Consider the following 72,089-nt stretch of genomic DNA (forward strand, 5'->3'; position numbering starts at 1 on the left):
CTTTCTCATGTTTTTAGCTTCCTTTCCCTCCACCCTCCCCCTCCCAGTCATTTTGTTTAAACGAAATATGTTTAAGTTTAAGAGAAACTGAAGAACCAAAAGTTGGTTGAAAAGAGCTGTCTGAGTATTTTTTTTCCTTCCGAGGATTTTATGTCTATGCCTTGGGTAAAAACAAAGGCATTATTTTTTCCTACAGTTGGCCCAGATGATTGGAAAGTAGGGGGTGGCCTGAATACAGCTTGACACAGGATTTAATACCTCATTGCTGCATCAAGTTGTAAAGGGAGACCGATCCAGGCATGCTGAAATCTTAGCTTTTCAGATTTTCTGGTTTCCAGGAAAATCATTAAAAGGATTTCCAAAATTCCACTGTCCCAAGTTGCATATGAGCTTTTTCGTGGACTTTCATGTTTTAATGACTATCCCAAAGCCAATGGCTCCCAATTCTCTTGTTTAGATCATTCTTCCAAGCCTTATTTTTCAAGAACTAAATATCTCCCATACTACTCTTCTTGGTGGTTTGTAAGTGCCATAAACTCATTTCTGCATTGCACTTCCCGCCTCTGAGGCTCCGCCCTCAGTAATGTGAGTCGGGCTCTGATGGACCTTTCTTCTGCTGTGCATGGTCCATAAGATCAGTCCATCCTGAAGGCTTCCCTTCCTAGTTCTCAAATTAATTTCCTTCTTCCCAGGTCTACTATCATTGTCTTACACTATTTCTTCTCTAAATAATTCCCAAATGTTAATTGTTCCTCTTAACTCCAGGCTCTTCCTCCCTGAATTAATTCTCCCTAATGTAGCCAAAGCTAGTTAAACAAATTTGTCCCCTTTCCCACATTAACTCTTTGAAAGCTCATCACTGTCCTTGGGCTACAGCTAAAACTTCCTCTTAGGAAACACATAGTCTCAGGAAACGAGTTATGCATCACTTTTTCTAGTCCAGGCTTCCCACTGTGTCATCCAAAGGCCTGATCTTTTTGTTGGAGACACTACCCAAAGATCATTATCTTTTAAAGGTCCTGATTCTTTTTATGAGTTTTTAAGCTCTACTTTTCCTCTCCAATGTTTGTCATTGATTGATTTTTCGACTGTGGGGCTTGAACTCTGGGCGTGGGTGCTGTCCCTGATCTCCTCAGCTCAAGGCTACCACCCTACCCCTAGAGCCACAGCCACTTCCGGTATTCCAGTGGTTAAATTGGAGATAAGAGTCTCACGGACTTTAGTCCCTGGCTTGGTTTTGACCCACGATCCTCAGATCTCCTCCTCCTGAGTAACTAGGATTATAGGCGTGAGTCACTGCGCCCAGCTTCATTTTATTTTTAATATGCAAATCCATCTATCAAATCTGTAAAATTACCTTCCCCTTGATTTTGAAATTCTTCACTTTGGACTTTCAAACATCATGGTACTAAAACAACCTAGCCATCGCACACTCACATTGGAGGCAGCCTATGTACTTTCCTTACTATCTCTGTAACTCATCACAGTGTAATCATTCTCTCTGTGTATGTCTTTAATATTTTAATTGATCATCACAGTTTCTTCAGGTGGATGGTGGAAATAATTTGTCTCTCTTACAATCGATTTCCCATCAAGAATCAATGTTGAGCATGAATGTAAAGGCAGTTATAGCTTTTCATAAGTGCCCAATGAATAGTGTCGTGATGTTGTCATTGTAGAAATAATCTGAGTTCTATATCTCTAGATCTCTCTCAACTTCCCCTCATACTTCCACCCCCCCTCATGTCTTACCCATCTAATTTTCTCCTTTATTTTCTGTCCTTCAACATTTATTCCAAGCATTTTACTTCAAAATTGCTCAGCAAATGAATGTTTATCCAAACTGAATATGTCCCCAAGCCTTAAAGCCTCAATTTTTCTGGGCTAGACATCAGAAGACTTCAGACTGTGTGTGTGTGTGTGTGTGTGTGTGTGTGTGTGTGTGTGTGTGTAGTCTGAACAATGCAGACGTTCATGATTATGATATATTCAAAGCTCCTTTTTATTGATTGTTTGTAGAAAAAAATCAGGAAAATTTTTCAGCCCAACCATATGTCTATTTTATGTTCACCAAGCCTGTTGAAAGTTCTTATTTTCTCAGCCTATGACAAGATCAAAATTCATCTTGTCTAAGGAAGTTCTTCTAAACACAGCTAATAAGTAAGAGATCTCACTCGATCATTCAATTTTAAACCATTTTGCAACTGCTAGCTTCTCTGGTTGGCCACCATTTCTGCACCAACAGTGGATTCGGATCATTTTACCTCCCATTTCTATAGTTTATCTTCTTCTTTCCACATTTTCCTAACACGGTTTTAGCTCAGACTCCAACCATTTCCCCACTGACTAACTTTGACAACTGATTGCTCTCCTTAAACCCAGACTTCTCCTTCCTGAATTAACCCTCTTTCATGTCACCTGCTCCTGCATGCCATCCATTATTATGGCTAGATATTTCCACTTTTCCAATGGATATCCAATAGACAGCCAAGGTTCTTACAGTTGATACATAGCTTCAGAAATTAATGTTTGAAAATATGCATATATTACTAATTCTTTTGTAACTAAATCAGTTCGATGATTGTAGTCCCCGTCCTGTGAGGATATTCTCCCTAAAAAACATAACGTGGAAATATTGCTAATCTGTATCTTACACAGGACAAGAAAAACCCTACCACTTAAATGTTTATTTTCACTTTGTGGACCAACCGCAATGATTGCCTGCATTATTTCCAACTATCAGAATATTAGTTTTATCCGTGAGTGTAATTTCAGAAACATGCTCTTTTCTCACCACTCCCTAGCATGAAACACAATTCTTCTCTGTATGTAAAAATCATACTCAGGACATCAAAAATAATAAAATCCTTTTTAATTACTCTTTGTGGCATTAAACTCAATCCTTCTAATATTGGCTACTGACTTAGTTTACGGAAGACAGGGAATTCTTCAAAATAGAAAGCACATACTCCACAAAATGAGCCCTATTTGCAAGCATCTGCTGCCTCATCTCTAGCCAAGTGGCTGTCATCATTCTTCCTTTTTTTCTAAGGATCTTTGAAACTCCTTATTTAATACTATGCAAAGATTAATGCTATCTGTACTCACTAGTTACACTCTTAGCATAGTCTCTGGACCATGCTTGAACTAATACATCAGAGAAAACCATGAGAAGAGGTTAAAAGTCTCCTCTGTGTCTTGTAGATCCAAAGATGTTCCAGAAAAAACTTTAGAATAAGATTCATAAAGCTGTCAAAGAGGTACTAAAAGTAATGCTTACAAGATGACAATTATGATACAATCTTTAGTAAGGAGCTTACAGCTCAACAACTGAGAATGTTTCAATATTTTATCCAAACTGACTCGTGAGGCAGAGAGGATACTTTCAATCTAAAGACCTACTTAAAATGCCCAATTATATTTATTCACTCTATTGCTCCATTTTTTTATGCCTATAACAAAAATACCACAGATTTTCTTTTAGAACAAAGAAATACATTTAGTCCACGGTTTCAGATTCTAGGATTTCATGTAGCACATTACTGTCTCTGGCAAAGAGATCATAACAAATGTCATCATGATGACAGTAGACACAAGATGAATTACATGGTAATACGAGAAAGCAGAGACTAGGTGAAAACAGCTTTGATTTTTTTTTCTTTTTTCTGGTCCCGAGTCTTGAACTCAGGGTCTAGAAATTGTCCATCGAGCTTCTTTATTTGCTCAAAGATAGCATTCTACCACTTGAGCTACAGCACCACTTCTAGCCTTTTTCTGAGTAGTTTTTTAGGGATAAGTTTCACAGATCTTCCTATCCAGGGTGGCTTTGAATCACGATCTTCAGATTTCAGCCTCCTGAATAGTAAATAATACAAGTGTGAGCCACTGGCATACCTTGTTCTTTGATTGCAATTCATTATTATGGCAGCTAACCAGGGACCAGGCAGACTCTATTTCATAGACTGTTCCCTCTATGACCCTAAATCATCTGGCATTCTGTTCTACTTTTAAATGGTTTTACTATTTTACAACACCAGCTTTGAACAGATCAGTCTTTAAAAAGAGAGACCACAATCATAAAGGAAGTTATGGGACACAGCAAAGACAGTTCTAAGGGGCAAATTCATGGCACCAGTAGCACATATTAAAAAAACAGAAGGAGTGCATGTAAATAAATAAAAAAGAAATGGAAGCACCTAGAAGACAAAGAAAAAGTTAACTATAAAACAACTAGAAGGACAGAAATAACAAAAAATAAAATCAGAAATATCAGAGATTGAAATAAAATCCACTATACACAAAATTATTAGTTCAAAAAGTTGGTTCTTTGAAAGAGTCAACAAAATTGACTGACCCTTGGCAAGATTAATAAAAAAAGGAGAGGTGAGACTCAAATAAACAAGATTAGAGACACCATGGGAACAATTACAACTGATATCCAAGAAATTCAGTCCATTATGAATAAGTACTACCAGGGCCTATATTTAAAGAAACGAGAAATCTAGTAGAAATCCACTAATGTTCAAAGCATTAAAAAAATAGGACTAAGAGTACATTCCTTAAAATAATTAAAGCCATATATGACAAACCTACAGCCAGTATTATAAAAAATGGTGAAAGACTGGAACCATTTACCTTAAAATCAGGAATTAGACAGGGAGGCCCACTCTCTCCACTTCTCTTCACTAAAGTACTAGAACTCTTAGCCAGAGCAATAAGGCAAGAGAAGGACATCAAAGAGATCCACATAGGGAAAGAAACTATCCCTATTTGCAGATGACATGATCCTCTACCTGAGTGACCCAATAAGCTCCATCCCAAACTCCTAGAATTAATAAACCACTTTAGCAAAGTGGCAGGATAAAAAATTAACCTTCAAAAGTCAGTAGCTTTCTTATACAACAGTAATGCGCAAATAGAAGGCCAAATCAAGAAAATGATCCCATTTGCAATAGCCCCCAAAAGAAAATACTTAGGAACTAACTTAACTGAAGATGTAAAGGAATTATTTAATGAAAACTATAAAAGCCTAAAAAAACAAATTAAAGAGGACACCAGGAAATGGAAAGACATCCCACACTCACGGGTAGGGAGAACCAACATAGTGAAAATGGCCATACTACTAAAATTGATATGCAAATTCAATGCAATCCCCATCAAAATCCCAAAGACATTCTTTACTAAAATAGAAGATACAATCCAAAGGCTCATATGGAACAAGAAAAGACCTAGAATAACCAAAACAATTCTAGGCAAAAAGAGCAATGCAGGTAGTATTATAATACCAGATTTCAAACTCTATTATAGAGCCACAATGACAAAAACAGCATGACACAAAAATAGACCAGAAGATCAGTGAAACAGAATAGAAGATCCAGAAATAGAACTACGTACCTATAGTCAACTTGTATTGACAAAGGAGCCAAAGATATACAGTGGAACAAACACAGTCTATTCAATTATTGGTGCTGGCAAAACTGGGCAGCCACATGCAGAAAACTAAAAATTGACCCAGCCTTTCAATATGCATAAGCATTAACTCAAAGTGGATCAAAGACCTCAATGTCAGACCGGAAAACGTGAAACTGCCACATGATACGAGAGACACTGGAACTCATAGGCACAGGCAAAAGATTCCTGAACAGAATCTCAGGAGCACAACAGATTGGAGAGAGACTTGATAAAGGGGACTACCTAAAAATAAAAAGTTTCTGCGCAGATAAAAGCATAGCCACAAAAGTAGAGAGACAACCAACCAACTGGGGAAAGATATTTACCAATAATACATCAGACCAATGCTTAATATCCAGTATCAATGGGGAAATCAAGAAACTAATCCCCCCAAATCCAACAAACTAATCACAAAATGGGCAAGAGAACTAAAGAGAATTATCAAAAGAAGAGATTAAAATGGCAGAAAAGAATATGGGAAAATGTTCATCATCCATGGTGATAAAGGATATGCAAATACAACCTTAAGATACCACCTTACCCCAACAACAATGGCCAAGGTTTTGAACCTGCTCAGCTATGTTCATCTCTGCACTATTCACATTAGCCAGGTGATCAAAACAATCCAGATGCCCTACTGCAGATGAATGGATACAGAAAATGTGATATATATATATATATATATATATGTACAATGGAATGCTACACAGCCAACAGAAAGATAAAATAATGGCATTTGCAGGGAAGTGGATGAATCTAGAGTGACTCATGCTGAGTGAGACAAGTCAAGACCAAAGGAACAAAAGGCACATGGTATCCTTAATATGCAACTATAAAATCCAAAGAGTACAAGAGCAAGGACTCAATACTTGCATACCCAATGCTATTGACATGGTATTGGAAATATAAACACAACTACATAGACATAAAAATTTATGACTCTATAGACATGTTTTATTACACAGACTAATATGTATCTATGACATACAAACCTTCAGCCTAATTTTCATTATTTTCTAAAATCTAAGTGCCAGTGATTGTATATTGAGATTCCCATCTTGAATATTTTTTTCATATATTTTTATTGTAATTAATAGAAGGGTTACATGATATTTGCCAGATAGGAGGTGCATTAATTCCCATACATTGATACCCTTTCACATGTCTTGGTCCCCATTTCCCTCCCCCCCGCCCCCACCTCTCATCTTGTTTTCCCTATCCAATTTCAAATAACCAAATACAAATATATCCGATATATCAGGTAACAAAGTGAGAAACTGTAACAATATGAGATAACCAAGGGACAGCAAAAGAGATGAGAGATAACATAGTACCTTAAGGACAACAATCATTCATTATATGGCTTATATTTCTATATCCTAGAGATCCTTTCATTTAGCATCCTACTATATGGCCTTTTGTATCAAGGTTTTGCTCTATTGCAAATCTCTGCTAGGAGAGCCCAAGATTTTTACTGATTATGACAAATGAGGGAAACCATTGAGCCTAAGTTCCTTTGAGTCTGGCTTACTTCACTTAATATGATCTTTTCTAAGTCTTTCCATTTCTTAACAAATGGGGTGATGTCTTTCTTTCTGACAGCAGCATAGAATTCCATTGTGTACAAATACCACATCTTGTTGATCCATTCATCAACTGAGGGACATCTAGGTTGGTTCCATATCTTTGCTATGGTAAATAGTGCTGCAATGAACATTGTTGTGCTAGTGGATTTAGTATGTCTTTGTTTCTGGATGATTGGGTAAATGTCAAGTAGTGGAATTGCTGGGTCATAGCAGAGCTCTATGTTTAGTCTTTTGAGGCACTGCCATACTGCTTTCCATAGTGGTTGAATGAGTTTGCACTCCCACCAACAGTGTAGTAGTGATCCCTTCTGGCCACATCCCCTCCAGCATCTGTTGTTATTAGTTTTCTTGATCCTGGCCATTCTAACTGGAGTGAGGTGGAATCTTAGAGTTGTTTTGATTTGCATTTCTTTTATGACCAGAGATGTTGAGCATTTCTTCATGTGTCTATAGGCCATTTTTTTTTTCTTCTTCAGAGAAGACTCTCTTTAAGTCTTTGGCCCATCTTTTAATGGGATGGATGTTACTTTGGAGATCAGTTTTGGATTGATTCAATTTTTTGAGCTGTTGATATATTTTAGATATGAGGCCTTTGTCTGTTGTTTGGTTGATGAAGATCTTCTCCCACTCTGTAGGTTTCCTAATTAGTTTACTAGCTATATCCTTTGCCATACAAAAGCTCTGCAGTTTAATGCAGTCCCACTTATCCAGCCTTTCTCTGATTTGTTGTGATTCTTGGTCCTTATTAAGAAAGTTTCGACCTGTGCCAAGGACGTCCAGTGTATCTCCTATTCCTTCTTGTTGTTGGTTAAACATGTCATTTGAAATATGATGTAAAAATCAATGTTAATAAATTCTTTAATTAAAAAAGACCCCACAGGAAATCACGAAAGAATAAAATGCTTGGTATTATATCTATAATACCAAGTTCTATATTTCAGTTAGCGAACTTGGGAAGGGGTTATGATCTATACAAGTTTTAATATATGAAGTACTTAATCCAATCTTTAGGTTTTTACACTTGATTTCATGAATTATCAATTGCTTGTTATTTTAGATCTAAATCTTTGAAGAGTTGCAGAGTTCCTCCTCTTGAACTAGTTTCACGAACTTAAAAAGGAAAGGGGAAAAATACAACTTTTTGGGAGTCACCAATGACAAAGGCAGACCTAGTATAGCAGATGCTATAAATCTTATAACAATTTCCTAACTAGTATGTACCAAATCACATCTTAGAGATAATGTCTGTGGTTTGTATTTTTATTTTTTATTCTGTACATAATATATGTATATACATATATGTATGTATATAAACTCTTTGCTCTAAACATTTGCTATATACCACAGAGTCATTATGTTTCAACATCTCTCCAAGTACCCCTATTATAATCAATTAGATTTTCTAATGTTACTAATAGATTGAAGTTGTATCAAATCTAGGCACTGCCAGTGTTAGTTTATAGCAAGTAAGTAACTGGATGTTCTTCAAAAAATATAGTAGAACTGTTTTAATAAACAGTATAATAGAATGCTGGCATAATGTCAAATATTAAACAAGGGTTGTTAATATATGGATTTTATTGTATCACTCTGTTTCTCTATCACTTTGATGATTCATTGTACAAAGAAGAAAGGCACTAATTATTTCTTATTTGAGCAATAATTTTGAGATGACAGCTTTCTGTATGTTCATGAAATTATTTTACTCCAACAAACTTCTTAAACTTTTATTACCAATCAAAGTAATATACTGACACTCTAATGCTTCTGTTTTCCCAACTTTAACTTTTATAAAATTTGGTTAAAAGACCATGAGAAGGGGTAGCAACGATTTTTAAGAAATGTACCTTCTGGGCCCGGGAGTTTGGCCTAGCGGTTAAAGTGCTTGCCTAGCATGCACAAAGACCCGGGTTCGATTCCTCGGTATCCCACATACACAACCAAGCCGGAAGTGGCAGAGACGAGACACAACCAAGCCGGAAGTGCCAGAGACGAGACTGCAACAAGCGACAGAGAGCGAAAGCAAGCAAGCGGAGCCCAACCGAGTGGTGGCCGGAGCGAGCGGGGCCGGAGCAAGCAGGGCCGGAGCGTGCGGGAGCGAGCCGAGCCAGAGCGAGAAGGGGCCAGAGCAGGGCCAGAGCGAGCGGGGCCGGAGCGAGCAGGGCCAGAAAGAGAAGGGGGCCAAAAAAAAAAAAAGAAATGTACCTTCTATCTAGCGAGTATATTGTAACCCTTCTATTAATTACAATTAAAATAAATTAGAAAGAAAGAAAAGAAGTAATGGTAAAAAAAAATTGGTTAGAATGAGAAAATGGCATTTTTTCTATTATCTATGACTTCCTACTGCTACAATAGACAGGTATGAAAATTTATTTCTTAAAATATGGTATGACTTTTCTTGCATAACTTGTTAACCAAGCTGGTTCTTTAAGTTTTATTCAGCCAAGAAATGGTGGCTCACACCTGTAATCTTTGCTACTCAGGAGGCTGAGATCTAATGATTACAGTTCCAAGCCAGCCCAGGCAGGAAAGTACAAGAGACTCTTATCTCCAATAAACTATTCAGAAAAAGCCAAAAGGGGAAGTGCTCAAATGGTAGAGTACTAGCCTTGAGCAAATAGCTCGGGGACAAAGCCCAGCCCAGAATTCAAGCATCAGGACTGACAAAGAATAACAAAGTTACTCAGTTGTAAAATATTTTAGCTATGATCACCTATTTATTATACTAATGTTTTTTTGAAAATTGTATTAAATTGTATTATTTTCCACCAGTCACTATAGTTGATTATATCCAAAAGAAACTTTTACTCCGAATGGAACTATATTATTTATCATTGTGTTTTTGTAAGAGAATTTTAGATGAATTTTAATCCATGAATCTAAAAAGTAATTGTCAAGCCTACAAGTGTACTGAAATTTTATTTTATGATCACACTGATTAATTTCAATCTAGTCATAGAAAAAGCATATGAGTAAGTAAAGAGAGTGGAGTGTATTTCCCAAGCACTCATTGACTTATTTGCTGAGATTGTAAGGGGCTGAATATAGATTCCTATCTAATACATATTCAAGTGCCGTAGAAGTCTGTCCTGCTTTGTACATTGTTGCACACATATTTATGATGGATAAAGCACAGGGAGAAAAGAATGATAGCTCAGAAACTGAAATTTCTTACTAATGATGGGATAAAATAAAATCTAAAGATTAATATGCTGCCTCTTTAATAATGAAAATATTTTAGGCATGGGGCTTCAAATGAAACTAACATATATGGACATCATTTTGCTACAGATGTTCAGTTTATACATTGAGTAGCTCCAGAGACATATTGACAAAGTTTGATTATCAACTTATAGGTATGTGTCTCTATTAAATTTCCATAAATTTTTTGCTGCATTTCTAAATAATTTTCTTTAAATTTATAGGTAGCATAGCAATAAAAACAAGAGATGACTTCACTCATTTTAATAAGACTTTTGGTAGCATGCACTAAAATTTTTTACATTACATATTTACTTCATGTGAATTCCAAGACCTGAAAATCTCTGGAAGTTCGTAATGGCTATCGTGTGGCCTATTTTATATAAAAGAGTCCTATTAGTTGTTTAACTGTTTAACACTTTGGATTCTACATGAAAATGTGGGTTTCTTTGATGAACAAGCTCCATACCTACACAAAACCAATGGCTTAGATACTTTTCTACCATGGCTGGCATGAGATTCCCATTTCTGGGAGAGATCCCCAATGGGTCCTCACTTTGAGTCTGAGGACTAAAGGAAAGTCATGTGACATAAAAGCTTAGGAAGATATTTGTGTCCCGAACTATGAATTGTGAGTGGAAGGCGCAAAGACAAATGAAAGGTTTGAATCTGAAAGAGACACCTAGTTCATAAGCATCAACCATTTCTCCAGGGATCTACTAATTTTGCAAGCCTGCAGAGAAATCTCTAATCAGCTTGAATTGATTTTTGAAAAAGGCAACAAACTCTTGACAAGTGCACTAAAAGAACACAAATTTGTCACTGTGAGAGATGTTAAAAAAAAAAAAACAGTGCTTTGAGGTATAGAGTAATTGTGTTCCAGTGAGTAGATTTCTATTTTTTCTATCTTTCCAAAATCTTGGCAAGTCTTATACATCTTTGTGATGTTCCCTCATAATGACAAAGAAAGCATTTAGTTAATGATCTCCAAAGTATTCTATCATGTAGTATTTTGTAATTTTAAGATTGGTTTGTGGGGCTTAGTGTGGACAGTGGACCAGGGACAATTTAGTGCAGGAGAAAAGTGAGTGGAAAGAGTACCATGAGCAACTTAATTCAGCAGATAAGGCAGCTCCATCTCTTCCTAGATTAATGGGGTTTCCTTATATTCAATGTAACTATCAAAGGACAGGAGAAATATTACATATTATCTGGAGATTAGATATATATATTAGCCATCTAAATGAAATTTATTATTCTCTCTCACAAACACAAACAAACCAAACATAAAACAAAACAAACAAAAATCTTCCAGAACGATACACTGAAAACCAAAACACATTCAGCGGTAACTTCAACTTCAGGTTTGGACCATACAGTGGTCTAAAATAAAAGGGATAAATACGGGAAAGACCAGATGGAAATTTCTCTAGCAAGAGAGAGTTCTTTAAAAATGAAATAAGTAGAATGTCTAAAGGTAGAGTAAAAATGATAAAACATAACCGAACAGTTAAGTACAGATTTCATAAAACAGAAGGCAAAACATAGTGAAGAGGTCAGGGGAAAACTATCAGCTAAGAGCACATAGCAGACTACCAAATATGTGAGGCATTGTAAAAAAACAAAAAAAAAGCTCAACTCACATTAAATTGAGTCCTAGAAAATAAAGAGAAAACAGAGGCCAATAGATGAAAATTTCCCAGAACTGGCATACAAGAGTTCGGAACACTCTTCAAAGAACAAAATATAAATAAAGAAAAAAAGAAGAGAAATATCAAGGCACACAATAAAATAACTGTTGAAAGTAAAATAAAATATTGAATACATAGATGCACAATTTCCTTAAGAACAGGATCTTATCCTTTACATTTACCAAAATTAATCGAAAATTTATGTGCATGTAAACTCTAGTCATCTATGGCAGGTTTACTGTATTTGCCAAAATATGGATGCAGCAAAGATATCCATTTAACAAGTGAAGGCATAAAAATATTTCACATAAAAACAATGGGAAATATTCAGCACTGAAAAAAAATGAGCTATCAGCCATGAAAACTTTGATACAATAAAGTACTTGTTTTTAGGTGAAGGAAGCCAATTTGACAAGCTAATACAATGGATAATTCCCACTGAATAACATTATGGAAAAGCAGAGACTAGTTGAACATGGGGAGAAAGAAGCATGAAAAACACAGCAAAGTTATTCTGCTTGGTTTTGATAGTGGTGGATACATCTGAGTATGTATCCAATCAAACGACAATGGAAGAAGTTAGTTTAAATTCAAAGCAGAGTAAATCCCAAAGGACAATTGTGTGCCATCTTTAGAGGAATCCTAAATATTGCCAACCTAGAAATCTTATCAAGAGAAATATCACATAGAATTAGAACATGATAGTTTCAGGATGAATAAAAACTGATATAATTTCTCAACAACCGATCTACTCTAACAAAAATTTTTGAAGTCCTTTCTGTCAGAAGTAAAAATGACCTTGGATTGAAAACATTAGCAGTCTGGGGACAATGTAAAGCGTGAATAAATGTAGCAAGGGGGAAAAATGATCACGATTCCATCACCCAACAGCATAGTAATACTACTAGTTAACATCTCTAATTTTTACTTTCAATTCTTCTCCATGAAAACTCACCTGTACAAGTGAGTATCAAGAACAGTATAAAAGGATAAAAAAAATTACAGAAGCTTGAATGGGTATATGCCAATTTTAGTGGGCTTTCCTCCCCTGTGTTACCATGAGCAGATTTGGAAGATTATCCTGGGACAGATTTTAGATGCTGATTGTATGAATGCCATTAAGAGTTAGTAAGAGTTAAGTTTGCTATGAGAGCTCACTCTAGTGAAAGATGACAAAGTATATAAGAATGTAGGCTGATCCCTATCCTAAACTCAGTTTGGCTAATAACATGGAAAATATTCTCTAAGAAGTTAAACTTTGACACATTGATTAAAAGAAGAAATCTTTTCTTTTTCAATGTGCCTAATAAAGACCATTTATAGCTTAATTAATAGTATCACAGGGACATTCTTCTTGCCATGTTTCCTATTATTGAGATTATTAATGGATTATTGAGATTATTAATTGGGTTTCTTCTACCCTGTTTAATTAGTTGGTCTACCTACTTAATGTTACAGCAAAAAAACCCACCTATTACTTCTTGTTGTTACCAATCTTTCAGATTTAATGATGTACACACTATCACCTTTACACTTCTACTTTTTGATAGCTTAGTCTTAATGATATGCAATTGTTTGAGACTCATTTTCGCAGAGATCTGTCATTGTCCTTATTTAGAGCTATTTTGAATTACCTTTCATCTTTTAGCATTTAAATGATCTAAGTCTTCCTATATCTTACTGTAGTTTTCTTTGTTACTTATTTTTCCTCCCACATGAATGTCAACTGCAAAAGTTTCTGCTTCTTATTCAAACTCTTGTTCTTTGTTTTAGAATTCCAAGCCAAACTTAGAATTGATTATGCTCCCACTCCTTTAGTACAATTTCCTCCTATACTTGAAAAACATTGAGGATAGTTTTACAGCCTGCCTAAAAACTCATAAAATTATAGAAATATGGCTTAGACAGTATGAGTTAACAAAGAACTTAGAAAGAAATGTTCTAAACACTTTGTGTTACATCATGTATTAAAGGTCTGTGTTGGGCCAGGAGTTTGGTCTAGCGTTAGAGTGCTTGCCTTGCATACACGAAGACCAGGGTTCGATTCCACGGTACCATATACATAGAAAAAAAGCTGAAAGTGGTGCTGAGGCTCAAGTGGTAGAGCTCTAGCCTTGAGAAGGTCCAAGAACAGTGCTCAGGCCCTGAGCTGAAGCCCAGGACTGCCCCCCCCCAAAAAAATGAGTTTTAAAGAATTTAGTGCTGCTCCTGTCAACAAGGTGTGGAGTTTTCTCTCCTCAAAATACTAAGACTGGTATCTTTCTTTACCATGGCAATTAGTCATGTCTGAAAAAACATCAAAATGATTTAGGGTGGAGACCTCTGATCCCATAGCATTTGAAACAGAAAGGAGTCATATAGGCCATCAAATGGTCAATGTCATATGTAATGGAGTCCAACAAAACTGTACAGAACCCCCAAAGGTTTAGAATATATGTGTGTGTGTGTGTGTGTGTGTGTGTGTGTACTCACACACAAACGCATATGTATATATTTGTAAGGGGTATCAGTTGTGGGGCTTGAACTTGGGGTCTGGATGCTGTCCCTGAGCTGTTTTTTCACTTCCAATATTTTGAGTGGCTAATTGGAGATGAAACTTTCATGGGTACTTTTCTGCCAGGGCTGGCTTCAAACCTCGGTCCTTGGCGCTCAGCCTCCTGAGTAACTAGGATTACAGGTGCGAGACACCAGTGCCCAACTCGGCAGAATTAGAATATTTATGTCTTCACACAATAAATGAAGAGCACAGCCCTCAAAACTCCCTTGTTGCAAGCAACTTCTAATCTCTTCTGTAGCAATGTCCAAGTCCATCTTGTCCATCTACCAATTATAAGACCAACAGTGTCAAAGTGAAGACCACTGTCTACTGTGTGCCCTTTGAACCTCCTACACGTTCCTAGCTTGGATTTTTGTATTTCACCATCAAGGATGTGAGTCTGCAGGGTGTAGGCAACTCTTAAGAATTGGCTGAAAGGAAGCACACAGCAGGCAACATCCTGCTGGAAGCCCTGGTGGGGTGTGCTACCTTCGTCCATTTCAGTATTTTTCAGCCTCTAAAATGCTCTGGTCTGGAAGATATAGCTTTGGGATAAAACCATACCTCCCACAAACATCAAATTCCTGTTCTGGGATTTGGTGGGTTAGTGATTATTCCAGCAAGACATGCCAGCATCAAATAGGACAGGCTTTTACACACACACACACACACACACACACACACACACACACACACACACACACACGCATGCACAGGTACACACCATGTCAGCTTCAATGAGGATTCTTCTTGTGGAGGGGAACTTGCTGGGGAATGAAGTAGTCAACAAATCGCAAGTAGTTTGTCACCAGGATTCCTGAGATGTAGACACAACTTGGGGTTGGAAATAAAGAAACAAATTGAAATATCGGTGTCAAGGTGGCTGACAGCCATCAGAGATGCACAAAGAGCACAAGTGTTGACTCTTAAGGATATATTTCAGAAACTGAAGAAATAAATCCTTGACTCTGTTGGTAGAGACCTCTGGTTACTGAGTGATCATGATTTTTTAAAGAATGATTTCTTGATGACTTCTCTGGCTTGCCTCAAATACTATTTCTACCTTGAGGTTGACTTTTAATTTTAAAATGTCATCCCACTAATAGCTAATAATTACTTTTCAAGTTCTTTCCTTAGCCTACGATGCTGACCTTCCATCTAACTGTGTGTTATTGTCCTTCTAGACATTTTCTCCTGTTCTGAACTCTAGCTCTATTAATCTTCTTCAACTCTTTCAGGCACCCTAGGTTTCTCACTGCCCCAGGCTTTCTTTACAAACTTTCCCTCTTTTTGCACACTTCCCAGTTATCCATCCCTCCCCCATTAAAATACTAAATATACTATGGGTATCAAGTCATATATTACATGACTAAGGAACATAATTTTTAACCACTAGTTGACAATCTTTCCCATCACTTCTATAATGTGTTTGTAACATTCATCCACAAGAATTATTTTATATAAATGTAATCATTCTCCCTCACTATTCTCATTCTCCTCTCATTATTCTATAAGGAGTGTGTGGACAGATGGTGAGTTTTGCCATGCTAAGTTGTCTTTTCTCAGTTTTCTTCAATGAATAGGAAAGCATATGAAAAATGAATCCTTATTGACTTCTCCCTATGTGCCAGATAATATGCAAAGTAATTCACATGGTTCACTATACTCTCAAGGCAACACTATGAAACAGGTACTATCGACCATAACCTATAAATGAGTGGATTTTTTTTCAGCTTATATCTAAGCACCTTACATTCATATAAAGGAAATAAGAAGTCAACAGAACAATTTATTTGACCTGAGGACATTTCTAAGCCAATGTTTATGTACCCACCACACAAAATATGGAAATCTCAAGTCTTCTTGGTAATATTCTGCATACTAAAAAACCTGGTGCAGGGCTCATCTGAGCAAACTCTAACTAGTCTGTCTGACCATCATGAAAGGGAAAGCAAAAATAATGGGTTAACCTCACAATGGAGTGGGTCAGAGAGAAAAAGTTTTAAGTGGGCAAGTCTTGTACATTAATTTTCTTCTTTCCTGCAACCAATTGCCACTTACAAGCATCTTTATTTTTTTCAAGAATTGAAGACTGAACTGAGGGCATCAAGCAAGTGCTCTTCCAGTGAGCTAAATCCTCAGCCCCACTTACAAGTGTCTTAAAACATTTATTAACTCACAGATTTATAGGGAAGAGGTCTGTTCTAGAGAATCTTGCGAACGATGTACTTCTATGTGCATTCCAGCTTTATGGCAAAATTCAATTCTTGAAGCAATGAGGCTTATACCTCTGTTCCTTGCTGGATGTCCCATTCAGAGATGAAAGAAGGTCGTAAGGAAACAGCCCCCCCCCTCTCTCTGTCTCTGTCTCTCTCTCTCTCTCTCTCTCTCTCTGTCTCTCTCTCTCTCTCTCTCTCTCTCTCTCTCTCTCTCTCTCTCTCTCTCTCTCTCTCTCTCTGCTGTCTCTCTCTCTCAAGCAAAAATCCATATCAGCAAATTCTGCTCTCATTTAATGAGGATCTGTGAGATAATCAGTCACAGTGGTCTGCCACTATAATCATAGGATTGTTAGATATACACTGGCCCTTGTGACATGATATAGCTTAAATACATGATATAGCTTGAGCCATATTAATTTCCACAAGCAGAAGGTAAGGCCAAGGCCTCACAACTGGAACTGAGTACCTGATCCCTTCTAACAGCTAACTGTTTACTTAAAATATGAAAAATAATGTAGAATGGTACATGTTTGAAAGTAGTATTTTGCTTTCCTATACTTAAAAAAATTCACCTTAAATAGTAGTCAATATATATGAAATTAAGTGTACCATTTTTCAATACTGCCATGTTGAATTTGATGGGGTTTTTCTCAGAAGGTATTTCATTGCATAGACTATACAGCAAAGACAATTTCTACATAAAAGACAGGTTCTCTGACCACATTTTTAAAAAGAATAGTCACAAATATTTACATCATTATCTTGAAGACACTAAGAAACTGAGGTGCAGGTAGTTAATTATTTGCTTAAAATTTCACAGTAGGTAAATCGTAGGGTTTGGATTTAACAGGGGATTATAATGTATAAACATTTCACACCTACCACAACATCATTTTGCTTTTAAAAATAGAAGTAATTAGGTAAAAAATTTAAGATAGGTAATTGCACAAAAATCTGTGTTCAGTGTTTTCAAGATCGATTAACTACGTGGGAATCATTGGAAGAATTTACTTATAAGTAAAAAGTTACAAATTGAAGCTGAGCACTGGTGGCTCTTGCCTGCCATGACATGAGCAGGAAAAGTATGGGAGTATGGGAGTATGCATATGCTTCCCTTGGAAACAAATACTTTTTAAAGAGAATTATTTAACTTCTATTTCTATTATCTTTAACTCATTGCGTATCAGTTTATCAGTACACTGCATCTTGATCTACATCACTTCTTTAATCTTCTCCTTCATCCCTCCCAACACCATCAATTCTCTACCTTTTCCTAGTTTCAAGGATATATATTTGAATATTATTATTTCATGTTCTTCTTCCTCTCTTCATCTACATTCTCCCAACAAAACCTCTATACACTCATGTGCACACACACACATATACACACACACAATCATACACTTAAAATACCCATTTCCTGGCATTCTAATAAGGTCATTGTTCAAAAGAGTTACACTATTTGAATTCTCCCCAGCATATACCATTCTTCAGTTAATGCAATTGGGTACCTGTGCATATGTTGACATATTTACTAAAAAATTAGGCCTAACTTGCACATATGAGAGAAAACATACTTCCTTTGTCTCTCTGGGCCTGGCTTACTTCACTTAACACAAAATAGAAAATTATTAATGAACTAATTTGGAAATATATCTGCAAGAATTTAAAATTTACAAAATCACATATCCTTGAGAGCTTGAATAATTTCATAAGTAGTAAAAAGGATTTTGTTATAGCAAATGGCTATGGGATGTTTTTTTCATGTAACACTGCAGAATTTTCTAGAAAGAATGAAATATTATGATTACATCTACCCATTCTAGAAAAGAAGAAGCAGAACTTGGGAGATTGTCCAATAATTATATGAATGTATATATATGTATGCATGCATATATATATATATATATTTCTCAGTCATAAGACTTGAACTCAGGGTCCTGACACTGTCCCCATGCTTTTTTCCCATGTGTAGCACTCTACCCATTATTCACAGTGCCACTTCCTGTGCAAGTAATTTTCAGCAAGATTCAGTGGCAGAATGGAAATCAGAAACCATTAAATATTCCTAGGTTCCTTCTCATGGCAGCAAATGCTTCGTTTTAAAACATTTAAGTTTCCTTTTTCAAATTAAATACATGCACATGATTTTCAATGTCAGTTCTCAAGACTATGTAAATAATCATCACTTAAAGGTGCTTATTAAAATTGCAGAATTTTCAACTCAAAGCTTGGGTTTGTTATTGTTAAATGTGTTTTTATTATCTTTTCAAAGATTATATGAGAATCATCTTGCTTTTCTGCTTGTAACCTAAAATTACTAGGTAGTAGTATTTGTTAAATAATACTAGATAGCTTATTAAGATACCATCTACAAACCACTTAGAAATGGATCCCTATAATAATAGCCTATTAATATCAATTTTTAAAGGGCTTGGCACTGTAGCTCATGCTTATAATCATAAGTACTCAGGAGGCAGAGACAGGAAGGATCACTGAAAAGACTTGATCTCTGATTACATTCTGCATCTAATAAATAAACAAAGTACCACATAAACAGAAAAGGCCAGAAGTGGTGCTGTGGCTCATGTGGTAGAGCCTTGAGCAAAAGAAGCTCGGGGATAGTGCCCAGGCCCTGAGTTCAAGCCTCAAGACTGGCCAAAAAAAAAAGTAAAGAAAGACTACATCAAAGAAAAGAAGAAGAGGAGATAATGTAGAGAAGGAAGAGCTCTCAAGAATAATTGTTATGACAAGTTGTCAAAATAATTTAAAATGAGTAAGAATACCATTCCTGCAGGCGAGGTGACTCTCCTCCTAGCTACTCAAGAGGATGAGATTTGAGGATGGTAGTTCAAAGCCAGCCCAGACACTAAAGACCTTGAGACACTTATCTCCAGTTAACCACTAGAAAACCAGAAGTGATGCTGTGGATCAAGGGGTAGCCTTGACCTGAAGAACACCCAGGCCCAGAGTTCAAGCCCAAGGACCAACAAAAACAAAAGAATACCACTCCATATGCCAAAACAAAATTGAGGTATCAAAGTTTTATTAATCCTAGGTAAAACTTCAAACTGTCTCTGGAAACTGTCTAAGGATAGCCAACTTCTGTAAATATGTTCTAGATTTTTCTATCCATGTGGTAGAGGTACAAACATAAATAGAAAATTTCAACCACAACAATAAAACAAAATGAAGTCTTCAGTGAATTAAGTTGATAACATAATAAATTCTCCAAACAATCTTCAGCCTTCATAAAGTGGTTGCTGACCCTAGAAGAGGCTACTAAACATTACTAAGTATTGGAGAACCAAACAGCTTAGATGCATAATGATATCTTTTGTAGTCATAAAAGAAGATGGGTCCAGCTGGGCTCAGTGGCTCACGCCTGTAATCCTAACTACTATGTAGGCTGAGATCTGAGGATTGAGGTTCAAAGCCAGCCCTGGCACAAAAGGACTTGAGACTCTTACCTCCAATTAACCTCTAGAAAATGGGAAATGGAGCTTGGCCCAAGAATAGGGCAGTAGCCTCGAGCTGAAGAGCTCAGGGACAACGGCCAGGCCAAGTTCAAGCCCCATGAAAGAAGCTGTGACAAGATGAAATCTGTCAAGAATTCTAAAGGCAGTGAACTTTTGTTTGTTCCTTGGAATCTCCTTGTAGCTTAGAGAAGATCTGTGATATGTTCTTTTAAAGTGCATAAAATTACTCCATTTCATATGCAAGAGAAAGGTATTAGTATCATTATAGAAGGTCATTGAACAGAGGAATATGAAAAGGACATATACATATATGTATATAGGTATGTATATATATATATAGTGTGTGTGTGTGTGTGTGTGAGAGAGAGAGAGAGAGAGAGAGAGAGAGAGAGAGAGAGAGAGAGAGAGAGAGAGAGAGAGAGAGAGAGATGGAAAACTTATGGTGCAGTGGCAGCAGTTTGAGAAACGGAGTGAGAGCACAGAAGTAGAATCAAGGAATAAGTTGGATTGGGAGGAGGGTAAGGAAATCAGCAGCACTAGTGCAGGGTAAAAACAACCCTCACTGTTTTCTTTACTAGGTCCAGAAATATCTGTCTTTGAAGACAAATCGATCAAGACGATACTTTTCTGTCTTGACACACTGTTAGTTTAATAAGTGGTCATAAATAAATCAAAGATCCCTCTAGAATGACAGCCCTGTCATTTCCCAGTGACATTGAATTGTTTGTGGTTGTAACAACTCTTTCTCCACTCACGGTCCAACTCTTAAACTCCAGCCGAAACATCTGGCATCTGTACTACCAGCCTCTCTGTGCAAGCTGAAAATCAGTCTCTCCACCTTTAATTGGATTTCTGATGTCAGCTCTTGCCTTTTCTGAGCACTCCTTGCTAGGAGTAGAACTGCATTTGGTTATAAAGAAGAAATGTCTGTCTGGATTTAAAGTAAAAGCAAAAGTTAAACTGCAAACTCAACTTAGCATTCAATGTCAAGAGATGTACATACTAGCTTTTTGTGACATTTAATGGTCCTCATAGATGTCAGTATTTCATCCCAAACATTGTACTTACTGTTCTTAATATTTTAATTCTGATGTATGATAAATGTATTTCATATTCTTCTGTAATAATTTCAAATACATATTAGTCAAAATATATTTCTGTGCACATAAATGAAGCCCAGTGTTCATATTTTAACCATTCAACCCCTGCCAAAACTTTGAAAATGTATATGTGTTTTGTTCAGCCAACCTTATTGCTTTCATGTTTTATAACTAAGGCTTAGCAATTGGAGTTTCAAAGCATACAGCTTTGATAATTTTAATTGATAGGAAAATTTTACTTAGTGTAACAATTTTATTTTGCTAACTTCATCTCTCTCATATTTTTCCCCTACTCATAATCACCCAGCTATAATAGTTCTGTTTGGATTTATTATTTATAATGATAAGTATTGTAATTTCATAAAACCTTAATATTGGAATCAATCATAAAGAGTCAAAAAATCACCAGCATAAGGCACAAAAACCTATTTAGTGATTCTTTTTCTCTGTTTGATATATTTAATGGCCAAAAGATGAGTACATATAAAGAACTGCTAGTGTATCTCTAATACAGTTGAAAAAAAAATTTGTGGTCCCTATTTCATAATTGCTATTCTTGCCAACCAAAATGTCATATTCCAAAAGACTAGGATTGTCTTTCACTTTAACTCTTTAATAAAATTAGAATAAAAAAGAATAAATTTAAAATCATGCTTCAATTATTGAAATGCTCACAGCATAGAAAATAGTCATGAAATGGGATTATGTTAATATGTGCTGGATTTTCTGGATACCACACAATCCTGATGAAGAACACTAGACTGAGAATTAGGAGATTTACAATCTTATCCATGTTATGCAGCTAATTACCTATGTGACCTTGAATAACGAAACAAAATTCTGAGTCTAAGTGTTTCTGTCTATAAAATCGTGCTGGGCTGTGTGATTTCTGATTCTTTAATAAGCAAACCTTGTGATACTGAAATAATGAAGCCAAAATATTACTAACCAATGCTTAAAAATGCTGACGAAAGAGAGACAGACATAGAGAGAAAGAGACAACTCAAGGTTGTTTATTTTTCTGGAAAAAGGTCAATTAGCCTCTAGTACCATAATTTGGTGACAAGAGAGAGTTGGCAGAAAAGAGATACTAGTAATTTCAGAAAGTGCTATGGGTAACATAAAAATATATAGCTAATTATCTTCCACAGAATCTCTGAGAAGGGATTATATGATTGATCTCTAGAATGAAAGGAGAAACTATATATATATATATGTATATATATATATATATACACACATATATATGGTCCTAAATAAGATATATATATATATATATATACATACATCTTTAGCCTTCCATTACACCTAAAGAGATTAATAGATGACTCAGGTATGAATGTTCTATCTTCTAAAAATTGCATACAAAGTTGCCCATCTAACTACCCAAGAAATGGTTATAGCTAATTGTGTTTCTCCTGTCATTCCTCTTCCCATTAACTTGGAAATCCAATTTGAGTTAGGCAATTCAATCAAGCTAGACAGCTAGTTGTAATACCTGAATTCTATCTCAGGTCCTGGGCTACATGAATTGTAAATCTGACTTTGTTCTTCATTAGCTGTGACCAAAAAGGATACTAGACATGAATTTATATTAGTTAATACAGTAGTTAAATATATATTTAAAAAATATATTTTTAATAGTTCAGATTTTATAATATATTTAATGTAATATAAATATCATTTCAAATTTATATTATATAATAAAATAGAGTTAACATGTATTAATTGAAACTTGTAGTTAAAAATATAAAATTTGACATATAGTACTGGTATGTAATTTTGAAAAACTAAGTCTTAAAGTATGTTCGCTGTCATCATCATTATGCTCTGAACATAGGGCTTGGTGTAGTGTGAGTGATCAATAATTGACATTAACATGCATGTAAAATACCTTTCCCATTACAACATAACGCAGAATGCCTTAGTACTGGTTTGGGAGCTACAACAGATATAATTAAGCCATACTCTCTTCTAGCTTATTGTAAAACAACTTGGACCAATGGATTCATATTCAGATGTGGGGTGGTAAGCAGACAGCAAGAGCATTTACTTACTATTCAGCTTCTTGACGTGAGCCTTATTTAAACAAGTCAGTCATTCAGAACAACAAACTTCTTCATAGAGGCAGAGATGCTGGAGAAAGGGTTTCTATTTTTTGTGTGAGGCAATAGGGCAAAGAAGGAATATGGGAATTCGAGAGTAGCTTCAAGAAATTGTGACTGATCCAGGAAAACAATGATACAACCACTGAATTCTGCCAATATCCATGTGAGTTAGAAAAGGGCTTTCAGGTTTCAGAGAAGATCTCAGACTGGCTTATACTGTAATTGGTGCTTTGAGAGACAGTAAAGTCTTGGATATGCAATGTCTAGACATCAGTCCAACTGTGAGGCAATAAATGGTTATTATTTTTAAAACTCTACATTTGTGACAGTTTCCCACATAGCACAAAAACCAGTCCAAGCACTGAAAAGCTGTCAGGTTCACAGTGGTAGATTCAAATTTTCTGAAGTTCTTTTTTCTGTTTGTACTAGCAAACTCCGATGACATCAACAGTTACTGTCTGGAGAGATGTGCATTTTATTCATTTCGAGGACATATATACCAAAACCCAATCTTGAGTATTTATATATTTTAGTTCATTTTTACTAATTAGTAGTCAGTAAAATACAGTTTTTATCCACCATTACATTGTGTCCCGGGGCATATGTCAACACAGGTAAGAGCCAAAATTCTGTGTGTGAACGTTTGCTTGTGAGTATGCGTGTGTGTGTGTGTGTATGTAATCCTGGGTTTGAATTAAAGGCCCATGGGTTCATGCTAGGGAAGCAGTTGCTGAATGGTGCAATTCATTTTTGGATGACTTTTGTACTGGTTATTTGTGAAATGAAGTCTTTGCCTGGACTCTGAGCTGCCTATTTTAGGCATGTTGTCATAAGTAGAAGCAGATGCCCATGTCCCCAAGCTCAGCTTATTTACATGTAGATAAAGTATTGGGAATTTCTCTGCCCAGGTTGTAAATGCATGAGGGCAGGAAATTTGGAGGTAGGACATGGGCTGACAAACATTCGGCATCATATAAATAAAAAGGCAGAAAAAAGTTGAACCACTATGAATTTAAGGTAACAGCCCATCATTTTAACCTAGAGCAAATTCAAACACTATCTAAACTGTCTCGAGGCACAAGAAGCTAATAACATAAAAGAGAGTTATGCCCATAACCAGGAACTAATATCATATACCTTACATACTATTGTAGACACTAATGGAAATTAATTGTTATAGATAATCAAGGGAATTTCAATGACATAAAACATCTAGGGAAAAATATGACCATTTGAAGAGAAAACATATCCAAACATTAAGGCTCCAAAATGAAGGAAACAATGGAATTATAATCAGAAAACCATTACAGCAGTGTTAGGAATACTTAGAATAAAAATGTTGGAAGTTAAGACATAGTTTACTGGTCCAAAGAAATAAATCAGGACTTAGTGAGATAATAAAGCCAACACAAATATATAAATAAATTCATAATGCCTATAGTTAGACAATAGGAATTCAGTCAGCCAATTCCTTCAACAATATAAAATAATAAGGATCATTTAATGGCTAATCTAGATATCCTTTGTATTTTTCAAATATTAAATTTCTATCAAAAATAACTTTCAAGCTAAGATAGTTTCTCTGATAAGCTCTACCAAATATTTAAAGAATGTTACACAAATGTTATATAAATGCTACATAAATCTGCCAGAAATCTTTAAAAAGGGAAAGCATTTGACACTTAATTTATAGACCACAACAAAACTGAAATTAAAAGAAAAAAATACACAAAATAAACTATAGACCTATATCCCCTTCATGAGTACAAACTCAGCAGTGGAATAATATATTACATATTTAATCCTCTGGCAGTAAACAATGATATACTATTATCTTCTGGTTTCGTCCCGGGCATAAAAGGCCATTGTAGTATGACTAGCTATAAGGCCTCTTAGACTGATGCCGAAGTCACTAAAAAACCATCTTTGGAAAACTTAAATTCGGTTGGTTCCTGTTGCCCTAACTTTTTATTTGTAGCTACTCAGGAGGTTGAATTCTGAGACTCATGGTTCAAATCCATCCAATGCAGACAAACCAGGGAGAATCTTATCTCATCTCCAATTAACAAGCAAAGAGCTTGGGAAGCATGGCTCAGATTGTAGAGTAAGAGCTAGGGGAAAAAAAAAGTTAGGTCCCGAGTTCAAACCCCAACTGTATAAAAGCATGAGGTTCTGAGTTCAAGTCTTGGTACCAGTAAAAAAATAATGATAATTTTCAAAAAATTAAATAATATAAAATATTTAAAGAAACCACTAGAATTTCATGCATGAATGTCTAGAATGAATTTAAGAAGTGAGTCTTGATAATTATACTTAATGTTCATTGAACAGCTTATTAAATACAAACTATGATCATTCTTTTACTTATAATACACTTGTTGATTTATATAAACTATTTAATATAAGAGGACTCAAAGTCCCAATAACTTTTAACCTACTATCCTGCAAGATCAATGGTCCAAAAGTCCATTGTATGAATGACCCAAGACCCAATCTGAAGTGTTATGCTGATTATACTCAGACTTCCCTGTTCTATCTATCATGAATTGCTTCATTGGTTCATTCCTATGATTATGGCATCACAGAATTTATTGGCTTTCAGCTTAAACAGGACATTCTAAAACCTTAACATAAATCTTCTTCATAGTAACTCCTCCTAACGTCTATAATTTTTTCCTTAAAGAACTGTATTTATTTGATCATTAATGACCCCAATATTATCTGTGCATAATACAAATGGAAGTGAATCCATCTATTACCTTCTGTTCTAGAAATCTGTAAGAGGCCACTTCCAAAAATTCACATAAGCATGTAACATTTTCCGAATGACCACCTCCCTTGGCTTAAATCCTATTAAAACCCATTGTTAGGAAAGCATTGAGATCAGGCTAAGTTTTTAAGAAATTCATACATGGTCATTGCTTCGTTTGTCAAAATCCTTCCTGAAAGTGAATTGCCTGCTCAAACTTTCAATGGCGTTTTAGTTGTGAAAAAAAATGAACTTTTAAAGGACTGTACAAGAAATCATTTTGCTTTAAACATCTTAGCTTAGCCCCATGAGGCTGGATCAGAGCTGAGTGGAATCATCGAGGATACTGCATTCCCTAAAAACATGCATTTCAATTTAAAACCCCTGGAAAACTTCTTATTAAAAAAAAAACAGCAAAGGAAGACTGTCTTAGAATTTTCACCAAAAGGGACCTGTACTGAGGACTCCTCTGACATATTTTAGAATACTGCAATTTGAGAAAGCCAGTATGGACAGAAGAAATAGAAAAGACTGCTGAGTGTAACTTAACACCAAAAACTAAAGAATGTGTCTAATTTAAGATTTTGGTATGCACTGTAACAAGAAGAAAATAAGCACACATGAGGTTTTACCAAGCTAAAGAAATGCAAAGGTTATAATAACTAGTATTAGTGTCAAGGCCCCTGTATCTCTCTAAGGCTTTTTATACAAATTGAGATGAGCCACATAATAGAGGCAAAGTAAATAAAAGCTCTGCCATTGCTCATTGCCTGGGTTCTAGTAGAGAAAGAACATTCTACCCAGACAATATTCTGCTCATATTGAAACCACCTGGTATGAGAAAATGAAGGCCAATGTTGCTGATTATTATATTACTTCATTCTTGTTTGTTCCTTATTTTTCAGTGAAACAACAAAATTAAATCTGATTATATCTGCCAGATGCAGCTCCAGGAAGGTAAAGTTATTTTTATTTCTAAGAACATGCTAACAATATTTGGTAGTCTCACCAATTATGTCATTATGGGTAATTTATATCTACCATAATATTATTTTTTAGAGTTCTTCCTTTATTTAGGAAGGAGGTTTCTTAGAGGAAAGTGTTTGGAAAAAGCCCCTTGACATTGGTCTGCGTGATGATTTCGGGGAATATAAGCCCTAAAAGCATAGGCAACACAAAGCAAAAATAGACAAAATGGAATCACATCAAACTAAAAACCTTCAGCACAGGGAAAAGAACTATCAAGCAAATGATGAGACAAACTACAAAATGTACACCATCTGTCTGATAGTGGTGTGTCCAGAATATAAAAGGAAGAAAACCAAGTCTATAACAAGCAGACAAATAGCAAGAAATAGATAAGAACCAGTGGCTCTCACCTGTATTTCTAGCTACCCAACAGTCTGAAAAGAGGTTTTTCGTTCAGTCAACCCAGGCAGGAAAGACCATGAGATTCTTATCTCCAATTAAACCACCAAAAACCCAGAAATAGAGGTGTAGCTCAAATGGTACAGCACCAGCCTTGAGTAAAAATGTTCAAGTACAGTTTCTAGGCCCTAAGGACACGCATACACACACACACACACACACACACACACACACACACACACACACACACACACACAATGGGCAAGAAAAGACAGAATGTAAATTGGCCCAAGTGTATTAAAAAGTGTTCAGTGTTCAACGTAACTAATCCTTAAGGAAATGCAAATCACAATAACAATTTCTCACTTGTCAAAATGTCTAAAAAGATGAAAGGTAAAAAATGAGTAGCAAGGATATATAAATTGCTGTGGGAATGTAAATGGGTATGGTCATTATGTAAAACAATATGGAAGATATGAAATAGGGAGAAAGCAGTCATAAAACTCAAAGAATACCTTACAAAATTAAAAAATTCAGTGAAAGAGGGAAGTTGATATGGATAAGAGAAAATGTTGAAATGGATAACATTGATCAAGACACATTTTCATAAATTGCTTAGTTAAAAAGCAACTCTTTTGGATAAATTTTTTAAAGGAAAAATGTATGGAGGTTCCTCAAAAAATAGAAATATAGGAATTATTAATCTTACTTCTAGGTGTATATCCAAAGGAAAATAAATCAGGAAGAGGTCAGCATTTCGGATTCATTGTAACATTATTAATTAGAGCCATGCCAACAAAAATTGGATGCACTGTGATATATTTGTACAATGGATTCTTAATCAGCATTTTACAAAGAAACGGTCTCCCTAAGATAACACAAAGGAACCTGCTATGCTTTGGAGGTTGTTTGTCCTATGAGCCTTCATGGGTTTGCCCCAGTGTACCAACGTGAGGAGATATGGGATATAGAGATAGGGTCCAGTGGATATCATAGGACACAGCGTTGGAAGGGATTAAGGTCATTCTCATTGGACATGTAACTTGTTGTCATTAGAGAGCTTTTATGAAAGAAGATAACTTGACACTTCCCTTAGGCTCTACTTTCCTACTTTTGAATATAATCTCATTTACACAGTTTCCTACCATTGTGGTGCCAGGGTCAGCTCTTGTCAAGGCTAATACCATGCTCTTTGGACTTTTAGCTTCCAAAACTGTGAATAAATATCATTTTTAATGACCATACTATCTCCCAGTTATCTTATTCTAAGCTGGAAAAATGTACACATAAAAATTCTGAAGTGAGATCATCTAGGCACTAGAAGACAAATACCACACCATAATCACATTTCATGTTAGCTATTCCCTACTTTTTTTTCCTGTGCTCCCCCTCCTAACTTTTTGCTCTCAACGTCTGTCATCTTATAGCAAGCACTGTTAACTATGCGTACTTACTTCTCGAACAAGTAAAGGAAACAGAGTTTATGTGTTTTAATTTGTAATGCCTACCTCATGAGCCACAGATGGTGGTATAATTTCCAACGTGAGGTTCTTAATTTCTGTGAATGGAAGAAAAATCAGAATCTCTACTAGGTCAACTCCAGAAATGAACCAGTTCTCCTTCTAAAGACAGTGGCCAATCGGATGCAAAGGAATTTCCTTCACTTACATCTTCCAGGTAAGGAAGACTGCATCTGAGTCACTATCAGTTCTCAGCTTGAACCAAAACATACTGTGGTAACCCATGTATAAACTATGGGCTTGTATTTTTCTGTGTTATTATGATACTGAGGAAATCCCACATCCACCTTTAGTGCAAATTGAGGTTGCTTCTCTTGTACTTAGGTGACAAATGTAGAAATTTACCTGGGTATCTTGTTTTGTCTTTTGATTCTCCTTATAGTTCAGAATTACCAGTTTTGTTATAAATTTAACAACTTTGCCCCTCACAGAATCCATGTGATTGAATCTTCTACATGAGTAATTATTTGCTATCCCATGATCACACACTTTGAGTCCACCAAGAACCAAATACCTTCTTCTAACCATTTTACCATGGTCTTTTTTTTTCTGTTACAGGTAGCATTGTTCTGTTCTAGAACCTGACATGCTGCATGCCAATTCTATTAGTGTATTCTATAAACATCACATTGTATTTTGTCCATAATTGATGCCTTTAAAACCATAGGTTTTATGGTTTTTAAAGTTTTAAACTAAATTATCAGAGTTACCTAAGCCTGGACTTAAAACCCTTATTTTACTCTATGATCCCAAATTTGAAGGACTTTTATATTCAACATTATATATGTTAAATCAATTTCTAGTTGGCAAATATGGCCTATAGAAATATGGCTAAAATATAGCCACCAAAAGCTTTCAGTTGTGAAAGAATCCAACTAGGTAATGTTCTATCTTTGACAATATACAATTTACTGACAATTAAGCCCATAAAATTTGGTAGGGTTGACGTTCCCTATAAGCAGAAACATTCCACAGTCTGTCCAAGTTACTCAGTATCCTTTTAATTAGTCTGATGTCATGAATCAGTACAATGTTCTGATGTTTGTCTATTCACCCCAAGATAGAGACGGAATAGGAGGATTAAATTATGGGAGCAAAACTAAAATTATATTACAAGGGAATTTCCTTCCTGATCATTAATATATATATATATATGCTCACAACGTGACTTATTGCATTCTCTGCCTCATGCTATATCAACCCTCTCTACAAATTGTATTAAATCAAGTGAGAAGCTACAATACAATCAGGCTACTCTTTGTTTCATGGAAGTAGATCATCATAGTTTTATAGTTTCTATTGGTTTTCCTGTCATAATGACCCTTTCTTTTGACTTATTCTGCTACACTTGAAACCACTAGTCCCTTTCAGGTAATTCTATCCATAGTCGTCTTTATGCATCATAATTGTGAGATATCATTTATGACTAGTGATCTTCACCAAATAAAAATACTTCAGTGACTTTGATTTGTCCCTCTCAACCAAGTTAGTGCTGCTACATAGGATAAGGATATGCTGTTCAGACTTTATGCACAAATTGTGGCTATTCCAAGCAAGGCCATCTGCCCAGTGCATCTTGTGTATTGTTCCAGAATCATTTATTTCCTGTCTCTGATAAGTCTCCACAATAACAGTATGCCACAGTGACTTTTCAGAATGCCAGGCATCAATGGCAAGTCCAACATTGTACCTAAGAGTTCTCAGCATGTCTTAAATGTCCTGTCCTTCTGGTATACCCTGGACTGATTAAATTTGCCTTAATCATTGCCTACATGATTGGCAGGACCTAGAACAAAGTGAAAATGCAGTCATTTCTTCAAACTGAAGAAAATTTTCATTCATTTTTCTTTACTCCATGGGTTTTTTTTTTCTCTCAAACTTTCATGTTACATCTTATTCGCTCCTCTCTTAATTTGGTTTCATTCAGGAATAAGGGTTGATCACTATTACTCTTGTCTTTTCCTCTCTTCTCACTACCTGGCACAGAAATTTTAGCATTCAATGAACCATCTCTTTTTTCATGACTCAAATAGCTAATCTAGTTAACAATCAGAGCCTCATCTAGGACCCCAGGTAATTTAACATAAATATATTCAAATGAAAATGAGTAATGTCAGCTTGGACATAGAGAGTTGAACAATTTGTCCTTTTAAGTCAAGCTGATGTATATCCCAGATCTCAGTATACAATTAACCTGTGAGATTCTGACCTCAACAACCTTATTGGACTTTCCTTTCTGCCATCTCTTACTATTTTCCTCCCCCTCCCACAACTGTCAATCCCTTAAAAAATATGTTCCAAATCATTTAGGAAATGAATTTTGTCTAAAATGGGGATATCAAAAAGCCCATATAGAATCCTTTACAATGTCTATTTTCCTACCAACATAATTGAAAGAGCTGTACGTTTCCTGTAATGTGGACTCTATCAATCATTTGTGGGTGACTGGACCACATTAGAGACTCCCAAAATGTTGTAAATGAAACATCTGATGAAAATAATTTTTGCACCATTGAACCATTGAGATATAATGATTACTTCTTATTGTAGCTTAGACTTTACGCACAGTGTCACAAAGAAACTGAAATTGGACTGGGAACACTCAATTGCAAAGCCTTCTTCTAGCCAGCCATGCCAATGCAGACATGTCTCATAGGTGAAGGACCATGGAAAAGAGTCGTTGTGCCTCTGAATGGAGAGAAATGAGAGCTCCTGTCCTCAATCTAACCACTAAATTCTGGTTCTTAAGAGGAGAGCTGAAAGCCTATCCTATGCAATTGGATGTCTCTAAAATGGCTTTGAATAATGCCAGCCTGCTATGCAGATAGCAATAATGTTAATTTTATTTAGAATACATACATTAACAACTTGAACCCTACCAGAAAAAAGGAACAGTGAATGAAGAAATGAAGGCAAACTAAATATTTGATGTTCCTTCCTCCCTCCCTTTCTAGGTTCCTATTCTTCCTTCATCCCACTGTATTAGTTCTCCATGATCAGTATTATGTAGATGATTTTCTTAACTTTCTCTAATATCTTGGCTGCTTTCTTACAACACTGACTTGCTTGAGAAGTATTATTATCCACTGTTATCTTCCCTAATTTGTGAGAGAAATGTTTGTTCCAGTCGCTCTTCCATTGGGGGGGAAAAAAAACCTGTTTTAAACTTCAACATTGCGCTAACGGGGAAGGCAACAAAAATGCATCCTACTTAGGAGGTTGAGATCTGAAGATTGCAGTTCAAAGTCATCTGGGGACAGAAGTCCATGAGACTCTGATTTCCAATTAAAAATCAGAAAACTGGAAGTGGCCCTGTGGCTCAAAATGATAGAGGCTTGAGCTGAAAAGCCCAGGGACAGCGCACATCCCCATAGGTCAAAACTCAGGACTGACAAGGAAAAAAAAAAGAAAGAAAGGAAAAGAATGCAATGATGAAAGTTTAATCTAATCATGTAATCTACCACTTCATACTATCACACTACTGGAAAAAAATTCGTTAGTGTTACAGAATTCAATTGGTAATATTTACCTTCTGATACATGTTTTATACTAGAAAACTTATATGATTTATATTAGTAGGATTTTTGTTAAAACATTTATTAGGAATCTATATGCTGTGCTTTGATTTCATTCCATTATCTGCACAGGACTAAGATTTATTTCACTAAAATTTCCATTCATCCTCTACTTTTAGTTTATATTTGAGTAAATGATCAAAATCATGGGTTCTTCTCATTTCCTACACACTTGCCTCAAAGTTTGTTTTCTGCCTCAGCCCTAGAGGGCTGGGATTACAGCATGTTCATCACTCCTGGCTTTTTCCTGCCTGCTTGTTTGATTTCTTCTTTTTGTTTAGATTTCTTCCATGATTCTTTTATAGACCATCCTCAAAGAATTCCCTAAGGAAAAGTGTTAGAAAAAGAGAAGTAGGCAAAGCTGTCCCAATTGAATGAGTACATAACGTTTTAAAACATTCAAATTCAAAACATTAAAGGTGTTTCTCTTCTGTAGTACTTTTAATTTGGTTAAAAAATTTAAGTCCACTACTTGGCATTTACCTAATCATCCAGAAACAAGGACTTACTAAATCCACCAGCACAACAATGTTCATTGCAGTCTATTTACCATAACAAAGATATGGAACCAACCCAGATGTCCCTCAGTTGATGAGTGGATCAACAAGTTGTGGTATTTATACACAGTGGAATTCTATGCTGCTGTCAGAAAGAACGACATCGCCCCATTTGTTAGGAAATGGAAAGACTTAGAAAAGATCATATTAAGTGAAGTAAGCCAGACTCAAAGGAACTTAGGCTCAATGGTTTCCCTCATTTGTCATAATCAGTAGAAACCTTGGGCTCTCCTAGCAGAGGTTTGCAATAGAGCAAAACCTTGTCACATAAGGCCATACAGTATGAAGCTAAATGAAAGGACCTCTAGAGTATAGAAACATAAGTCATATAATGAATGATTGTTGTTCTTAATGTACTGTTATCTCTCATCTCTTTTGCTGTCCTTTGGTTATCTCATATTGTTACAGTATCTCACTTTGTTACCTGATATATCGGATATACTTGTATTTGGTTATTTGAAACTGGATAGGGAAGGGGGGAAAATAAGATGAGGGGTGGGGTTGGGGGGAGGGAAATGGGGATCAAGACATGTGAAAGGGTACCAATGGATGTGAATTAATGCACCTCCTATCTGGCAAATATCATGTAACCCTTCTATTAATTACAATAAAAAATATGAAAAAAATTTAAGTCCAGGCTGGTTTTACTTACTCTTTGGATAAATTCATATTTTTTCCTTCTCAATTGCTCTCTGGGATTTAAATGTGTGTGTGTGTGTGTGTGTGTGTGTGTGTGTGTGTGTGTGTTTATAAAGCTTCAAAATTCCATAACTAAAGGTAATTCTTCATACCTTCTGCATAATAAGTAGTTCTTTTTAGTATGACAATGTTCCTTTCTGAGAAAATGCTTCTTTATCTTTCTTTGTTAAATTCCTTTGATCTATTTTATCTTCTCCCTTTGTTCTGATCTAATAATGAACTTTTAGAATTTTTTAAAAATGCATTCCTTTTGTCACATAGTATTTCATTCTTATTTTTCTTATGTTTCTGTTCTAGTTTCTACAAATTTAGTTTAACTGCATGTAATAATTATAAAATAGCATGTTTATTTAATTTCAGCTATTGTAGTGATACATTTTCAGTCAGATTTAGATATTACTTCCTAGGGTATGTACCTGATATGTAGATTACTTTTATTATTAATCTATTTGAATGTGCTAGTAGAGTTTGATATAAATATTTTAATATTGATTAAATTAATTACATTTTTAATCTCTTGTCCACTTTAATTTTTTTCTTTACTTTCTTTGATCCAAGAGGCATTCTGAGAAGGAAATCTTGTCAATAGGAGCAACCTATAGATTAGCAAATCTAATTTTATGAGGGGGTAGCAGTGGTGACTATATTTTGTTTTGGGGGTCTTTACTACTGAATAAATTAATTGTAAATTACTCTCTCCATATTTGTAAAAGAGTGAATGTACTGAGAAGCTTTATATATAAGAATGAATGTCAGATTTACAAGTAGAATTTTGAATAGCTCTGTAGTCCCCACTGTGACTTTATTAATAGTTATCATAACTTTGCTGTTCTCTAGAGTTTACTAGGATTGCATATGTATATGTGTCCTTGAACAATGTATTGTTTTGTTCTACATGCTTGTGAGAGGAAATAGATCATATGTACTCATCTGTGACTTAATTGTTTTTCTTATAATGTAATTTTTATATGGCTCATTGATGCTGAGACATGTAACAGTTGGTCATTTGTTTTCATGGCTTCTGCTAAGGCATCAGGGGATATATGAGCCATTCACTTACTTGAAAATTTTATTGTAATTTTTTCTCACTTTTTTATTAGCATCTTTTAGTCATACAAAAGATTTTCAACTATGCTTGTGCCTTCAGAATTTCCAGTGAAGTAGACAGAGGCTGGGAAAGCTAGATTATGGTGATATATTTTCACTTGGGCATTATTTTATCTCCCATCCAAATTAAATCTGAGCACAGTTTCTCACTGTGCTTCCTGAACTTCATGTGCTTCCTAATTTACTTATGGCTGAGGTTGCAGTTTAAATCTATAGTGTCTCTGCAAGTCACATGTATGATAGAGCTTAATTGCCTGCAGCACTGACAGGATCTGGTAGAAACTTTACAGATGGGGCCTAGTGAGAGGAAGATACTGTAGGCGGTCCCATAAGGGTGCATTGGAACCTAACCCTTTCTTCTTGTCCTTTCTTGCCTCTTAGCTGACACAGTGCAAGTCAATTTGCTTCATCATTCACTCCCCGCCACAGGATGTTTGCTTTCATCAAGGCCCAAAGCGGGAGGCCAAAGCAATCATGGACTAAAATCTTAGAAACTTGGAGCAAAAATAAATCATTCCTTATTATTTATGTCAGGTATGTTGTCACAGTAAGGGAAGAGTAGCACAGAATACGCCCTTTCATGTTGCTCAGCAGCATGTATATAATGATACCCATGCACAAGGTAAGAAAGTAATGATAACCTGAATATGCCACAAGACAGGGGTGAGATCCAGCAAATCATCACTTCTGATACTTCCTGAACTATTTACCTTATATTTTGGTCATCTCATTGTCTCATGCAGAAATGGTTTAAACATTTTGTCACAAGAAATTGCATGTGGGTTTAGGCAAACCTATTGACTGGAAGGTGAATTCTCACTACTTTCCTTTAAACAGGAGAGCAATTATTCTTATTTGGCAAAAGCAGAACTGCTATGCATTATAAATTTCATTATAAGATGCAGTGTTTTCTCTATGTGAGTTGCCATCAGAAACTTGGTGTCTCTTTTCAGTAAGCCCTATATTTCACACCCATGATTCCGAGCTCATTGCCTTTTAACTAGAGTCTTCTGGTATGCATCTGTGAGCAACTGCTTCTCATGGTAAATGAAGCATGCTGCAACTAAAGAGTATACACCTACAAATATTCTCAACCCATTTCTTGAGTCCTCCACTTATCCCTTACTTTCAGTCATTCATTGAACTTCTTTCCCTTGAGAGCCCCACCTCCTCTACTTCTTGGGCCTAAAGAACTTGTCTATACCAGAAGTGCTATTTCTCAGAGATTCTAAATTGAAAATACAGAGTTAGATAGGAATTGAGTCCATAATGTTATGTTTCCTATCTTGTAGATAAGTGGTGGAAATCATCTTTCTACTTCTCAGATGAAAATATTACTTATACTAAATTTGAATGCTTACATAGCATGCAGGCCACACCTGTTATCATGGATATTCATGGGTAAAACCAGAATGTAGGGACAGTGTCTCTCAATCCTCAGGATAAACCTTGAGCCATCACTATATCAAAGACAAACTTATTAATTTATCAGGTCATTAATATCAACATCTGAAACATGATGAAAACCTACTTAAGGGATTATTTTACAATACTGAATGAAGTGACAGTAAAGAAATTAATGCTTTTCCAGGCATATAACATCAGTGATCAAAATGATGGTTGCCTTTCACATTCCTTATCTTTCCTTACCTGTCCTCCAATTTTCATAGAATAATTGAACTTACAATATAAATATTAGCTAACTAGATTCTTGGTAGGGCTTATTACAAGGAAAAGACATTGTCAACCCTTTCGGTTCCTTTACTAAGGTTTTCTTTATTAAGGTTTGTCACATGGGACTCAAATCTCATTGGCAATTCAGCACATGCAGAGGTAGCAGAGGTGAGATGCTGAGCCTCTACATTAAGTGTTATCTAAATAATTTGGGGTTTTTTTTCCAAATGAATCAGAGTTTTTCTTGGCGTACTGTTTAAACTGCCAAAACATCAATTCAGATGTCAAATACCACCGGCAAAAAGTTCAGATGACCTCTAGATCTTACAGAGTCTTTAACAATTATTCACCGATCATCTTGCTAAGATCTCCTTGAATTTTACTCTCTTATTAGCAGACATTTTTGAAGGTACCACAGGAAAGCTGATTATTCCTTATGCATCACAAAAGTCTTTCAAACTTAGCTTAACTCGAGTCTCAGTGCCAGGCTCCCTCTCTCACCATGCTGACCTAGGATACTTGAAAAGACCATCTCACATGGAAAGGGGTAACAATGTTCAAGAAATAATGTAACCATTATCTGATGAATGTAACTGTAACCCCTGTATATATCACCCTGACAATAACAAAAAGATCATCTTAGTTTTGGATGGTTCGATTTTGTTTAGAGTCTCAATCCTAATCAAGTATTTTTCTACAGCATTAATTCACCATCAGCCATAATGGTCAAAATTTTCAATGTAAGAACAAGTTGATTTTCTTTGGTGCTGCCAAGTAAACATGAAGAGGAAAAAGACGGAAGGTCCTACCAGAAATAAAAGGTGGGGAAATAATTACCTCTTGTATATGCATTAGTGGGTTATAACTATGTGTTCAATAATGTGCAATGTAACAAATCATGAAAATATGAGGATCACAAGTTAATAAAAGTACAAAAGTTACTTGTACTGATCTCAAGAAGATTCCGAATGAAAGTCAAGTAACTAGAGATTTCATGTTTCTAAAAAAACAAAGCATGAAAAGAATTAATTAGGAACTTGACCCTGTCCTGAGTATGTATATTTAGGTTCACAAGTAAAATATAAACTAAAATTTGATGGTATATGTCTGGTGAGAAATATAGGTTTAGAATAATGGTATTGAGAGTGGAAACAAGAATTTCTAGTTTGAATATTTGAGTCAGTTGGAGCTGATATTGACTTCCTCCACTAGAGGGGGGGAGAGGGAGGGAGGGAGGGAGGGAGAGAGCATGTGAACATCTAATCATCAGCTACTTAGCTCACTTATACTATATTATTTAAAGAAATGAAATGTCTATCAACTTCTTTTATAGTTACAGCCACAAAGGTGCATCTTCATGTGTGCACTAACTGAAAGTAAAATTGAGCCTGTGATTTTTTCATGCCAAAGGAATTGAGAGTTCTCACCCAGAAAAAAAAGCTATTCTTCATCTTAGGTGCCACATGCAATCATGTAATATGAAAGGAAAGGTAGCCATAGAGATAAATTAATTCTGAAAATACTACATTGAATAATTTCAGAGAACTTTCCTATTCTCAAGGTAACTCCTCACTTGCATTTGTGTTTGGTAGAATCTTTAAAGAGCAACATGGGGGTTGGTAGTCCCCCATAGGACTGTGTAACCACGTTTTAGAAGGAAACCTCTGCTTAAAACTCACTATGAAATGCAACCAAATCTAGAAATTTCCAAAGATAAAAGTGGTCTATTTTTATGGTGAATATCCCTTAATTGTTTGACCTTGCAATGACACAACTAGCATTAGAAGATGCACATGACCCTGTATTAAAATGAAGCATAGTGATGAGAAAAGTACAAATGATTTTCCTGTTCTTTCAGACATATGCTCCAAAACGTCTGTCCATTCTTCAGATAGAACCATCGAGGAAACCTAGAAAAATGTTGATCACTACAAAAATGGCATTCCTAATGTACCTAAATGCATGCCTTGAGTTCCCCAAAGGAGAATAGACTGTTCTTTAATAAAGAAAAGTCTACCTGTACCAATACTTAAGCAATGCAAATATAAAGGCAGAGTATTATCAGAAACCCAAGACTATTGTGTAAGAAAAAAAATTTTTTTGCAGACCTAGGCCTTGAACTCAGGACCTGGGCAGTATCCTTGGGCTTTCTCAAGGCTAGAGCTCTACCACTTGAGCCACAGTACCACTTTTTTCTATGCATGTGGAATGGGGAATCAAACCCGGGTCTTTGTGCATGCTAGGCAAGCAGTCTACCACTAGGCTAAACTCCCAGCCCTGCACAATAGAATTTTCAAGTAAAGATATACCTATGAACATTGCTATTCTCCAGTAAATCCTGCTCAATAATTTTCTTAAAAATAACTATAATTAAAACAATTTGTTTTTAAAGGGAAGGTGTATATAAAGTTACATTTATTAACCAATTGGAAATTAAATTTTACATACATCCAGGCTAGACCTATACTTCTCTAATCACACTTTAATAAATCCAAAGAGTTCTCATCACTCTTTATGTAAATGTGCTCTTTGAGCAACCTACATTAAAATTCTCTAGGGGTCTCCCACTAGAAACCTTTTAAATCAGAATTTCTGAAGAATCTGCAACGAATGTAAGAATCTGCACTATAGTAAATACCCAGGTGATTTTATGCACATGGTTTTTGAAAAAAATATATTCGCTTTTGCTTGTCCTAGAAAATGTATAGTCATTATCATCAAAAACTATCACACAAGCCAACTAATCAGTTATTAATTAATTCATAGGTCATGGATCCTTACTGTGATTATTTCAAAGGGATAGTGGTGTGGCTTCTTTTCTTACAGTTATTTCATTCCTTTTCTGTTTTTGATATAAAACTGATAAAAGAAAATCCTCATTATAGTGTGAAATGTACAGGAATATGGTTTGAGAATTTTTAAGGTTATAATTTTACTTGTAATTTTGTTTTCAGGCCTAGATCTCGAAAATGGTTTACACTTAGTTTATCCGCCAGGGAGGTGGGCATAAATGATCAGAATTTTATACACAAAGTATTTTTAATATGCAATTCCTCCCAAGCCTTCCAAAGGATGTCTATCAAAAGAAGCGCTGATATACTTCGAACACTCAAGTTCCAGGAAGAAGATGACATTTTTTCATTAATTGAAGATTTGTTTGATTTGTATTCCAAAGTATCTGTCACAATAATAATAAATTCTGGCACTGCACCTCATCTGGGTTTTGCATGCAGCAGAAGTGTAATGTGTTCTTTCGGAGATATAAATGACAATTTGCTAAAATCAGAAATTTAAAAAAAAATTAGGCAAGCATGGAAACTCCAAATCATTATATTTCATCATTTCAAAACCATACATTTAGGATGTCTTTGTCTTTCAACCATACTGATTAATACCTTATATGTAAGAATAAATACAAGGTATTATTTCATCATTTACCAATTTTATCATTAAGATTTTCATAAAGTGACATGCTAACCAGCTTAACTGCATATACAAAGACAGGTGATTTGAGATACAATTTGAACATAATTATACTATGGCACTGCTGAGCTTTTTTGGCTTTGGTATCTACTCGAAATTCTAATCCAGTAGACATAAGAGAACTAAACCATATGCAGATACCTCTAATCAAATAAGAAGAAATACCTTCTCTGGGAAATTCATAAAATGTTAAGACTGCATTGTCTTTCCAAAATACTTTGCACACACTAACATACATTCCTCAAGGGATTAGTTTCATTTTATCTGCTTTTCTCATCCTTGACAGAATTGAAAGAATAAGTGAAGAAATAAATTTTCTATAGGTGCCTACCATTAAACTAATATCCTATAAATGAATTATGAATGTATATACTAAACTTATACCCACAAATACCTCTTCTTTATTTTTAAATTTTTTAACTTTTTTATTGTTGGGGTAACATATAGAGAAGTTACAGTTACATTTGCCAGGTAATAGGTGCATTACTTCTCACACATTGATACCCCTTCTCATGTACCTCATCTACTCAAAATAGAAATTAAATAATAGATAAAACCACTTTTAGATTTCTTTTAAATCTCTGCTCCTAACTACATACATCACCATGCATCAATGTACAAAAAAGGTGATCTTTTGGAAAATTCTTTAATATTGAGAGATAATAATCTATCTTGAATGAGTTAAACTGTCTTATAACATGATTTTAATATTCTCAAGAAGAGTGTAGCTCCTTGAAACTTAATTTTCTGCACATAAAGTGCTTGCTTTAGTTTCTTTACCTAAAGAAACCTTTAGAATAGTCATCATTTTTTATCCTGTGAGCTACATTTTGTTGTCAAATTATATTTTACATGAATGCTGCATAAATTTCCAGTTTAACCCTTAGGGAAGGATTCTGGTACCATCTGCAGTCCAGGAAGAATTAATTACAGCTAAGTATAATGTGAAACTACAGCATTTTATAACATTACTAAAACATCATTACATAAACATCATGTCAGAAACATTCAAAAACAAAGAGGGAAACTCTCATATTGAAGCTCATGTCAAACAGTAAAACTCTGTCTGTAAAGTAATTATATTTAAGAACTCTGAATTAATCTCCAAACCAAACTATATATCTATCGGAAGGTGACATAGCTTTCCTCAGCTATTTAGACTATTTTTCTTCTATATTCTATTACTCTAAAAAGTATTTCTTTTTGAGATGTCTAGTCCCTTAATTGAAGTAAAATGAATTTTTCAGAATCCCGAGAAAAGGTCTATCATTAAAATATTCATGATACCAAATCTTCTTTCATCAGTAAATGCTTCATAAGTGCTACATAAATCATTGTATAAACAGTTACATATTGAGTAAGCATCACAGAAAAGCAGAGAATTCTGCACACTTATACATGAACACACTATGCATATATACATATCAAGAGCTTCAAGGGTCTTTACAGAAAGACATTATGTATCAGAGATTGCCTGAAATGTAAGTGAAAGAATAGGGAAGATATTATAAGTAAGAATTTTATACCTTCTTGTCGTTTTATTAGCCAAATTAGGTAAGTAGACAATTATGAATATGTAAAAAAATTCATTTCACTCAAGATGGTCTTATTAATGTTCCAATAATAATGTCAAAATTGCATTGACGAATATCAAGAAAGAAAAGCAATGCCTTGGCCTCATGCCTATAATCCTAGCCACTTAGAAGGCTAAGACCCAGACAATTGTAGTTCAATGTCATCTGAAAATCCAAACTAACCAGCAAAAACTAGTGCTAGCTGCAGGTCTCAATTGGTAAAGTGTCAGAGGTACAAGTATGAGGCCTGGAATCTTGCAAAACAGAAAAAAAGATAACCCATTCCTTTTGCATGTCTATTGTATGATATAAGCAGGGCTCTGAATATCTTGTTGTTTCCAACCAGAGAATCTACCATCTTGAATATTGCTTGCTGTTATGCCAAAGGAAAGGGGGAGAGGCAAAAAGATTTTGTTCACAGTGCTGGGAATTTGGCCTAGTGGTAGAGTGCTTGCCTAGCATGCACAAAGACCTGGGTTTGATTCCTCAGTACCACATACATAGAAAAAGCTGGAAGTGGTGCTGTGGCTCAAGTGGTAGAACTCTAGCCTTGAGAAAGCCCAAGGACAGTGCTCAGGTTCTGAGTTCAAGGTCCAGGACTGGCAAAAAAAATGATTTAGTTCACAGGTTTAAAGCTCTCCCTTAGCATAGTAATGGGTATTTATATTTGTAATTTGTGGCCTACAAATGCTCAATTTGCCTGACTCACACCAAAGGGGCTTTATTAGAGTACTTCCTAGTTACAATAAAGATAGAATAAGAAATATGTATTTAGCACAGATGGTTCCCTCTTCACTAATACATTAATAAGGACAGAATGAATCGTAGGCACTAATCACCAAGGTGGTAAGTTTGCATAACATTCTCTTTTGAGGAGAATAACCAATTAATTTTATGTCTTGAGCAGCACCGTTGTCCTCTTGTCATTACTCCAAACCACTTTATTGTACTAAAATTTTACCCAGTTCTTCTCTGAGACTTTGAGCAGACTAAGAAAATTTACCATTTTTCATTCCTTTCAGCACAGGGCCTGACACCTTGTAGGTACCCAATAAATTTAATAACCAAACAAATGGCTCCTGAGATGCCTGAAACCTTTTAAACAGAGTATGGAAGATTTATAACACACTCCATCCTGATTATATTTTTTTACAAATAAATTTTAGGTCTATATTACATGACTTCATTCAGATTAGTTATAGAATAAGCCATTCCGTCTATCGATGTTTGGGTCATCATATATAATACCTCGGCCATATTTTCCTCCTATTGAAAGATCTGACCAAGGAAATATATTTGCAAATGGGGTGTTTTAGAAGGTGATATCTAGAAACAAGGACTGGTCAAAAGCCAGAATTCATTGTCAAAGGTTTGATCTAAATAATGAAACCTAGAAGCTGAGAGTTTTCCAAAGATCATTTTAACTTTATTTCAGAATATAAAATGTACATGTGAACTCAGTACAACTAGCTAAAGTGATTTTTTACCTTGCCTAACCTTTCCTTTTACTTGATATTTGTATCAACTGTTATCAGGTCTTTTTTTAATCAAAAAACAAAGTCTACTCACATTGGATAATTTATAACTCATGCAAAACCTAATTTACTTTACAAATGAACAAAGAGAAGAGGTCACTGAAACTAGAAAAATGGAATCCTACTCAATTCTTTGTGCTGTTGGCTATAAAATATTTTTCATGTTGATTTTTTCACCAGTTACTTAGATGTCAAGGTAACCCTACTACAACTTGCATTCGCCAATAAAGCAGTTTGATTACAGTAGTTTATTGTGTATTATACTAATGAAATATAACTGTTTTAAGTTATCTCTCTCCTTGCCTAGAAAAGAAAAAAGAAATAAAACATCAAGACGAAAGTGATTAAAATGAAAGAGATGGACTTTTATTAATGCTAAGTGTGGAAGTAGGGCCGGCTTCCATTTTTTTCCCTCAATCTTATTCTGTAATTATTTTCCCTGCCTTGCCAATTCCCTAGCCTTGGAGAATATATCAATCAAACTTTAATAAAGTACCACAAAACCAAGTAAGTTGGAAGAATATGACTTGCTATTTCATGCAACAATGCCATCTACCTGTGGTTTAGCTTGGGCCTTTAATTACCATGTAGCAATAAGCTGAGCTAGAACTACCAACATAGCTTAATTTCTAGGGCTGATGGGTAAAACAGGCCTTCTGTCTTGAGTGTTACTGGAATGTTTCTTATAACACAGCATCCCCCCAGATAACTAAAAAGACTCTCACAATGGCAACCATGTCTCATAAAACCAACAATAGAAGCTTCTGTGCTCAGACTCAGGGTTGTACAACATCATCCATTACATCTTATATTACCTAAAACATATTTATTAAACTAAGTACAAGTGGTTCATAAGGAGCCCTGATGAAAATGTTATGGAAATATCACACTGTGAACAGGCATGTTTATAAAGAACTTTGATTTTTTTCTTCTATAAGATCCAAATCTTACATTTTCACACAACAGAATACCATTAATAAGTAGGCAATGTGTATCTGATTAGCTCCTCTTTCTATGGCAAGTATCTGTCTAGGAACAGTACTTGAACCAGTTCAGATCTAAGTTCCAATTGGAAGTTGAATTAATACTACAGAGTCTATAGGGATAACTACTAGAAATGGTGTTTTACCACAGTAAGATGAAAGTAATACATCCCAAAGATGCCAGACCATATGCAGATTATCAAAAGCAAAATCACTCATTGCACCCTTGCAACAGAATGTATGAAAGAATGTATTTTTCCTCAGATTGCCCAACGAATACACATACTGAGGACCAACATCCTTCTTTTGCAAAATGTATGACCTGAAGCAAGCTAATTTCCTTGTCACTTTCTTCAAAGAGTTGATGTTCACAATAAGGATGTTGATGAAATTGAGTGTGATCATTTATGTTAAGTAACTAGCAGCATAATTTGCACATTTCCCAAAGGGGATACATTGCCAACAGCATCAACAACATCGTGCGAGCAATTCCCTTTAAAAAATAAGCTATATTATCAGGTAGAAAAATCCCTCATGTTTAAATTCTACAAAACCACTTCTCACAAATGGTATTTCAGAACTACATATACTTTTATAACCTCAGGTAGGAGTATAATCTGAGATACTTACTATAAATGTATACATTTGTTATACAAAATCACTTACAAAGCTCCAAGGAATACAGTATCTCAGGAAGCTTAAAGATGACCTAAACTCTTCACCAGAACAACATTTCAAAATTGGGTAAAATAGCCTAAAGCAGTACTAAGTAACAACTTTTCTCAGACTTTAAACTAGAAATATGTATGTTGAATTACATATTTCTGTAGCATGAATCACATGACTTTATGTAACCTTTACTGCTGAAGGAAACAAAACAAAACAAAAACCAGAAACAAAGCAGCTTATCTCTGATGACACAGCATATCTCTGGGAAAGGATCTTGTCTATTTTCTATGTCCACTGTCAGAATTTACTTTTGTCATACTTTCTGTCATGTTCCTTTTTTGATTTTTGAGTTGGGAGATTGCTTTTAAAGTAACTTAGAAACAGAAAACCTTTCCCTTTTGATTATACTTACATGAAGGGTACAGGCATGTCTTAGTAACTTTATTCTTCAGCTCTGTTTTTTCTTCCCAATAGCATGCACCACTCAAAGGATGAGAGTGGCTTGCATTAGCACTAACATGCAAGGCTTTCATTGCCTTAGAGACACTTGGGCAATTTACGATCATTTGTTGCAAAGAGGCTTTGCCATTTCCCTCAGCCAGAAGGAAAATATCATTGCTTCCTCAATTGCATCTCAAGGACTCAGCTAATGCAGCCAAGGTGCTCTTCTCTGGATAGAAATGTCTACAAAGGTTCTGAGAGCTCTGATCAAGCATTTTCACTGTCAGCCACCAAAGGTATTCTGCCCCCTGCCTGCCACAATTACAGGACTCTCTAGCCAGCAAAAAATAGGCAATCTGACATTTCCTCTAATGCGCCTGTCAATATTGAACTTTATAGATGGCCTGAAAAAGCAATTCTATTCTCTCTGCAGTTGAAATGCATTGCATAGTCTCTATAGCTCTCTGTGTCAATCTGGGACATGAGGTTTTGAGATCTTTCTGAGCTTGGCTACTAATGGCCCCCACAACATACTGTGCAAAATTGCTGCCTCACTGCTGAGTAGAGAGAGGAGGCAGTTGTTCCACTTACATCACTTTCTTTGAGGATGAGATGGCCCAGCAAAAGAGCTAAGAAGTAGCAAGGCAAAATAGATTTTTAAGAGCTAAGTAATTATTATAACAATGACCTCCAGAGAGCAAAGGTGATTTTGCCTCCATACCTGTTAGTGATAGAATACTAATGAACAGATTTCAGTATTTGCAAACCTCAGTGAATTTCTCATTAGATTGCATTTATTTTTTCATAGCACCTTTTATGAAACAAAACAAACCCTTCACCCACACAAAGCCACCAGTGTGAGATTCAGTCAAGAGCCAAGATTGTTAAGGAGAATATACTTTATTCCTTCAGGGTAAAGTCAACTTGCAAGAGAGGGTAATTAAGAGTATAGAGAGCAAGCTAAGAAACAGCCTGGCTATGCCTGCCATGCACCATTAGTCACATAGAATTTCCAACAATTTATGCAACAGTGAGAATAGTTAAATAGTGTTGTTCACCTTAAATATTCGATGTTTTAATAGCTATAGCATTCTGTAACTGCCACTTACTCCATCATTATTAGTTAATACCTTTGAATAAGACTGTTCTCTTTATAAATTATCAATTATAAAGCTTGAAATGATATTGTCTCTATATTTTCCAAATTAAATATACAAAATCAGTCTTCAACCCATTAAATGGCACGAATATAAATATTATATTTTGAGAGAAAAAGGAAAATGTATAGAATAATAACAATCTTTACATCAATTGAATTGAAAACCCTTTTCAAATTTGTTTTCAAGGAGAGAAAATTCCTTAAGCTGTTATTGAGTTTTAGCTACGTCTTAGAAGGAAAGAAGACGAAAGAATACATCTTACAGGTTATTGGTGAGATTTTACAATTTGGGATCAAATAGTTATTGAATAACTAACCAAAAGAAAAAAAAGAAAAACAGACCTTCAATATTCCAGGAGCCTATGATGGAAAACCATCAATTCGAGCAATCATCTATATTGAGAATAAAAATAAGTGCAGTGAAAATCAAAGCATAGCACAGGACACAACAGAAGGAGTCCTTGATCATTCCAAATAGGCATATCTGGATATAATTCACTGAGGATGTGGAAATCCTTAGAGTTAGATGAAGTTTTCAACCTGAAGAAAGCAATTTTGACATGGCAGAATAACACAATGTATGAGTATTGTGTTAGTGAGCTTTCCAACACTGTGACACAGTACCTGAGAGAGATCAACTCAGAGGGGAAAAAGTTCATTTTTGGCTTATGGTTCCAGAATTTCTGGCTATAATTACTTGGCAATGGAGGTTGTTTTTAAGCCCATACCAGGGTAATACATCATGATAGAAAAGCAGGTTGGGGAAATGTTGATCTCTTCATAATGGCCAGGAGTCAGAGAAAAGAGAGGAGGAGTGAGTGAGTAAGTGAGTGGTGTAAAAATCAAGGAAATGTCAAATATTCTCATAAGATAATTATAACAGCAATTAGATGACTTCAGGATGATGCTTAAGAAACCGTAAAAGTAATGTTTGATAAACTATTAGAAACTATTAGAGTAATTCTTGATAAAGAATGAAATTAATTGATGAATTTGATCAAATGGAAAAAGGATGAATGTGGAAAGCAGCAATAATGGCAAAAGTGGCCTCAGAGGGATAGTATAACAAGTTAGGTACAAATTTAAAGATAGGAAGTATAGAAGTCTTAGAGTGAATAAAATATATCCATTTTTGATCTATAAAATGTGAAGTTGATCAAGACATTTTCTGTGGAAGATTTATTTAAGGAGAAAATTTATTTCCACAGAAAATTTATTTAAAAGAAGGTCAAGGGTACTGTGACAATTAATTCTAGTGTGACAGTTGGTTGGGTTGTGGCCATATATTTGGTAAATCATTATTTTGGCCATGGCTGTGGTTTCACTTGGGAGATGAGATTAACTTTTGGCTTGGTATAAGATTAAAATCCTTGTCTTAGGGGACCCATACAACCATGGAAAGTTCTGTTAAGATTGGTCTAGGGTGTGGGGAGGAGAGATAAGGTAGAGTAATAAAGAGTATTTTGATGGATTTACATGGTAGACACATTTAAACACACCAAAATGAAAGCTTCTTGCCTAACTAATTGACCCTAAGAAAAATGTGAGGTAATAAACAAAAAGCAAAGGAAATTGAAGCTGACAAAATTATCAGCATTGTTGAATCAGCAACCTAACAAGAGAAAGTTCAGCTCAGAGCATGGTGAGCCAAACATGAAACAAATCAAGAAGAATAATTAAAAGTTAACTGTACCTGAGCAGAGAAGATTCTGGTGTTTTCCTAAGTTTCTCTTTGCGTATCAAGCACCACTGCTCTCCAGAATCAAAGTAATTTATCATCCATGAACAACTGCCGACAAAAGCATCACCAGGGACAGGCTGAGGTTGTATTTTTACCAGGCCTGGGTTTTCATATAAAAGTATTGAATTTATGCAGACTGTGGAGAGTTGCTAAGCTGAATGTCAAGGGAAAGTCCCATCTTATTAGCACTGATATTATCTTAGTTATGGTATTCTGTCATGTACAGACAAAGCGAAGAGGAGTCAGACATGGAGTCACAGTTGCAAACAAATCTGAATTTGTTTCTAAAGACTCTCTTGACCTTCTACTTTCCTTGAGGAAGAGTTTATTTATGCCAGAGATGTTTCAAGTCCCAAGTATTTCATCTTGGATCTTCATCAGCTCAAGCAAAAATGATTGCTTAAGTATGTAAAGTGTGTGTGTGTGTGTGTGTGTGTGTGTGTATGTGTGTGTGTGTGTTACAGCTCTATTCTTGCAATATCAGATTGGAATGCAGTCCTACTGACAAAATATATAAATAAATTCCCCTAAATACAATGAGATACACTGTGGAGAAGGGGATATGGGTGTGTGGGTGTGTGTGGGTATAGTAAAGCCCACATATCTCCACAGAGAAAGGGAATATTCTGATGTTCTAGATATTTCACATATTTTTCATTTTTTCAAATGGCATCTCCCACTATGTTGCATGTTGTGATGAGGTAAAACCCTCCTTCTTCACAAAGGGCCATGCTCCACTCCAGCTTTATGTGACTCAAGCATCCAAGAGACTGAATGGAGTAAAGCAACAGGGATGATGTTAATTTTCTTTTCTTGAGAAGGGGTTACTGAGTCTTCAACTAGAGCCTATTGTTCATTTTGTTTGCTAGTTCACGACAGGAACTCTATCGCTTGGGCCTCCAGTCCAGCTTTTTGCTCTGTTAGTTGGAAACTCTTCTGTGAATCTGGCTTCAATCATAGAAACATCAGCATCTAGAGAAGCTAGTCCGGCAGGAGTGATTCATGAAGATACAAGTTTTAGAATCAACTCTAACTACTCCTTTATACCTGACACAAGTCCCTGACTCTACCACCAAGCCATCACATCCCAAGCACACAAGCTGACTGGTCAGGGCTGAGAGCAAGAAGACCAGGTAAACTCATAGGGATATAAACAAATTCAACTTCCACACCCCCCATACCTCTGAGTGTCTAACTAATCATAGGAATAAAGAGAGAGTGTGTTGGAGCAAGAGGTGGGTGGTGAATGAACATTTAAGCACAGTGAAAATAAACCTTCCTCTCAATCTGCATGATGAGATTATGACCAGCCTCATGTCTGACTGGTGAGGAGAAAGACTTAAGCCAAAGCCTAAGACAGCGGTGCCTCTCAAGTTCATTAACCAGGTTGAATGGACCTCTACCTCTATTTTATTTCAATAGTTTCCAACACAAGAAATAAAACCAAACTCGCAGAAAAACATTCAAACCTAAAACTAACCCACCGTCATTTAAAATTAGCCTTTTTCTACACTTGATTTACTACCAACTTATATGTCTGTTTTTCTCTGTATTTACTCACTAATCCATTTGTCAATTTACTTCTTAGCAAATCTCTGACTTAAGTGTACTTTCTCTTAATACATATGTATGGGTATCAAGTTCAAGCACTTGCTAAGTGTTTTGGTTTTCCTTTTTCCATTTGTAATTTTGATATGACCATAGATGTTGATACACAAATATATATCCACTCTCTCTAAATATAAATGTATATATGTGAAATCAAAATTATTTTCAAAATAGAGAAACTAATGTTTCCCAATTCTCAAGATGCTTAGTAAGGAAGACAAACAAGTAAGCACTCAACTCCCACTTGTATCACTTGCAGTGAACTTTCACAGGAGCTTTTAAGAGGTTACCCTGCATACTCAGGAGAGATGGCACCTAGATATTAAATACATGTTCCTAAACTAGGAAGAAGTAAATTAAGGATTGCAGAACCAGAAAAAAGAATGAAAATATGCTATCAAGTTTAAGAGGCTAGAAAAGTGACAATGTTACACTACATAAGACACCCACTATCTTATAATCTCAAAGAGTCACGATTGGATATTCCTGCAAATAAAGGATATTGAGATTTACATTTTCTGAGCTTTCACATCATACAAACTAAAACTGAAATCAGACTTATGTTTGACTAGTTACCAATTGTATTATCTGAAAAAATTAGAGAAAGAAATTGAATCTTGAGACTTCATTTATAAATGTGGTGTAGAATCATTCAAACTATAGGAATATTACAATAATTACATAAAGAAAAGCCTGTTGTAGTGGCTCACACATGTAATCCTAGCTACTTAGGAAGCTGAAATCTGAGGATCATGATTTAAAGCCAGTCAGGGCACTAAAAAGCCCATGAGACTCTTATCTCCAGTTAATACCCAGAAAACCAGAAGTGGCTCTATGGCTCAAGGGGTAAGACAGTAGCCTTGAGCTGAAGAGCTCAGGGACAATGCCAAGGCCTAGAGTTCAAGTCTCACAACTGACAAAAAATATAATAATAAGCAAATGAAGTTTTGTATCTTTTAGAATGTATTCTAAGCACTCAAGTAATGTAATATTTGCACTCAAGGAAGGTAAACTTTATCTTTATTTCCCTTTATTTTCTATAATGCCACAGATATTCTAAAGAAACTTATCCTAATATTATTTTGTGACTCCCAATGGAGTAGATTAAAGAAAAGTATAGAATTATAAGTGGGCTATATGGATCTCTAGCACTGAAGGAAAAGACAATAATCTTGTAAAGGTTTTCACATGGATACTACAATATATTATAATTGCAATTTCTGCAGTTACATTAACTATAGAATGTATTTTAGTGGCCAGTTTAAGAATACAGTAGGCAGGAACAAAGGGAACATAAAATATCAAGCCAAACTGGGTTAAAGATTAAACAAGGACAAAATATCATGCTATAACAAATATTCTTTTACTTGTTTTAGATGGTTAGGTTAGGTGAAAAAAGAGGATTTTGTTAACATAAAGAGTACTCTAATATCCCCAAGGGAAAAGCCAATAAAATCATAAAATACAGCTATATTCCCAGATAAGATCAGTAAATGTGAAAATAAATACACACATGCCCCAAAGACCAAGCTTCCATATATAATACTGATAGGGAAGGAACTGGGTTCTATAGTTTATAAATATAAACATAATACAGTTTCCTTAAGAAAAAAGAATCAACCAAATTACAAATCCAAAATAAGGTGTGTGTGTGTGTGTGTGTGTGTGTGTGTGTATGTTCATTTCCAGTTGTTATCATACGAAATTCCCACAGTTCAATGATTCACACAATACAATGTATTAGTTCACAGTTCTATAGATCATAAAGCCAAAATGAGGACCATGGTGTTTACATGGAGATTCTTGCACTTGTACCTCTTTCTAACAGTTCTATGGGAAATTCCTTTCCCTGCCCTTTCTAGCCTCTGGGGACTACAGGAGCTTCTAGACTAGTGGCTTGCTTTCTTAAACTCTGGCACATCTGGACTACTCTAGGGCATTCTTACACTGGCTCAGCTTCCTCTGTTTTTCACATTCAATGACTTTGTGATGAGTGTCATTTAAATAATTTAGGACAATCAGTTGATTAGCAGCCTCAATTCTGTGTGCAACACAAATTCCTCTTCAACATGAATTTAGCATGTTCACAAATCTTGTGTAGCAGAATATGGACATTTTGACAGGGCATTATTCTGTGAGCCAAAATAGGAAGTGAAAACTTAAATTGAGCCAATAAATACATCTTTGCCAATATTGATATTCAAAGGCCATGTATAACCAACTAGTCCATGTCTTTGGCCATGTTGACTACAGGAAAACTAAAAGCATGTCTTCTTTGCTCCTCATTTTAATGGAAACATGTCTTCTGCTAACTATTTCTAGCCAGCCCTGGAGCTCCCTTTAGAATGCCCCAAATTCTCTTCTCCTATGGAAGATATAAGCTTCACATTGGGTTAGAAGATATACTTGCAAAGAGAATCAGCTCCTTAGCACTTGGCTTCTTGGTGCTGTGCACTTTGTAGAGAATGAGATTTCCCAGTCCGGTGCTATGGCTCATGCCTGTAATCCTAGCTACTCAGGAGGCTGAAATCGGAGAATCAAGGTTCAACGCCAGCCTGGGAACAAAAAGACCTAAGACTCTCATCTCCAATTAACCTCCTCTAGAAAATGGGAAATGAAGCTTGGCTCAAGGGTAGGGCAATAGCCTTGAGCTGAAGAGCTCAGGAAGAACTCAAGCCCCATGACCCACCAAAAGAGAGAGAGGGGGGGAGAGAGAGAGAGAGGGAGAGAGAGAGAGAGGGAGAGAGAGAGGGGGGAGAGAGAGGGGGGGGGGGAGAGAGAGAGGGGGAGAGAGAGAGAGAGAGAGAGAGAGAGAGAGAGAGAGAGAGAGAGGGAGAGGGAGAGGGAGAGGGAGAGGGAGAGGGAGAGGGAGAGGGAGAGGGAGAGGGAGAGGGAGAGGGAGAGGGAGAGGGAGAGGGAGAGGGAGAGGGAGGGAGGGAGGGAGGGAGAGAGAGAGAATATGAGACCTCCCAAACCTTAAACTTTATAGTAACAAAGATGTAGAATACAAGAAGTCCCAGAAGAGCTGACAACAAAAAAGGGAAGAGTGGACAATGGTATATATACATTTATTCGTTTACTTGAATTATAGAAGGGAAGGGGAAAACAAGATGATTGGGAGGGGGTGGGGGAGGGAAAGTGGGGGAAAAACTTGGGAAGGGGTTATAATGTTCAAGAAGTAATGTACCCATTACCTGGTGAACATAACTGCAACCCCTCTGTACATCACCCTGACAATAAATTACAGATTAAAAAATTAAAGAATATCAGGAGGTAGTCCCTGAGCTGTGGGGTGAGGAAGTTCAAAGGAAATAGGGTGCAGATGTATGACCAGAGGAAGGGATGGGGAATGCATTCATAATATTCAATATTTCTATGAAACTAGAAAAACTGAAAGAAAAGTTTGGGTGGGGAGGGATCGGAGAGAATGATAAAAGGGATGATATTGATCACAATATATTGTATTTATAAACATACATGTTGAATGGTAACCCCATTTGTTCAACTACATAAACATAATAAAAATAATTAGAGAAAAATAGGGCAGGACTGGATTTATAAGCCAACCTGTTAATCCTTTTTGTCTCAAGTATCTCTTAGAAGAACCTTACAGCTGGATTCATAGTGACATTATGAATTTTTCTATGTGCCCCAAATAGCCAAAAGCTTACACCTTCTATGGACAAGGGAACATAACTTAAGGCAGAGACCATTTACAGATAGCTGTGGCAAAGATACCATAAAGAACGTGGAGATCTGATTTTAGAGCCACAGGAAGCAGGGGCCTAAGCACTTGTAGACAGTGGCTCCTTAACTCACAGAGAAGCAGAACCAAGTTTTTATACCCCCGGTGGGAAATCGCACACCAGTGAATCCTGTAATACAGCTTTGCCTTATAGTATATGTGGCTTAGTTTGTATGTTTGTTTAATATAAACTGCCTTGTCCAGTCGAAGCTGCAGAATTAATACTATGGAATAAATACTGCCTACCGCTCTATTGCATATCCACCGTTAATTAAAAGAGGAACAATGGATAAACTGCAAGAAATCACTTAGGTTCAGTCGAAATGGAATCAATAGGTTCAGCAGAATATAATGAGCTCAGACTCAATGGAAAAATAGCATTGGGGAGAATCCAAATGCAATATATTTTTATGTAATTATTCCTATAATTTTACATTTAATAGTATGCAATGAAGCCTTTTGTTCCCATTTACCATACGGTTGAAAAATATTTGCCTCATAAAAGCATTAGGATGGGAAAATGAACAGAAGAGAAAAAGAAACTCTTTGTTTTGCTTTTTAAGAGCGTTCTTTTGTTTTGCTCCCTGGTTGTGAATCTGTCCCCTGAACTCATTGTTCCCTGATTTAATTTTTTTTCTATGCTCCCAAATGCCTTCCTTTAAAATTTCTATCATGTTTAAAAAACAAATAGTGATGCTGCTTAATTCATTTTGCTTTCCAGTGAATAAAGGAAATGAACATTAAAAATGATTTTACCTCCTGTAAAGAAATCTAAAAGAGAGAGGTTTTAATGCCATCTTTACAAGAGTAATTGTATTTCCATATCTGCTGTTAAATTTTCTTAAGAGTTTCCCTCATCTATTTCAAATAGCAATGTGGTAAACACTCAAGATAGCTGATTTATACACTTTGCAAGTATAGTGACCCAACACATGTAATGCATTCACAAAACAGCTGAAAAGCAGAACAAAGAACAGAATTGAATATAGACTAGAAATATAATGTTTACAGAGAAGCTTCTTTTTTGCTGTGATTATAAGCTTCCCATTTACCATATCTATCTATATTTATCATATTCATCTATCATGACCTGGCTACTTGCTATTTGTCCCATATTTGTCCAGTTAATTACTGTGATGTGTGATCTCAGGGGAAATGATTCTTTCCTGTCATCACAGACACTTCCCTAAATCTTTGGTCAAGATCTCAGAAAAAAATATGAACAAGCAGGGAGGAGGTATGGCAAGAATGTGTTGAGTATGAAAACCAAACTGTTGGCTAAATCTGAGTCATATAGCAACAGCAATGCATCTGTGAATATCTTATCTGATTTGGGTGAATCAACTCTAGAAGATTTGCTTAAAGTCTAGAAATGTCCATTTTTCCTGTATCAAAATGCAGATTGTGTTAATTAATATCTGCCCACAGGATTCTAAAAATTACCTACCATCCTTCTTTCAAGTTTAGTAAGTGACAATACAAGTTAATTCTTACCGGTCTTGTTATGTGCAATGTGGAAGAAAACATGAATTTGGGGACTGAAACAATAAAGAATAATGATCCTAACATAACTAAAGATTAAAAGTACAAAAATGAGTCTGATGGTGTCAAAATAAAGATGCTAGTAGAGTTTCTCCATGTGGAGGCTCCCCGAGAGAAACTGTTCTAGACTTCCTCCTGCCTGCCTGAAACCCTGTCTTCCCTGCTTCTAGGTGGATTCACTTTATTTGCTTCCCTCATTACCTTATCTTTTTTCTTCTTCTTATTGTTACCTTATAAATACACTTAGATCTATCTATTTAATCAAGGATAGTATCCTCACCTCACTATGATTAACTTCAATATATCTTCAAAGAATCCTTTATCAAGAGAGGTATCCATTAGAAAGTCCTGGAACCTCAAACATTGAGATCTTCAAAAATGTTTCACCCCAAATATATACACAAACATGATCAAACTTATAGTCTTTTAGAAACTCACAAATCTTCCAATGCCTACATCTAGCTCTATTCTTCAGAACTTCAGAGAAAGGTGTGCTTGCTTATAGGTTTACATGGTTTAAATGAGTTATGCAAAGCCTCAGCAAATTCAGACTCAGTAAAGTCTAGAAAGACAAGAATGAGGGAAAGCTCCTAGGATTTATAGGAACACTAAATAAGTTATTTTTAATTTCTTTGTGTTTCATTTAGTAAGTAATATTATTTTGAGGGTGAAGACTTTTAGGTATACATGCATATTTTAAATAGGAAAACAATAAAAGTTTAATGGATGTAACAAATATATTTCTTTCTTAAATTCTCTCCCCAATTTAAAATAGAAAGATATAAAGGAGACTGATTTGAAGTTGAGATCAAGAAAGCAATAATATGAAGGTGATCTGCTACCAACAAGAAGAACAGCTTCCAGTGTTTAGATTTCATTTTTCTTCTCTAACTTTTAATTTAGGACATTAAAAAAACATTTTTTCTTCCATTACCACCTATGATGGGAAATTTCATGTGTCAGTTTGACCAGAGAATTGTTCCTTTATCTCTGTGGAAATGTTCAGAACAAGCTATTTCTTCCCAATGAGTCAGCAGAGATGAGAATACTAGTTAATTTGGGTGTGTTGATTTCAACAGCACTTGAAGAAAAGGAGTCAGGGTAAGGGGTTTGTTTTAGTCTCATGTTTGCCCTCCAAAGTACTTTTGAAGTCATAAATTCAACCCACTGGTGAGGACCAGAATTTCCTTTTTCCAGTGGAGGCAGGCAAGTGACATGGGGAGTACTGAACTCAGATGGAGGATGCATGTGCCAATCCAAACTGGCTGGCCACCAGCAAATGGGTCCCTGAAGAGTGTGCATGGCCTGTCTCTGCTGCAGTGTCTCTAGTGCTAAGTTCAGGGCATTATTCCACAGTAGCAGAGGTCACTCTGTATTCCTGAACTTTTATGATGACAACCTCATTTTCATATAACTCCAGGCTCCCTAACAATAAAATTCATAAACCACAGGGCACTAACTGCACTAGCTAATGTTCAGAGTGCTTCGTAATGAGAAATCTTTTAAGCACGCAAAATCCTGTGAGATAGATATGGCTATTACCTTCATTTCACAGATGAGAAAACTGGGGCACGAAACTGATATAACAGTACCAGAATTGCATATCACAGAATTGGAAGTTGAGCCTTGGTAGTCCAGTTTCAAAGTATGCCAACACCATCACTAACCCTGTGTCCCCTAGCCCTCTTATCTCCCTTATCTGATTATTGATAAAAAAAAGTCCACACACAAAAATACTAAATAATGATGATATAAAATAACTAAAGTAAACACATTACTAATATGTATTAATATATCATACATATAATAATATATTACTTATATACACAAATATATTACTATTATGCAGAAAGATTCATGATCTTGTTTCTCTAATTCTGTTCTGTGGTTTGCTTATGTTTCTATAGTTATCATCTCTGTCTATTCTAGTGCTCATCAGCAAAGCTGTTAAGATCTGAATTGCTTTTATGGGAAAATAATTAAGTCAGATGCCAAGTGATAACAGTCAAATGTCTGTCCACTCCAGCTCCAGTGGACATTGTGCTTATTGCTGTGAATAAATTATCTTTCTTAACATTCACTGGACACCAGAGACAACAGGTGAAGTTACAGTGAGAATTAGTATCACATGAAAATAAGAAAGCAACTTTGGTTCTTTGAACATTCTGATTGCAACATGTGTAAGAAATAGCAAAGCCAAAATCGAAGTCTAGCACAGAGCTACTTTCTGAAATATTATCCTTTAATTTGCCTACAATAAATAGGGGTGTGTGTGTGTGTGTGTGTGTGTGTGTGTGTGTGTATGTGTGTGTGTGTGTGTGTGTGTATGTGTGTGTGTGTGTGTGTGTGTGTGTGTGTGTGTGTGTATGTGTGGTCCTAGGATTTAAACTCAAGGCCTAGGTGTTGTCCTTAAACTTCTGTGTTCAAGGCTAATATTCTACCTCTTGAACCACAGCTCCACTTCCACCTTTCATTGGTTAGTTGGAAATAAGCATCTCTAGAACTTTCCTACCCAAGCTGCCTTCAATTTATGATCTTCAGATACCAGCCTCCTAAATAACTAAGATTATAAGAAAGAGCCACTGGTAGCTTTTGAGTAGCACTGATATCCTTAAGACAGATTTTATGTGTCACCAAATTAAAATCATGAATTTGCTATTTCCAAGCAATGGTTTCAAGGTTTTCAAGGTCTGGAAGGGGATTCTTAAATTTTTAATGCCATTTTCTTCTCTTTTTTTTACCAGTTCTGGGGCTTGAACTCAGGGCCTAGATGCTGTCCTTTGGCTTTCTAAAGGCTGGTGCTATATCATTTGAGCAACAGCATCACTTCTGGTTTTTTCTTTGTATGTGATACCAAGGAATAGAACGCAGGACTTTGTCCATACTAAGCACACACTCTACCATTAGGCCATGCTCCTGGCCCTATAGTGCCATTTCTTATCTGCTACCTTCAGTCACTATATGATATTTTTACTTCTGTTCTAATCTACATGGTAATAAAACATGTTGTCCTATGCAGATTTTAAATAACAGCTTAGATATTATTTTATCAACAACAATGTTTTTGTGCAACATTTTATTTTGTAGTTTCTGATAACTCTTTTCTTCCATTAGATTTAACGCTTCTGTGGTGTTTCTTTTGTCCCAGTTTTGCTCACTTACAGAGTCACACTGTCAAGAGAAGAGGCTGCAGACCCACATTAACCCATTTCTATCCATCTTCTTACCATAGTGTGCTTAACATCAGCGTTTATATCTTTCACACTTCTTTTTAGGATGATTCTGTTGTTCACATGTACCATAGTTTTGTTCTTCCTTGCAATATAGTTATCAAGAAAATCTCTGCCCTTAGCAAGGCAGCTTATTATTTGGAATAGGCAAGTTTAAGGATGGACTTTAAAACTCACAGAAGGACTGCATACACAGTGATACCTAGCTTTTTCAATAAGAAAAATCAACATTTTTTCATCATGTTTTATTTTATTTTCTTGATATTTTTTGGAATTAATAAAAGGGTTACATGATATTTGCCAGATAGAAGGTGAATTAATTCACATACATTGATACCCTTTCACATGTCTTGGTCCCCATTACCCTCCCCCCAACCCCCATCTTGTTTCCCCCCTTCGCTATCCAATTTCAAATAACCAAATACAAATATATCCAATATATCAGATAACAAAGTGAGATACTGTAAAAATATGAGATTACCAAGGGACAGCAAAAGAGATGAGAGATAACATAGTACCTTAAGGACAACAATCATTCATTATATGGCTTTTGTTTCTATATCTGAGAGGTCCTTTCAATTAGCTTCATACTATATGGCCTTATGTATCAGGGTTTTGCTCTATTGCAAATCTCTGCTATGAGAGCCCAAGTTTTCTACTGATTATGACAAATGAGGGAAACCATTGAGCCTATGTTCCTTTGAGTCTGGCTTACTTTACTTAATATGATTTTTTCTAAGTCTTTCCATTTCCTAACAAGTGGGGTGATGTCTTTCCTTCTGACAGCAGCATAGAATTCCATTGTGTACAAATACCACATCTTGTTGATCTCATCAACTGAGGGACATCTAGGTTGGTTCCAATCTTTGCTATGGTAAATAGTGCTGGGATGAACATTGTTGTGCTAGTGGATTTAGTATGTCCTTGTTTCTGGATGGTTGGGTAAATGCCAAGTAGTGGAATTGCTGGGTCATAGGGGAGTTCTATGTTTAGTCTTTTGAGGCACTGCCATACTGCTTTCCATAGTGGTTGAACAAGTTTACACTCCCATCAACAGTGTAGTAGTGATCCCTCCTGTCACATCCTCTCCAGCATCTGTTGTTATTAGTTTTCCTGATCCTGGCCATTCTAACTGGAGTGAGGTGGAATCTTAGAGTTGTTTTGATTTGCATTTCTTTTATGACCAGAGATGTTGAGCATTTCTTCATGTGTCTATAGGCTAGTTTTGTTTCTTCTTCAGAGAAGACTCTCTTTAAGTCTTTGGCCCATTTTTTAATGGGATGGTTGTTACTTTGGAGATTAGTTTTGGAGTGATTCAATTTTTTGAGCTGTTGATATATTTTAGATATGAGGCCTTTGTCCATTGTATGGTTGGTGAAGATCTTCTCCCACTCTGTAGGCTTCCTAACTAATTTACTAGCTATGTCCTTTGCCATACAAAAGCTCTGCAGTGTAATACAGTCCCACTTATCCAGCCTTTCTCTGATGTGTTGTGATTCTTGCTCCTTATTAAGAAAGTTTCTACCTGTGCCAAGGAAGCCTAGTGTATCTCCTATTCCTTCTTGTAAAGTTTTCAGTGTGTCAGCTTTTACGTCCAGGTCTTTGATCCATTTGGAGTTAATTCTAGTGCAGGGTGACAAAGAAGGATCCAACTTTAGTTTTCTGCAGATGCTTAACCAGTTCTGCCAGCACAACTTGTTGAAGAGGCTGTCTTTCTTCCATTCTATTTTTTGGCTCCCTTGTCAAAGATTAGGTGGCCGTAGGTCTGTGGTTTAATATCTGGGTCCTCAGTTCTATTCCATTGGTCTTCAGGCCTGTTCTTGTGCCAGTACCAAGCTGTTTTGATAATTATAGCTTTGTAATAGACTCTAAATTTTGGTATTGAAATTCCTCCTGCGTTGTTCTTTCTGCTAAGAAGTGTTTTTGCTATATGGAGTCTTTTATTATTCCATATGAAATTTTGGGTTGCCTCTTCTATTTCTTTAAAGAATGACATTGGGATATTGATGGGTATTGCGTTGAATTTGCAAATAGCCCTTGGCAAGATTGTCATTTTCACGATGTTGATTCTTCCAATCCAGGAGCATGGGAGGTTTTTCCATTTCCTCACTTCTGCTTTTGTTTCCTTTTTCAGGGTTTTAAAGTTTTCATCAAAAAGTTCGAACTAAAATTAATGAGAAAAGACAAAGAAGGTTACTACATACTACTAAAGGGATCTTTCCTCCAGGAAGACGTAACAATCCTAAATATCTACACACCCAATCCCAGAGCTCCGAACTTCATCAAGCAAACTTTACTTTCACTGAAACCATACATAGATCGAAACACAGTGATTGTTGGTGACTTTAACACACCACTCTCACCTATGGACAGATCAACAAAGCAAAAACTCAACAGAGAAACCTTAGAATTGAACAACTATAAAGACTAACTAGATCTAACAGACATCCGCAGAATATTCCACCCAGCAACAACATAATATACGTTTTTTTTTTCAGCAGCACATGGAACATTTTCCAAAATAGACCACATCTTAGGCCATAAAACAAACCTGGACAGATTCAGAAACACTATACTAATTCCCTGCACGCTCTCAGACCACAATGGCATCAAATTGGAACTGAACACACATCTCCACCAACAAAAACCCTGTAACACATGGAGATTGAACAACACATAGTTGAATCTCCAATGGGTCATCGAGGAGATCAGAACGGAAATCCAACAGTTTATGAAATTTAACAATAAGGAGCACACAAAATACCAGCTCCTCTGGGACATGGCAAAGGCAGTACTCAGAGGAAAATTTATAGCACTGAGTGCTTACAATAACAAATTGGAAAAATCGCAAACCAACAAGTTAACATGTCACCTTAAGCTCCTGGAAAAAGAGCAACAAACCAACCCTAATCCCAGTGGAAGGAAGCAAATTATTAAAAACAAAGCAGAATTAAATGATTTAGAATCCAAAAAAAACTATAGAAAGAATCAACAAAACAAGGAGTTGGTTCTTTGAAAGAATTAACAAAATTGACAAACACTTAGCAAATTTTACCAAAAAAAGAAGAGAGCATACCCAAATAAACAAAATCACAGATGAAAATGGTAATATCATGACAGAAATTACCAAGATCCAGAGTATCATGAGGGAACATTTCTCAAACCTTACGCCAACAAATTTGAGAATCTAGAAGAAATGGATGAATTCCTAGCCAATATTAACATACCTACATTGAACCAAGAAGAACTAACCCAACTAAACAGGCCTATTTCAAACACTGAAATAGAAATGGCAATAAGAGACCTTCCACCTAAGAAAAGCCCAGGGCCAGATGGATTCACAGCTGAATTCTATAAGGTCTTCAAAGCAGAGCTCACACCAATACTCCTCAAGCTCTTCAATGAAATTGAAAATGAAGGTTCTTTACCAAACTCATTCTATGAAGCCAGTATAACCCTCATCCCCAAACCAGACAGAGATTCATCAAAGAAAGAGAACTATAGAACCATTTCTTTGATGAACATCGATGCAAAACTTCTCAACAAAATATTGACCAACCGTCTACAACAACTCATCAAATAAATTATACACTATGATCAAACAGGATTCATCACAGGGAGGCAAAGGTGGTTCAACATACGCAAATCAATTAATATAATTCAATACCTCAACAGAAGCAGGGACAAAAGTCACATGATTGTCTCAATAGATGTGGAAAAGGCATTTGACAAGATCCAACACCCCTTTATGTTAAAAGCTCTGGAGAAACTAGGAATCCATGGAACATTCCTCAACATAATAAAGGCTGTGTATGACAAACCCACAGCTAGTATTATACCTAATGGAGAAAAGCTAAATCCATTCCCCTCTAAAATCAGGAATGAGACAAGGATGCCCACTCTCTCCACTCCTCTTTAACATAGTATTAGAATTCCTAGCCAGTGCAATAAGGCAAGAAGCAAGCAGAAAGGGGGTCCAAGTAGGGAAAGAGGAGGTAAAACTATCCCTCTTTGCAGATGACATGATTCTGTATTTAAAGAATCCTATAGACTCTACTCCCAAGCTCCTTGAGCTGATTCAAAACTTTGGAAATGTAGCAGGGTATAAAATTAACCCTCAAAAATCAACTGCCTTCCTCTACGCCAACAGTGAGAGGAATGAGGCAACAATCAGAAAAGCAACTCCTTTTGCAATAGCCTCAAAGAAAATAAAATACCTAAGAATTACCTTAACTAAAAATGTAAAAATCAACGTTTTAATATTCACCTGGCAGTATGAATTGTTTGTAACAATGAAGTAACCAAATTCCCCAAATTGTACCTTATACTGGGATCTTAATAATGTACTCTGCCAGGAATCTTGAAAGAGTTATACATAAGTTTGGTATTGAGTGACATCAGTTTTCATTCAGAGAAATTAGTATATCAAGGATGGCTCTGTGTCTGACCTCCAGGGACCACATAGCAGTCCACTCTAGCAGATGGAAAGTGGTGTTTACTGCGCTTATCCTAAGTAGCACCAGGCTGAGCAAGCACAGCTCACACTGACTTTTGCAGCTGACCTTGACTGATGCAGGTACAGCTTTGACCTAAGCAAGCATGAATGAGATAAGGATTAGATTATCTGGGGACAGGGAGTCTTTTAGTTTCAGTTAAGGCTCACTTCATACAGGCTTTTCAGGCATTGAGGGGTGAAATGGTTTTTTGTTCCTTGTAGTGTTTCTTGTCCTCAACTGACTGGAGTTTCCATCTGCAAAGGGAGTTTAATATCTATGTGAGCTATAAAGTAAGTGGGTGAGCTTTAAGCCTTTGCATTGTTAGTGCTTGACATGAATAGAAGCTATTAGTTTAGCTACGTGAAATTCCTTCCCCTTGCCACACTTGAAAGGACATCCAACACCAAAAAGAATTTAAGAAAAAAAATCTGCCAGAAGCTAATATCTTGGATTTACTTAACATGTTCATAGATTTGAGAACCAACTTCTACCACACTGTTTCAAATTGACTCTGGTCACTGAACGACCTATGACCATAATGTAAGATTTCCAAGACCCAGACTATATTATTGATCCACTAAAAACTGGTTTATTAGATCAACCAATAATAAGCAAGTACAAGGGAGAGAGAGAGGTGAGGAAAATGCCTTTTTTTAACAAGACTTAAAGATTAATGAATGACATAATCACAAATTAAATATCAAATTCCACAAAGGAATTTAGGAATATAATAATCTACCTTTATTTTATGTACCTTCAAATATATATTTGCATATAATTTGTAATACAAAATAACAAAATTTCACTGGGTTAACTATAGAACAAATTGTTATAAATGACTATGGCTTAGGAAATGGAAAATAGATATATTTTCAAAGAATCAAGAAATACAAATAAGTAGGCTGGGAGCATGGCCTAGTGGTAGAGTGTTTGACTAGCATGCATGAAGACCCTGGTTTGATTCCTGGGTACCACATACACAGAAAAATCCAGAAGTGGTACTGTGGCTCTAGCCTTTAGAAAGCCCAAGTACAGTGCTCATGCCCTGAGTTCAAGCCCTGGAACTTGCAAGAACTACAGCAACAAAAAGAAATACAAAGAAGTATAAGAGGTACCTTCACCAAATCGTAACTACATACAAAGGAAAATAAACTACACTTCTACCAAATGGTCTTATTCAAGAAATAGGGAAATTTCTCAGCAGTCACTTAAGTGGCTTTCCTACAGGAACACATATTCAAGAAAGCATCGTAAGGAATCATTACTTAGCCAAAGATGGAAAAAGCCTGCAGTAGTCGCTACTAGGTAATCTTCACTCAGAAACTGGGAAAGCTATCGGAAACCATTATGGATTATTTGCACAACAGGGAAGAAAAAAACAAGACAAAATGGGTTTTCTTCTAAGGAGGATCATTGTGTTGCTTGAAAGCAGACATTACATTCATCCTATTAGAAGGTGACTGGATGTATTAACTGAAATACAATAGATTCAAAGGAGACCTCGAATAGTGTAATTCACTCAATCTGCACTTAAAGTTCAACAAAATAAACACCAAGAAGTATATACTTAAAGGGATGGAGTTGTCAAGGGGAGAGAGTTGGCAGATGAGGGGAAATTTGGGACCATGGACTCCAGACTTCAAGAAGTCTTACAAAATTAAGTAAAGTGATAAGATGGCAGAGATGAGTGAAAATATTCAAAGGGGTGACTTTGAACAAGACGAATTTTGTTCATAAACTGCTTTGTTAAATGGCAACTCCTGTGTACATCTACTTAAAGATAAATAAGTAAGCACAAAATTGAACATTTGCTTTTTTATATCAAGTATGGGTCTATAGTAGTGCCAAAAAGGGAATAATGACTACAAATCCTTACAGAGCTTACATCTCAGACCTAGAGGAAAGAAAGATAAAAGATCACAAACTTTATAATCAAATGAACAAACATAAGTTAGTAAATCTATCTATCTATCTATCTATCTATCTATCTATCTATCTATCTATCTATCTATCTTTGTCTCTATCTGCCTAACTATCCTATCATACTGATTCCTTCTCACTGGAAAACGTTGACTAATAAAGGCACATAAAGGGAAGGCCAAGATGGTATGAAAAAACAAAGAGCCTGGAGCTGGTTGTTTGGCCTACTGGTAGAGTGTTTGTCTAGCATGCATGAAGATCTGGGTTCTATTCCTGTTACCACATATGTAGAAAAAGCCAGAAATGGTGCCTTGGCTCAACTGGTAGATCTCTACTTTGAAAAATCTCAACAATAGTGCTCAGGCCCTGAGTTCAAGCCTGGGACTAGAAGCAGAAGCAGAAGCAGAAGAACAAGAAGAAGCAGAAGCAGAAGCAGAAGCAGAAGCAGAAGCAGAAGAAAGAGGGGGAAGGGGAGGGGGAGGAGGGAAGGGAAGGGGAGGGGAGGGAGAGGAGGAGGGGGAGGAGAACCAACTACTGTGTTACACGGATGATACTCTTTTTGTAAGTGTTGTATATATTGGTGTTTAAAGATGTAAGTTCATGAGAGAGTTTTGGTGGAAAAAATTGAAATTGAGAAGTCCTGAGTGAACCGCATTCCTCGCAGAAACACTTTTCACACTGTTATTGCTAGGCTGACTCTGACATAGTGGGGAAAAAGAAACTGAAATGATTTAATGTAAGCATTTATTTCATTTTATTTTAAAGCATTTTAGCAGATTAATACTAGAATGGTAGTTTTCCTTATGAGTTTAATAAGAATAGGCAATACCATAGTCCAAACTTGCACCATTGTTTTTAGAATTATATTACTTGGAATAATGGTTTTCTCCAATTTATTATGCCTCTTGAATGGTGTCCTGGATAATCTGACTCATCATGTTTTAGGTTAAATGTGGAAGAACAGATGAACTTCCAAGTGTGCATTTTAGATGAGGGTTATTTTATTTTGTAAACTCTATTTTTTTAATCTTTTGTGGATCTACACTAAACTCCCTGACAGGAATCATCAGAAGATAAATGAAGTTGATGTGGTAGAAACATGTCAGGAGGAAGGAACAGAGTAATTTCATAGGTATTTAATTCTCCTAGAGAGAATTAAATGGCTATGGCAATATCATAGGTCAAATTTGCAACAATTTTAGCCATATCTCTTATTTTGAAGCACAGAGAATTGATGGGAAAAGCATGGAAATTTTGAAGGGGTTTCCCACCCCCCCCCACAACTTTGTTCTCACACTAGTCTGAGTCAGATGTCCAACATCACATGCATTCATTTGAGCATACTAAGGAAGAGGGAACTGGGAGCGGTACTCACAGATGGATAAATGTTCACAGATTGCCATAGAGATTCATACCTCCTTGCCAAAGTTCATAGCTGTTGATCTCTGCACAGCCAGTGAGCTTCGTGTCACTACCCTCATTTTAGAGCAAATGAAATATTTCAGAAGCTTAAGGGACTATTTTAAAGGTACATGGTAAGTACAAAACCCAGTTCCTAACTAGGTCTGTCGTATGAAGAGCACCTCCAATTCCCCCAGTGTATCTCTCAAGATCTTTTTCTCCTTTCTCAACCACATACTCCAAGCAGCATAGCTCCTGGCACCATGTTTTCCACTGTTACAGCATGCAAATTAATGTTCAATAAATACCATCTGCCTCTTTCAGCCTCCCCAGACTTTCCATACACATTCTCCAGCCTTGTAAATGATTCCTACTCATCCTCCAACTTAACTTGCATGCGCTGAACTTGCTTTATTCTAGAAGGCCTTCTAAAACCCTTCCAGATGCCCTCCCTTCCCTACCGTGCCCAACATTTCCTAGGGTAGTACTTTTCATAGTGGTACTTGATTGAGTTTCATATTACATGCATGTGTCCTTGTACCGTGAAATTTCTTGCACTGGCATAGTTTGCGTATATTTTTGTGTGTGTCTAAAGGATGAAATTTCTTCAGGTTTTTAGCATTTCATCTTAATGAATCCAGTATTTAATAACAATCAAGAACTTAGAATTGGCTACAGACATGAGAAAACACTAGGCCTTTCTTCATTTGATCCTGGAAGTCCCACTGAAAGGTACCAACAGTGATTCCTAGGTGACTATTCTTTGCATGCTTTATTTGTCCATTCATTTTCAAAGACACAGAAGTGTGAGGTCTAGGAAAAAAAAAACACTTTTTACTTTTCTGACAGCTACTCTTGAATAACTCTTCCTTGAAAAGCAGTTCAAGCTTTTAAAATGCCAATATTCCACATTTATTTGAATCCAGATGTTTATCTTTACTTTTGATTGATGACATTGAATTTTAAATATTTATAAGGTTTACTGTGATGATTCAATACACATATCCTTAATATATAATGCTCAAATAGCTAAAATATGTAACATTTTAATAATAAAAATCTAATTATGATATGTGAAAATTACATAAATATGAACCTTTCCAGAGAAGGGATCACAAACACCAAGATATGTACAAAATGGGCATGTCTTTTCAAAAATAGCTAAATGTCATTTTCCTCTAAAGAAAAGGATGGTATTTATCCACTTGATCCATTTAAGTACTCAGTTAATATCACGTATCTGGGAATTTACCAATGAGCTGCTATTACCTGTGATTATCAAAGAGCATATCAGTACATAAGCCATGTCAGAGAATGTTTTCCTATTGCAGGGAATGGAATAGTTTTATATCCTCTGAGCATCTGCATTACTTCTAGAGTGAATTAAGCATGGTGGACAGTCTGATTTAGTGTTAGAAATGCTTCAAGTTAAATCATCTCTTCGCACATTTGCAATGATGTGCAGGACAGAACATGACACACAGTTTGTCAAATTGTGTTCATTTGTTATAAAGCATTCCTGGAGTGAGGCCTCCTTCCCAAAGTTTCTTATTGGTATTTCTGAGATTTAAGGAAAGTCTCAAGACCAACTACTGTCACTTATACGTGACGCTGTACCTGCCATTGGCAATAAGTCACCCTTGCAACGTCTCAAGGTACATTTAGTCACAGATAATACACATTTTACAATTCATGGCAAGCTTTACAACTCCTACGATTTGAAGTAGGTCACGAAGAAGTGTTAGAGTTTTGAAACTTGATGCGTTATGCTATTTTTTTTATCCTATCAGGAAATCTTGTTATTTTTAGCATTGGAGAAAACTTCGGGGATGATGTCATGTAGTCCCTTCATTTTATAGATTGGGAGCCTGAGACCTGGGAAGGTTAATTGATTTTCTCTAAGTCCCAGAGCTAGTTATTGGCTGTTCCAACACTGGAAGCCATCTTTGTCCTGTTTCAATGGCTTCCTTTTCCACTCAACCTCCCTCTCTGACTAAGAGAACCAGGCTTCTGAATTCTATTATTAAAGGATTATCATTTCTACCCCTAGTGACCAGGTCAGCAATAAGATTATTACATTTTTATCTTACTCAGAGCTCTCTAAACTGGTAGGTTCTCCTCTGCTAGACTTAATCTGGCAAAAATATTCAGAGGGAAGTAACCTCTGAAAAATATTCAGAGAGAACATACAGTGGTCACAGAATTAGTCACAAAAAGCTATTAGCTAGGAAAGTCCTGGTCCAGTCTACAGCTAATCTTTTTTCATGATTAAAAAAGCATTTCTTATTTTCACCTAGCTTCCAAGAAACCTACACAATGATGGTCTGATCTGAACTGGTACATCTCACTCCTGGAAGTGCCTACGCACTCTGACATCTGCAAAAATGCCAAATGAATCTGCCATATGATAATGAATACAAAATGAATTAATAATGATATGTGGATTATAAATATAATTTACAGTTCCTCAGACAAAATAGTGATTTTTGGGTTTTTTTTGTTTTTGTTTTTAGCATGCACCTGCATAAACTATCTCCTATTGTAGATCCGTCTAAACCCTCCCTGCTCTCTTTCAGCACACCACCTCCATCTACTGTCCTCATGTAGAATGGCAGCCTTCTTCAAACTTGGCATCTCCAGTTTGCTCTGCCCCTGCCTGCTTGCTCTTATCACGAGGAATACATATTTGTACTTTTTGTGTTCTCAAAGTTGTTTTGTTCTGGGGCTGGGATTTTGGCCTAGTGGTTAAGTGCTTGCCTAGCATGCACGAAGACCGGGGTTTGATTCCTCAGTACCACATACATAGAAAAAAAGCCAGAAGTGGTTGTTTTGTTCCTCAAAAGTGGTCTCCAGTCAATTAATTTTGTTATAAATAATTTTAAAATCTCAGGCAAGAATACATGACAGCATGTTTTATTATACCGTGTGTTCTAAAACACTACCTCTCAATCTAGAATAGAACTGCTCCCTCTCGAAAAATAATAATCATAACAATACATTCATTCCTGTTTTGTTACTTCTAAGTATAGCTTTTTTTTTTTTACAGAAGTCCACTGGATGCTCAAACATGCCCCAGCTTTCCATACATTCCCCGGTAATTATTTCAGTATTTTTAGACTCCACAGACACCTCATTAGACTTGTAAGTTCTGTTACTTTCATTGCCTCTACCTGCCATGGATTTGTGCTCTTTGTTATCTCTTGCCTCCCTCTAGCTCTCAAAATCTTTCTTTTTTCAGAGTGTCTGAATTTCACCTGTTGGAGCAGAGGGATGCGAAGCAAGTATTGATTAAAAAACAACGGAGATAGACTGTGAATGGAGGGGAAAATACAGGTAGTGTGAATGAGGATGGCCAGGGAGCTGGAGAGGCATCTAGTGTAAAAATCTACATCCGAGAAAGCTGCAAATTCCTCTAGTCCTTGAATGGAGAAGGCAGTGAGAAGTGTTAAGATTTGAGACATACCATGGAAGGAAGGGCTACTGACATTGTAGATAAATAGACCCACGGTGAAAGAGAAGAAGCTGCTATGGATTCTTGATATTTGCCCCAATTTGGAAAGGAAACCAAGAGTTCTTCTGTCAGTACTCTAAATATGAGATTTGTTTCTGATGTCCAAATAGAGCTATAGAGTGGTGGTGGGGGGTCTCTCCTTAGCTTGCTCCTTTCATCTTGGGTTATTATTCTCTTCCATAATAGTCTGTCTAAATAGAACTAAAAATTAAAATGTTTGGCCTTTGTTTTTCATAAACATCCTAAGCCTATGACTCAAAGCCTCTTAAATAATGGAGAGTATGACTCAGATGGTAAAGCATATGCCTAACAAATGTGAGGTCCTGATTTATTTTATGGACAGATCAAAGGACTATTCACTCAGTGCCAGAATTCATCTGGAAGAAATGCTCATCTCTTTTAGAAACAAACACTTCTACTCTCTCCAGAGTCTTCCTTATGTTTTGCATGCTTTGATTTAGATCTAAGAAATCAAAATGAAATGAAAGAAAATTCAGTCTTCTTTGTCTTTGCCTGTGAAAGGTATAAAATTGATTTTCAGTTGTCTAACTCTTTACCTCAAAAATACATACTTCCAATTCTATACAATTAAATGGACTATGCATTTCTTTGTAACTAGGTCATCCTTATTAAAATCCAGTCCATTTATTTTTCCAGATTACACTGTTCATAATCATGTTATCTTTAAAAGTGTTTACCAAGGTTTAGGAAAAATGTTGTTGCCAAGTAACCGGTCTCATGGAGGGAAATGAATTAGACAGGATGTGGCAGAAAACGCAAATCAAACTTCCAAAAGAAATTCTTCAAAATCACCAGAAAGAACAGGGTTTGCATGTCAAAGTTTGATTCTTCCTCATGAGTTACATCCAGATTTGAATTTTCAGATGGAATATTGTTTGAAAAGAAAGAGTGTAGATAATCATCATTATCGCACTTATGTAATCACATATATCAAAAAAGGTATTCACAGTTTGAAAATTTCTAGTGATACATTCTATTGATTTATATATACAATTATATATGTGTTTGTATTCATATATCATATGTGTATAGGTGTGTGACACAGGTGGAAGTATTGTGACATGTTTTGATTAGATACAAGCACTTAGACATAGGAAAAACCATAACTTTCTTTTTTTAAATTTTTTCATATATTTTATTGTAATTAATAGAAGGGTTACATATATTCACCAGATAGAAGGTGCATTACTTCACATACATTGATACCCTTTCTCATGTCTTGGTCCCCATTTCCCTCCCCCCACCCCCACTGCTCATCTTGTTTTCCTCCCTTCCCTATCCAATTTCAAATAACCAAATATGCATTTAACCAATATATCAGATAACAAAGTGAAATACTGTAACAATATGAGATAACCAAGGGACAGCAAAAGAGATGAGAGATAATAGTACATTAAGGACAACAATCACTCATTATATGGCTTTTGCTTTTATATCCTACAGGTCCTTTCATTTAGCGTCACACTGTATGGTCTTATGTATCTAGATTTTGCTCTATTGCAAATCTCGGCTAGGAGAGCCCAAGGTTTCTATTGATTATGACAAATGAGGGAAACCATTGAGCCTATGTTCCTTTGAGTCTGGCTTACTTCACTTAATATGATTTTTTCTAAGTCTTTCCATTTCCTAACAAATGGGGCAATGTCATTCTTTTCCGAAAGCATCATTGAATTCCATGGTGTATAAATACCATATCTTGTTGATCCACTCATCTACTGAGGGGCATCTGGGTTGGTTCCATATCTTTGCTATAGGAAAAACCATAACTTTCATAAAAAGATTATAAGAAGTAATTCATTATGAGTAAAACCTTGTTAATTTCATTATGTGTCTATTTAATGTTGGCTAGGTTATATATAAATCTACAAACCATCACCTTTCTCCCAGTCCCATCAGCCCTCTTTAAATAGTTCATAATACCATTTCCCCTCCAGTTTCTAACTCTCGTGTACTTGGCTATCAAACGCTGGTTCTGCAGACCACAATGCAGCCTTTTTCCCTTACTTTTCCCCTAGAAAAATGCTACCTATTCATCTAATCCTTCTCACTGAAATATAGAAACAAGTTTAATAGCTTTAACAAAATCTTTTTAATGTCACTGCATTTTTAGCACTAACAAAATTTCATCCTATGCACAGAACACGTTATGAACTTTTAGATGATTCTTGGCAATTTAATCTCTATTAGTAAGGGAAAGGTTTGTGCATAGTCACTGAAAATCCCAATCAAGAAGGGAAGAAATGGACTCACTATCCACCTAGGGGGAATACAGTTCTCATATAACATGTCATCACATCTCCATGATAAAATAATTCATTATAAATACAGCCTCAAAATGCCCAAGCTGTGCTTATGCATAATCAATATGCTTTGCAATTTACCTGCTGATGTATGTTGTCTTTAATCTACT

The sequence above is a fragment of the Megascapheus bottae genome, chromosome 13 (genome assembly GCF_031878675.1).
Source record: "Megascapheus bottae isolate mThoBot1 chromosome 13, mThoBot2.hap1, whole genome shotgun sequence".
Classification (NCBI taxonomy): domain Eukaryota; kingdom Metazoa; phylum Chordata; class Mammalia; order Rodentia; family Geomyidae; genus Megascapheus; species Megascapheus bottae.